Source organism: Mya arenaria, chromosome 9, assembly GCF_026914265.1.
Source record: "Mya arenaria isolate MELC-2E11 chromosome 9, ASM2691426v1".
NCBI lineage: Eukaryota > Metazoa > Mollusca > Bivalvia > Myida > Myidae > Mya > Mya arenaria.
Window position 1 is genome coordinate 18,311,690 of NC_069130.1, and position 71,173 is coordinate 18,382,862.

Below are 71,173 nucleotides of genomic sequence, written 5' to 3' on the forward strand. Positions count from 1 at the left end.
GAGTCAGATAACTTTGTTATAATATTATTAATTTATGATGGCTCTTTGCCTCAGTTATCTCAAACAATTTTTCAATATTACTTATTTTGATCGTCTTTTGTACTTAAAAGAAGGTCTATAAATAGATATTATTAACGATACGGGTTTTTACATTTAGGAATCCCACTGACATTTAAAACCCGTTGATTGATGGTTAAAGATATTGAACTTTATACAAATATTGGAATAATCGCTCACGCATATGGAATTTCAAGATCAGAAAATCACCAGATGTTATTTTCTGAAAATCTATATTAAGTTCCTAAACATGATATTTTAATTTTTCGATAGACTTGTGACTCACTTTAAAATTTGCTAACATAGGACAATTTAGTTTAAACATGGCAAACCCGGAAGAAATATATGCTCACCTACATAATTCAAATATGTCAATTTATTTTTTAAGTCAACGTTATTCAAAGTGATTTTGAGATCTTCAAAGTATATCTAGGCCATACCAAATCGTTTTTTATGTTTAATGTCAACTCTTAGTTGTAAAACCTGTCTAGTTATCCTGAAAACAACAACGAACTACTGAAAACAAAAACGAAAACTGATCGAGTGTCATACTATATATACAATATATGACAGAGTCTCCTTAGTGCATTTTGGACCATTATCAATTGTTGAATAGATTTCCACAGCAAAATGTGTTCAAATAAAATTTTACATGTTGTATTTAAGTGAATTGATCATGAGAATCACTTACTATGCATTATATTCTGATATCAAATTCCCAGATTACTAGTACAACGTATTTCAAAGCATGTTGTATACACTTGGGTTCTGTTGTTAGAAATGTAGGTAAAGGATTTTAAAATATTCGGCAAGATCGTTGATCATATAAACTGTGTTGTTGTTTTTATCAGAAACCTATCCGTCCGTGGACGCTAAACATAGGAACGATTTGATATGTCTTTATCTTAAGCCGTAGATCGTGATAGAACCGTAAGTTTGACATTTCTTATAGAATCATACAATTGAACACTTGGAAGAAGGACCTTAAGATAAAACAAGAGGGCCAAGATGGCCCTATATCGCTCACCTCAGTAAAACGTTGTGCTATAGACTTGTTGATAATTAAAGGGCAATAACAGGGATTTGGCTTCTCTGATGTATGAAAATATTGTCTCGAGAGTGTTAACAAGGTTTTTCCATATTTGGACTCTGCGACCTTGTTTTTGATGACCCATATTCGAATTTGACCTAGAAATCATCAAAACAACCTTTCTGACAAATTTCCAGGATATTTGGGCTGAAAATGTTACCTCGAGAGTATTAACAAGGTATTTCCATAGTTGGGCTCTGTGACATAGTTTTTGACTCTAGATGACCCATTATCGAACTTGAGCTAGAAATCATCTAAACAACCTTTCTGACAAATTTCCAGGATATTTGGGCTGAAAATTTTATCTCGAGAGTGTTAACAAAGTATTTCCATACATAGACTCTGTGACCTAGTTTTTGACCCCAGATGACCCATATTCGAACTTGAGCTAAAAATCATCAAAACAACCTTTCTAACATATTTCCAGGATATTTGGGCTGAAAATATTACCTCAAGAGTGTTAACAAGGTATTTCCATATTTGTGCGCTGTGACCTAGTTTTTGACCGCAGATGATACATATTCGAACTTGAGCTAGAAATCATTAAAACAACCTTCTTGACAAATTTCCAGGATATTTGGGCTTAAAATGTTACCTCTAGAGTGTTAACAATGTTTTTCCATATTTGGGCGCTGTGACCTAGTTTTTGACCCCAGATGACCCATATTCGATTTCGTCCGAGTAATTACTGGGACAAACATCCTGCCCAAGTTTCGTGACAATTGAGGGAAAAATGTGACCACTAATGACTTAACAAAATAAGTGTGGATGACGATGACGGACAATCATTGATCCTAAAAGCTCACCCTCGGCCTACGGCTAAGATGAGCTAAAAAGTAAAACTATCATCAATGTTTATATTTTATTTTCACTTCCAAAGCATTAACAACAAGTTCAAATTTTAAAAAAAATATAACACTCAATAGCCACTACCGCCTACAATAAAAACAGTATATAAACATTATTTTCAACTCATTAACAAAGAAGAACCTCATAGATTCAAAAACTAGTTTCTATGGCAATTACAATTAAATGCTTAAAAGCTTAAATTTATTTGTTTTACTTAAAAAGCAATTCAATATAAAAAAGTGACCATTTTTATCATCACTGTATAAGCCAAATAGTGTACTGCTATTGAATGTAGCCAAACAATTAAAACCTATAAAGTGAACTACTAGTGACATATGCCAATAAAGTGAACTGCTAGTAGAGTAACTCTAGCCAATTAAATGTACTGCTAGTGACATTAGCAAATAAAGTGTACTGCTAGCGACCTTTGCCAATACAGTATTTTATGTCATGCCACAATTTAGTTATAAATATGATTTTATCATGTTCATAATAATTTGTATCTCTTTGTCTAAGCAGATAAATCATACTCATGTTTTTTTGTTTGCTTTGATTCTAATTGAACGAAATTGTGATAGGCACAACAACACAAGGAATGTATGTGGAGAACAATACAAAAATGCTATGATAAACGATTCTCAAACAATTATACGGGATCATCAAGGATAAAAAACACTAGTTGTGTCACAAATCAACATTAAAATAATCACATTGATATATTTGCTTTACTTTAGCCATAATTGTGGTAAATAATCAACATACATGAAAAAACATCAAACAAACAAAAGGGCCAAGATAGTCCTATATCGCTCATCCGATTGGATAAAGAGTTCTAAGGTTATAGATCGGACAACATACTGAAAGCCGCCCAATCAAAAAGCCACCCGCCTTTAGGCCTCAGATGCCTTTAAGGCAGTTTTAAGAGTATGACCATTCGAAGTGTGAGGATAGTACTACAGTTTTTAATTATGTTCAGCATTTTATATTCATGTTCAGATGACGACTGATATTTGCAGAAAACAATGACCTCAAAATCCTTAGGACTCACCCCCAACCTAAATGTCAAGTTTTAGGACCATGAATGCAGGCATTGTCAGATATCAAGCAGACAACCTGTTCGCATTCAAGGTCACTGTGACCTTTGACCCCTAAATCAATAGTGGTCATCTGCTGGTCAGGCCCAGCCTCTTTGTAATGTTTGATGACCATAGGTCCAGGCATTGTTGAGTTATCTATTGAAGAAGCTTTGTCAACCTTTTCACATTCAAGGTCACTGTGACCTTAACCTGATGACTCCTTAAATCAATAGGGGTTATCTTCTGGCCAGGCCCGACCTCCAAGTCAAGTTTGAGGGTCATATGTCTAGGAATTGTCGAGTTTGCATTCAATGTCACTGTGACATAGACCTTTGACCCATAAAATAAACAAGGGTCATCTACTGGTTAGGCCCAATGTCCATGTCAAGTTTGAGGGCCCTGGGTGCAGGCATGGTCGAGTTATCACTCGGACAACCTTTTAGCATTCAAGGTCAATTTGACATTGACCTTTGACCCCATGATCCCCTAAATCAATAGGGATCACCTACTGGTCAGGCCCAACCTTCATGTCAAGATTGATGACAATAGGTCCAGAAATTGTCGAGTTATCACTCGGGCATGCTTTGGTGTACCGAAGGACCGACCGCCTGATATGTGCAAAGCAATATAACACCTCTTTTGAATTTGACAGAGAGTCACCTTGGGAACAATATGTTAAATTATTCTAAAATCAGGCCAATAGTTTCTTAATAGAATATTTATATAAGTTTCCCATATAGATATATTATAACGACTAGAACTCCGCGAGTGGGATGTGTCGTCTGACGAATTATTTACTGTCGACATCATAGCTGTTAGATTGGCATTTTATTCATTTATAGACAATGATGTTGCCATATAACTTTCAAGTGTAGGTGGCATTTGAACTGAAGGTAACAACGTCAAGCTAGACAAAAATAACAACGAAAATTAACAAAGGGCAATAACTCTAAAAATATGGAAGCAAGAGTTACGGTTCTTGTGCATTGCACTTGCCCTCAATGAGATCTATCTACCTATCAAGTTTCAGGTTGATACCTCTGATAGTTTACGATATATGCCCCTATCAAAATTAAGCTTGAACATAAACAAAGGGCAATAACTCTCAACATATAGATGAAAGCGTTACGGTTCTTGTGCACTGCACTTGCCCTCAATGAGAGCTATCTAGCTATGAAGATTCAAGTTAATACCTCTTATATTCTTCAAGATTTGCCTGCGCAAAAATTTCAGCATGAAAATTAACAAAGTGCAATTACTCTATTACTAACATAGCAAGAGTTACTGTTAATGTGCACTGCACTTGCCCTCCATGAGATCTATCTACATATGAAGTTTCAATTTGATAACTGCTATATTCTACAAGATATGCTCCGGACAAAACTTTAAGCATGGAAATTAACAAAGGGCAATAACTATAAAAATATGGACGTAAGAGTTACTGTAATTGTGCATTGCACTTGCCCTCAATGAGATCTATCTACATATGAAAAGTCAAGTTGATACCACTAATAGTGTACGAGATATGCCCCCTGTCACCTAAAGAACATTCCTGTGAAATTATTTAGAAATCGGGTAAGCAGTTTCTGAGAAGATTTTTAAAGTTTTTTTCTCCTTTCAGTTGCCATGGCAACCAGAGTTCAGCATGAAACCACTTTAATTGAGGAGGAGCACCTAAGAAGCATTCCTGTAAAGTTTGGTTGAAATTGTCTCATAAGCTTATGAGGAGAACTTGTTTGGAGGAAAGAGCTGACAAAAGAGGATGGACAATCACCGTATCATAAAAGCTGAAGGTGAGCATTTTGTGCTCAGGTGAGCTTAAACCCCAATCCGTTTAATGTATTAAAATCTTATAAACATAAATATAAGCTATAAGCTAAAAACCAGGTTTGAGCATAATTGTTCATGATATTGTTATCTTAATTCATCTACCTAAAAATAAAAGTCTATACAATCAACAACAAAATGGCACATGAAAAAGTAAATAAGACACAATGGCAATTGAAATTGAAACACTGAGAAAATATTTAGCTGGCACTTAGGCCGTCAACAGCAAAACATTTGGTTTGAAGGCCCAAAACATGGAATGTTTCAAAATCGAATGTTTTATTTAGTTTTAAGGTTCAACATTTAGCAAACATAATACATATATCCTTCAAAAAATTAGTGGGTGGAATAAGAAGTTGGGCAAGTTTTATGAAAGAATATTTTATCACATTTTAAATTGTGACTGTGTGGTGATTTCTGATATTTAGAAAAAAAAACAAATTTGCATTTTTGAAACCAGGACATGAACTCAATTCACTATTTTAATAAATATAGTTCATTTAGTGGAAATATATCAGTCAAGAAACCACTGCAGCATTTCGACACAAACTATATTTACATTTATATTGTAAGGCTAAAAGCCAAAAGATTTTGATAAAAAATTGTTGGCTCCTCACTATGTTGCAAATGATGAATGTTTTTCTCTTAAAAAAGGTGTTCTTCAAAAATAAACAGAACTTTTGAAGGAGGTTTAATTTTTTGGCCTTTCCCACCCACTTCAGCACTGTGGAATGCACCTTAAAACTAACACATTTCATGATCAATATCTATGCAGTTATGATATGACTACAAAATAAAATAAAACTGCTAAGAGCACTGATTAGTACATAGGCACTTGAAATAATAAATAATAACAAATTCATAAGACAGAGTGAAACATACAGTATGTTATATTAAGCTACGTTTCACAAACACAATAAAAATATCAAAGAGAAGCGCTGAAGATCGAACACCAATACTCATCTGTGATTTTTAGGTAAAAATACATTACTCAACAACTTTCAATGCCACAGTTATTGGCATAGCTGTACATGTGCCTTTATTTTCTCCGGCAACATGCATGTATACCAAGTTTATTTTTTCTCAAAAGGGTGTTTAGTAATGACCAATGGCCAAGTTTTTGCACAACGCTGCAGACCCCAACACCAAGGCAGTGGCAATATCATATTAGGAACATCAAAAACAACAATGACAACAATCACCCAATGTTTTGGTATAAAAATAAAAATAAATCAAACAAATAGTTGAAAAATATGTATGAAGTCAACAAATAGTATTGAACAATATGACAGAAACATTATATACATGAGGTTATTTGCATACCTGGTACTTTGAAATACGACAGAATCAATGATTTAGATGGTGTAATTTACATACCTGGTATTTTGCAATATGACAGAATCAATGATTTACATAGTGTCATGTACTATAGCTTAAAACAAATCATTGATAAACACATTAAAATCATTTAATATCCATTTCCCTTATACTTATACTTAATTCAACTGATTCATTTAATGAACATGCACATGCGGAAACAAGCACCTGCACTATCAGGATTTTTTTTCTCGTCAAAATAGGTTGTGGAATCAAACTTTAGTTGATCACCTCCGAGAAAGTATCTATCTTAATTTTGAGGAGGAGTTAGGTCATTTCTACCCTGTCCTTCCACCATCTGAACATCTGAATGGATGTTTGTATACCTGGCTTTAAAAACAAACTATACCTAAATCCTTTGAATACATTCATTTCATTACTGATATACCTGGCATTTAATAATGCGTCTCTATCAATGATACATTCAGTGCCATTTGTATACCTACTTATAAATATTGCACATTTAGATATTATAAAGGAAATGCTAAGCTACCATAAATAATTGAACAGCAACAAGCATAAATACATCTTACATTTCTCCAAATTATATGCGATCATAACGTCTTTTCGTTTCACAGCCGAGTGACTGCTGATGTTTGATTTGGAATTGACAGCTGGCTAAATTTTCAAAACAGTGGAAAATATCAAAATGTTTTTTCGGTGAAATGTCACTTTTTATTTCACTGATAAATCCTATGAACCACCGGAAAGCAAATTATTAAGATTTCTTTTCAGTGATCATGAGATGAAATACATTACGATCTTACACTGAAACCTACAATTCTTCAATATTACATGCCTGAATAGGCTAGCAAATAACATTTAATAGACTTTAAGTGTTTTTGCAGAAAAACACTCCAAATTGTATGCAAACAATGTCATTTCAGATAATTTATGACATGGCTGAAATTGTGTCTAAACCTTATTCGCTGACAGTTGATTTTGAGTTGATAGCTTAAATTTTCAAAGCAGTGAAGAATATCAAATTGTTAATTCAATTTTTTTTTCGAGTTAATCATATAATCTAATTTATTATATGAATTCTTATTTCACTGATTTAATCTCTATAAATGACCGGAGAGTATGTAATAAATGTAAATATTCTTGGAAGGCACATGACATACATATCACAATATGAGCATTCCTCAATCTATTTTCTGCCAAATGAAACTATAATGTCATATCAATTATTTATTAATAATATCTGTCATGTGTTCCCGTTCCTGATAGAAAAATCCGACCCGAGGGCACCTGCGTTGGCAGGTAACGAGGCTTGCCGATTTACCGGCCACGAAGCGTGACCAAGGGTTGGATTTTTCCATCAGGAACGGAAACACATGATTGATTTTTTTTCTAGCACACCTTGGCTAGAAAATTACATCAATTTCTGCTTGTTGCCACTCAAATGTATTCAAATATAACTCATATATAATATAAAGTTCTACTAAAATCTTAACAAAAAGTCAACAAAACATAGACACACACTCTACAACTGATTGACGAAACAAAAAGTATGAAAAAATAAACAATGAAAAATACAGGGACAAGCCCAGTAGTCGAATATTCAAAAATTAATCCTGTTAAACAACATCGACATTCTAATTTGCGATAAAATATGTTGTAAAAATGAAATTAATACTGAAAATACTTCAGTAAAAAATGATTTTTTTGTTTCACTCAGAAATCATACTTGTATTTTATCAAGTATTCTGGGTACACCTGACCCAGTTCGAAGATAACAAAAATCTTTGGATCTGTAACACTATCTACGCAAGAGTCGTACAAAGGACTCGACAGATCACGGGGGTCTTTCTGTGGGGGTCTAGTGTATGATTTATCTCCCTTTGTGTAATCTCCAACTAGTACCTTAGCAATGAACATCACCATGGTTCCCCTCTGTCTGTCTGTGTAGCAGTCAGAGTACTTGGCAGTGGTTGCGAAGTAGCTGCCTTTTCCATGAGCTGTACCTGCAAATGAATATGCGGGTTATTATCATATAATAATCACTAGTCTTAGTAACAAGAAGAGTGCCTCAGAGTGACAATTATAATTAAGACAATAAAGTCAAAACTTATAAAATGCAAACTGTGAGTTCAGCAAGCCACCAGTCAACTGTACTTTAGATAACATTTTTAAAGGTTTAAAGGGCTAATGATCAAAACCAGTTTCAAGAATGGCAATTCTGGCCAAATTTTAACCAATGTTTCAGCATTGAAATATTGACTGATACTTCTAGTATGACAATTTTGGTAACTACTTCTAGCATAACAGTTTCAACTTATGCTTAAGGCATTATAGTTTTAACCAATGTTTTAAAAATCAGATTTTTAACCAATCTTTCCAGCATGACAGTTTTAACAACTTTTTTCAGCAGAGCAGTTTTAACAATCTTGCAAGCAGGACAATTTAAAGCAATCTTTCAAGTATGATAATGGAACCGATCCTTCATGCATGATAAGCATGTCAAGTTTATACATAACCAATGGTTCAAGCATAACAGTTAATAATGTGAAGTGTTTACCTTCACGCATGACAATAACAACCAGAATTTCAAGCATGACAATTATGAACATTATTTTTATATCAAACTAAATATATTAGCCACTGACTCAAGCTTGATGAGTATGGTTAATAATTCAAGCATGACAATTTCCACCAAATGAATGTTTCAAGCATGGGAATTTTAAGCAATGTTTGAACCATGAAAACTTAAAACAAGTGTCTTAACCATGAGAATTTGAAGCAGTGTTTTAAGAATAACACTTTTGACAAAAGCTTCAAGAAGGGCAACTTCAACTAATGTTTCATTTTTTTTTTGACAATTTTGCACCGATCATCAATGCTTCAAAACTGACAAGATTAGCAATAAGTATTCTAAGAATGTCCATCTTTTTACCATGATGATTTCTGCCTATGTTTTCAACATGGAATTATTGTTAATGATAAAAGTATGCACATTTTTGTAAAAGCATGTCATTTTTTGTTAAAAGCATGAGAACTTTTACAATATGAATTCCTACCTGAAGCAGTTCCACTCAACCTGAAGTCAAACCCTTGTCTGTAGATGGCTTCCATAGTGTCGTTCTTGGTGCCGTGGAAGAGTTGTCTCTCCTCCACATCTACGCCCTTGTTCCGCTTCTTCAGTTTAGCTTTTTTACTGAAACAGTCAAACTTATCAAATCAAGCTTTTCGTAAAGAAGCCAAAATACAATGATATGTACATTCGGAATCAAAAGAAAAGATCTGTGATTTCCATAAATGAAATAACACATGCACACGCTGAAATGAGGACCTGCAAGATCAGTGAGTTTGTTGCTCATATTAAGTTGAGAAATCAAACTTTTTGTTGAACTCTGAGATATAATCTATCAAATTTTGGGGGAGGAGTGGGGTCATACCCCCCAACCCCTACCCTGAATATATCAACGGATGTACACGTTCGCAAATATATAAACAAAAAACAAAGCCTAAATATTTAAGCCTAGAGTTTTTTTGGAAATACGAGCATTTTTTAAGTTAAATCACTGGTAGAGGTAAATGCAGATAGTAAGGCAAGGAGACCACTGAGGTAAATGCAGATAGTGTAACATAGTATAATATGTGAATGTTTTTTATTAATCTTCAATATTATTAAGTAAGGGTTACTTTTAGAGGAATTATGATATTCCATAATTCATCATTTCACCTGATGAATAATCCTGCATGTGTTATCATTAGGGACTTTACGGTATTTAGGTGGTCATTGATAATTGTTTACTGTTAATTGTTATTTCATGATGTCGGTCACCTGACCAGTCATGTGATTAAGATAGAATTGTTGGTTCCCAAACTGGTTTTCATGTTTTTCTCATTAATATTCATTCCATTTTTAGCAACCAATGAGTATATGTTTTCTTGAGTTTTTAACCAATGAATGTCTTGTTTCAAGCTTTTGGTGAGCCTCGGCCAAATAATGTTTCTCAGGAACATTTCTGATTTTGGTTTCTGGCGTGATGGTTCTAATTAATTTAATAAAATTTCATTGGAAGGGAAAACATCAAATTAAAGGTATTTGCTTCTTTTATGTTTTTAATCTACTTGTATTGCAATTGAGATTCAAATAGTTATTTGAGATTTACTATTGCTGGAATTTAACATGGTGTTTTAACAAATAACTTAATATTTATTAACATGCATGTTTCAGCTTTACCATATAAAACATGTAAGAGGATGAGCGTGAAATCTGTCTACCTCCGTATCAGTAACTGAAGTATATACGATAATTATAGTCTACTAGAGATTATACTCTAGGTGTGTGTGTTTTATGTATATAAAGAATTGTAAATTTCTTTGTATTGTGTTCCAATTAATTAGTTATATTAACGGTTTTAATAACCTACATGAATTAATGGAACTTTGTCTTGTGTTCTATTGCTTGCATTTGTGTACATTGTTTTATTCACAATTTAATTATAGTTACGTCCTATGTTTGTTTCAGGGCTTATTAAAAATAGCTCAGTTCAGTATTTGGAAAAATATTATAAAATAAACATATTGGAGACAACTGAAAATAAAGAACTCAAAATATTAATCACGCTTTGTCTTTTTGGATCTAAATATTGGATTCAATATAAAGATACAACAATAGTAAGGCAGGGAGATCACTGAGGTAAATGTAGATAGTAAGGCAGGGAGATCACTGAGGTAAATGTAGATAGTAAGGCAAGGAGATCACTGAGGTAAATGTAGATAGTAAGGCATGGAGATCACTGAGGTAAATGTAGATAGTAAGGCAGGGAGATAACTGAGGTAAATGTAGATAGTAAGGCATGGAGATCACTGAGGTAAGGTAAATGTAGATAGTAAGGCATGGACATCACTGAGGTAAATGTAGATAGTAAGGCATGGAGATCACTGAGGTAAATGTAGATAGTAAGGCATTGAGGTCACTAAGGTAAATGTAGATAGTAAGGCAGGGAGATAACTGAGGTAAATGTAGATAGTAAGGCATGGAGATCACTGAGGTTAATGTAGATAGTAAGGCATGAAGATCACTGAGGTAAATGTAAATATTAAAGCATGGAGATCACGGAGGCAAATGTTTATAGTAAAGCATGAAGATCTCTGAGGTAAATGTAAATATTAAAGCATGGAGATCATGGAGGTAAATGTAGATAGTAAGGCATTGAGGTCACTGAGGTAAATGTAAATATTAAAGCATGGAGATCACTGAGGTAAATGTAGATAGTAAGGCATGGACATCACTGAGGTAAATGTAGATAGTAAGGCATTGAGATCACTGAGGTAAATGTAGATAGCAAGGCATGGAGATCACTGAGGTAAATGTAGATAGTAAAGCATTGAGGTCACTGAGGTAAATGTAAATATCAAAGCATGGAGATCACGGAGGTATATGTAGATAGTAAGGCATGAAGATCACTGAGGTAAATGTAGATAGCAAGGTATGGAGATAACTGAGGTAAATGTAGATAGTAAGGCATTGAGATCACTGAGGTAAATGTAGATAGCAAGGCATGAAGATCACTGAGGTAAATGTAGATAGCAAGGCATGGAAATCACTAAGGTTAGTGTAAATAGCAAGGCATGGAGATCACTGAGGTAAATATAGAAAGTAGGCATGGAGATTATCTAATACATGTAGTGCTACTAAAATAACATAATAATAAGAGTGTCATGATTGAACACACTTTACTAACTGCAGGAATGAGATATTATTTAAAATAAATAAAGCAACCTCAGCTGAATATATGACCCACCCCAATGCAATTGCAATTTTACCTTCATCTTCCTCAGATAGTTGTTAATCATTGCAAACAGGACTTTTTCGTAGAAGGATTCTGGTAACTCAAACCACTAATTTTTTTTGGCCATAGTCTTATGTTTTGCTTTCAAATAGGGCTTTGCACGCATACACAACTCACCCCAGTGATTAATACTCAAGTCATTACAGAAGTTTTGAAGGGCGGACGACCAAGCCATAACTTGTCATTACCTCAGATAGTTATGCCAAAGGTCACCATTTTCCACCCTGGAGATCGACACAATGGTCACCGTACTAGGCATGGTCGCAGAAAACATGTTTTCAATCTTATTGTACTCGGTCTTCATACTTGGTTTCCGCTCATCTAGCTGAAAAAAGAGATATTTAAATATGAGATAACGCAATAGTTTGATATGAATCAACTCACTCAGCAATAACGACACTATCCCACTTGACTTTGTAGACTACATTGCCACATACAATGAACTTCAGCACAACATCTGGTTGTCCTTAGTTCTTAAAGGGACATAACTCAACAATACTGAAGTAACTGACTTATGCATTTTTTAAATTTAAAATGAGTACTAAGTTCGTGGGTATATCTAAAATGTGTTCTGCGTGATGGCCAAAGGCTCAAGTCTATTTAAGAATGTGGACATCAGAGCTAAGTGAAATGATAACAACAAAATTTTACTTTGTTAAACACAGCAACTCAAACCCCTCCTTCTTCATACTCCTGGTACTAAGTTCGTGGGTTTATCTAAAATGTGTTCTGCGTTATGGCCAAAGGCTCAAGTCTATTTAAGAATGAGGATATCAGAGCTAAGAGAATTGATAACAACAAAATTTTACTTTGTTAAACGCAACAACTCAAACCCCTCCTTCTTCATACTCCTGGTATATATATTGAGTAAAACGCAACAGAGCAAATGCTCAAATCAGGCACATCATATTGAAGGCATTAAAAATGCAACAGGTATATTATAATATTTTATCACTTGTCTTATCAACAGTGCCTTGGAGAGAACGTCAATGCTCATCTGTTCATTTTCCAGTCTAAAAAGAGCACAAATAAACTAGAGTTATGGGCCTTGCTGTATATTAGTATACTGTCTCTGGTAAAATGTGTACAAAGTTTTCTAAAAAAATCTTGAACTGTTTTTAAGTTATGGTCAATGTTCAACAATTTGCACACCAACAACAACATGGTCAGCAATAACACCAAGGCTACAACAATGTGTAGATTTGTTTTCTTCGAAAACCTCCAAACTTACAAGAACGAGCCTACAATGGCTCAACAGTTCATCGGTTGGTCTCAGATTCCAGTGTGGCGGAGCGACAGGGACAAACTCTGATGTAGCAGCTCCTGCAGACTTCTGTATTACTTGTCTGGCATGGACAAATGATGTTGTTAACACTATAATATATCATTAATTTAAAGTGGTTGACATGGAGGTATTGTAACTATATTGTGTTATTCTGATGATTGTTTGAAAAAGAAAAACTGATCGAACATAAGCCACTATCAATTATTATTTTTTAACAATTGATTATTGGACATATATCTTAAAGAGTTGTTGTTAAATTTAAAGGGACTGTTCACAAGACTGGACAATTATTTAATAAAATGGTTTACTCTTTGATATCATAATTGTAAAAAAAATACCAAAATGTAAAAAAAAAAAACAAGTCGGAAACCAGGTTCGAACCGGGGTCGCCAAAATTATATTCCAGTATTTTATCCACTGTGCTATGGAGGCTTACTATTATCAGTTTGAAAATTTCAGCTATATAGCTAACTTGGTAATTTCACGTGATAACATCGACCAGCCAATCATGCATAAGGAATGAACTCTACTATGAAGACATACACACTGTACCTAGTAATCTATTTTAGTGGAAAAATACCAAAAAACTGCGAAAAATAAATTAGTTGTCACCTAGCTGGTACTTCAGTTAGTAAGTTTGAATGCATTGTACACATCGATACGTCAGTTTTCGACAATTTTTTTTTTTTTGCTATTTCATCATACAGAGTACAGCCCCTTTAAGGTTTAATTACTGCTTCAGGGACAGTTTCCTTCAAATTGTGATTATTGTAATTAACCAAGGCTTTTGAATGAAATTAACATTACAAGAGAGCTAGAAAATACAAACGAAATGAGAAACCTCAGTTATAATAAATTCATGATTTTGTACAGGCATTCAAATTTTAATTAATCCTTTATTGATAAGTTTTAAATCTTTGATAGAGGTGGTCCAATTACCAAAACTATTCTTATAGCTACAACAGACATGCGTTTCATGCCTTCTAACACACACAAGTATTTACCCTAACATGGGCTCATCATATATGCTCTTATAATGTACTAAAATCCTAACATAAGCACAAAAGAGATAATTTGCTGTAGACATTGGCTCAAATGGTATGACATGATATGGGCTAACTTTGAAAGTTATCAAATGTTTTAATTTAAATTACAGAATTTGTTATGTTACTCAGGTATCTCCATTAACCATAATGGTAAATTTTGATGCCAATTGATATTTATTGTCACTGTGTATATAGAATATATCGGCTAGAAAAACATAAAAATAGTTTGCTTCTGTCCCCTGTGGGAAAAAATGTTTTTTTTCTTTTTAGTAGTTTATGTTACAATGATCGATTATAATAGAAAATTGATTGGTTGGACCTGAAATCGACAACAATCAATTGTATATGATCATAATCAATCATCAAATCAACTGGTGAGTTATTTTTCTTCTTTCCTCTCTTTATTTGCATTCCTTTAGTTTCCGCCGATTTTCTCCTTGGAGTTCATTTATGAGTTTGGAAGTGATCAGTTGTTACCATTAACCCTTAAGCTGCTGATGGCGATTTTAAAGGCTTTGCAAACAGCTTGGAACCAGACCAGACACCGAGTAACTCGGCGCCTGGTCAGGTTCCAAGCTGTTTGCCACTCAGTCAATATATCCCCAAAGTTTTAAGTAAATTGAAAGAAATTTAGAATAAACCAGACGACATTTTTGAGCAGACGACAATTTACCCAGCATGCAAAGGGTTAACAATATATGAAAGCAACAACAGCACTAGATTACTTCAAACATACACATGCCATAAGCATAGTTAAAGGAACTGTGCACCCGGCTCCAATTTCTCGAAACTTCTTAAGTCCCTTATAACAGGATCAAGCTAATCTCACTATTTTTGTTGTTCTATAAAATGTGTTCTATTTACTTCTTAAAGAATTTTCAGAAATTATGTAGGAAAAATCTGTATGATTATCAGAAAAAAACATTTTTCATTTATCAAAATCCATTTTCAGTATGTATTTTGGCTAATTGAAATAAGCGACTTAAGCCTGTTAAGCTTAAGAAGTTTCGAGAAATTGGGGCCAGATGATCAATTTGCAAGAAAAAAAGAAAATTGTTGAAAACTGACATTAACTTGGTATTAATGTGTACAATGCATTGAAACTTACTAACTGAAGTACCACATAGTTTACAATTTATTTAAGTTTAGCAGTTATTTGTATTTTTTTATTAAAAAAGATTACTGGGTATATCTACCTACTAGTAGAATTAATTCCTTATGCGCGATTGGCTAGTCGATGCTATCACGTAATATTACCAAGTTAGGTTTATAGCTTAAATATACCACTTGTTTGGCTTCAGCCTTTGTAGCACAGTGGATACTACACTGGACTGCAATTTTGGCGACACGGGTTGGAACCTGGTTGCCGACACAATTTTTTTTTTTACATTTTGGTACTTTTTTTACAATTATGATATCAAAGTGTAAAACATTCTATTAAATAATTGTCCTGAGATTTGTTGCAGAAAAAAACTTTTTTTGGTGCCAATCTGGTGTACAGTCCCTTTAAGGATAACAAGTTATTGAACAAGACTACAATTAAGTCAATAAGGTATTGTCAGAAGCCGATTGTAATATCAATAATCGGTTACTTGACTGGAACCGATTATCGAAAGTCAAGCTGAAACTGATTCCCAACACTTCTTCTTAGAGAATTTAACCAAAGGGTGATAATCAATTTCAAAATTTAGCTGATTATCCCATTGAATATTGGCAAACTTTGAACATTATTTGTTTCATTTCATTTCAATATATGTCCCAAATAAAATACCAAATGTACATTTATTATATTAGCAAACTAAACAGGTCGACTTACTGTTTCTTGCGCATTTCAAACTCATGTTTTGAAATGAATTTTGGTCGTCTAGTTACTTCTCGCTCCGTTTTATAGTGAAGGTTACACTGCACCATTTTTACAAAGTCTAGTATATACTCATGGCCTTGAGTACTAAACTTAAGCTGACCATCGGGGTTTGAGATGTAAGCTTGTTCTAGGTCCTGGCTTGAGATTGTGGAATGGTATCCATCTGCATCCTAAAAAGTCAAAGAAAATTCTTTAAAGTGACACTGATGTTTAAAATAAAAAAATGCACTTGCCTGTATAACAAATATAAATTTTGAGTGATAAACCTTGAACTAATTACAAAATAACGCCTTTCTGGAAAATATTTATTACTGATAACAAGATTAAACCCCTGTATTTAATAGCTGAAATCGCACAATATTAAATGACTGGTGGGTCCTGAAAGGTTTTTAAGCGATAAACTATCATCTCATAAGGTTGAAATACAGTGTTTTCTGCACCTTTCTTTTAAATTAAACAAGGTTTTCTTCAGAAGAAGAACCATTGTTTAGGATATTAATTGATCCTTTTAAATGATGTCAAAGAAATGTTGTCCTTATGTTATGTTTTTCATGTAATTTATCAATCATGCCAATCAAATTGTTATTTTTCTTAAATTTTAACATTTAATAGAAAAATCTTAGTGTAGATTTTAAAATATACTCGCATTCACAGAAAATTCTACTTCCACTTGAAGCTTGCCATAAGAAGCTTTGAGTGAAAGAATTGCTTTCTGTGATTCACTCAGAGAATTCATCAAGTAGTTTCTGGCTTGTTTTTTATGCACCCTTACATGCAAAACTACAACCAGAATTTCTAAGTAAACAAATGCAAAACTACAACCAGAATTTCTATGTTAAAAATACAAAGGGTCATATTTGCATTATATGATATACAGAGTTATCTAACTTAAATAATAAAGTAGGTCAAGTGGTTGAGAACATACTGCAGAAGTTTCACTGCAATACATGAAGAATTTGCAGAAATGTTGACTTAAATGTTATATGCAAAACTTTTACAAGAATTTTAAGTCAAATAATAAAGGGCCATAATTTGCAGTATATGCAAAGTAGAATTATCTGCCTTGATTAATTAAGTAGGTTTGATTGTTGAGTACTGTTGTATTGAGTTTCAATGCAATACATCTACCTGGTAGTTTTTACTGAGATATTACTTTATGTGTGCTTACATTCAAAACCTTTACCAGAATTTATAAATTGAATAATAAAGGTCCAGAATTTTCTTTATAATCAAGATAGAATTATGTGACATGATCATTTAGTTTAAACTTATGTTTCTTACAAAGATTGTGAAACACGTTATTACAACATTATATTTATCATTCTTATTAGCATGATGTTACACAATAGTGTAGAATCAAGCCCTGGTTGCCTAGGTGAGAAGTGAGTGCACTAACCGGACATCCGTAGTTGATTAATTAAATAGGATGGTTAAAAACACTCGTGTTAAGTAAGTTCCAATGCATTACATATAAGTATTTGCTGAAATATCTCTTTAGATATCCTTTCTTGCAAAACTGTAACCAAGGTGCCGATGCTAGGGTGAGTAGAAAATCTCTCCTAATTCTTCGAATAGTCAAGCTTAAAATTACTCAGTCTTAAACATAGGCTACAAACATCAAGCATGAAACATAGAGCTTAAATGTACACCTACATCACCATATTTCTTCCAATCCCCCATCTGTCCCTTCCAAAACCACTCCCAACTGGTTGCTAGGGGCTGTGTATCCAAAATGGCCGATGTCTCCGTTGACAACCGAAAGAATGTCAGGTGCTTGTCTCCACCCTGTGCTTTCATGGTCTTGAACTTAAGTTGCACTGACACGCCACTGTGGTGGAAAACAATCAACATAAGATTGAGTAGTATTAAGATTAACTATATTTAACTAAAATATTTTGAATCAGATGTGTATCTCCGGAATGCACATCACAATTTTTCTAGTAATGGTCACAATGACCTTGGATCAACTGACCTAATTATCTATAGGTACTGATTATGACCAATGTGCACAATAATTATTGAAAACTGATTAATGGGCAAGTGCTATTTCAGGACATTTTGAGCCGAAATTCAGCCCCATTCCCCTCCTGAAATAGGTTGCTTTTAATGGGAAATGGCCAAGGAGTTCTGATTATTGTGTTTTCTCTTCAGTCACATGTATAGTCTGACAGTTTCATTTGAATATCATGAAAGTTTTTTGAGTTATGATAAAGGTTTAAAGGTTTTTACATAATAGTGCTGAAAACAACACTAAGGCTATAAAGAAACTTATAATTTTTTATTCTAAAGACAGGCTAGCTGATAAAATACAGCAAAAAAAAATGCTGGCTCCATATCCCAGGGATCCTAGCAGAAATACTCCAAGCCTTGCCAATATCGAGCCAAGCCGGAAGGCTTTCATAGAGATAAAATAATTAGGTCCTTTACATTCAAGTTCAAGCCAAGAAGAAATTGAGCCAAGCGATATTAAGCCAACAGGTTTCGACTAATCAGATAATTTCTTACTGTTAAAAAACTGTTTCTGTTCGATAATAACCATTTTTATTCTACAAAAATCTTCCATTTTAAATTAAAAGAAGGTGTAACATATAAATACAAGTTTGTCAAACTTAAGAGACCAACATACTCAATAAACAGAAAGTATTCATCGTTGGCTGGATCAACATATTGCAGTTCCATACAAATGTTTTCCTCGGGTTCAACTGTTTCCCAATTAGCACTGTCATCAAATCGGTAAATCCACTGGTACGGTAATTCACAGTGGTAATTGAAACATTGTGCCCCGTACGAGCATCGACTCTGCAATAAAACAAAGAAAACTCAACATTAGCATGTAAGAAACATTGGTGAAATTTGCTAGTATAGGACAGAATGTGTTAGCAGGGATGTATGCAATTTTGACATTGCACACCACAGACTGTACAAAAATAAATGGTTTGGTTAGAGTTACATCCTTTTCAAAAACAGGTAGGGTAGTTATGTTTTTTTTTGTTTTTTTTTTTACTGGGCTTTATATCAGAACGTTATTTCTATCATTGAAGAATGGTGTTAAGACTTCGTAATCTTCTGTATAAAACTTTAAAGGTTTTAAACTACATATTAAAACAAACAACAAGAGCTGTCACAGAGACAGCGCGCTCGACTATTCCGCCGCTTTTGGGTGTATGGATTGAAAAGTTTTGGCGAAACATGCATGGATCACTGTTAAATTAGATTTCAATGCAAAACATTATGTGCTGAGAAATTTACATAAATTTAATTTGAAACTAGAACTGTAAGCCAAAGGCTAACGAATACCCCCCAACCCTTCCCTGTGATATTCCAAAATGAAGGTGGACGGGTGAATTTGGCAGTCTGCCAACCCAATTTCTGTTTACCCACCCCCACCCCCCCACACATGAGTACCAAGGAAATAATACAGGTGTAAAAAATCACATATACAAAGGTTCACATAATGGTCATGGATATCCATGGATATCTGAAAGTTTGTTGTTTCTCTTATTTTCACCATAAAGGGGTCATGACTCCTGGCAGGATATTCCAAAATGAAGGTGGACGGGTGAATTTGGCAGTCTGCCAACCCAATTTCTGTTTACCCACCCCCACCCCCCCACACATGAGTACCAAGGAAATAATACAGGTGTAAAAAATCACATATACAAAGGTTCACATAATGGTCATGGATATCTGAAAGTTTGAGAAAAATATATTGAAAAATGACAAAGGAGTAGGCCACCAAAGCGAATATTACCCCACTCCCACCCACCTCAGGGGAGATAACAAACCTGTTTCTCTCATTTTCACCATAAAGGGGTCATGATGAAAAATGACAAAGGAGTAGGCCACCAAAGCGAATATTACCCCACTCCCACCCACCTCAGTGGAGATAACAAACCTGTTTCTCTCATTTTCACCATAAAGGGGTCATGACTCCTGACAGGATATTCCAAAATGAAGGTGGACGGGTGAATTTGACAGTCTGCCAACCCAATTTCTGTTTACCCACCCCCACCACCTCCCCCCCACACATGAGTACCAAGGAAATAATACAGGTGCACAAAATCACATATACAAAGGTTCACATCATGGTCATGGATAGCTGAAAGTTTGAGAAAAATATATTGAAAAATGACAAAGGAGTAGGCCACCAAAGCGAATATTGTAACAAATTTAAGGCCTGTATGCACCTAACTTCAGGACTTTTGATGGTCTTTTTAAGGACAAAATCAATTAAAGGTCTTTTTAAGGCCATGCAAACATTCTGATTAATACAGGTGCACCAAATCACATATTCAACAGTTCATATCATGGTCATTGACATCTGAAAGTTTGAAAAAGATTTATAGAAAAAATGAGAAAAAATGACCAAGGATTAGGCTAGACAAAGCTGTATAATTTTTGCCTATTTTAACTTATTCAGGGGCCATAATTGGAGACATGATCATGTGATTCCAACCACAATCACAGGGGCAAATGTTCTCACCATGGCTAAAAGTTTGAAAAAGATTCATTCAAAAATGACGAAGGAGTAGGACGAACAAAACTAATTTTACCCAATTTAACTCATTAAGGGGCCACAACTCCACTCAGGATCATGTGACTCCCACCAAATTCATGGAGGCAAAGGTTTACATCATGGCCATTAATATTTGAAAGTTTGAAAAAGATTTGCTCAATAGCTTCAAAGAAGAATCCTGGACAAAGCTAATTTTGCCCAATTTAACTCATTAAGGGGCCACAACTCCACTCAGGATCATGCGACTCTGACCAAATCCACTGAGGCACAGGTTTACATCATGGTCATTAATATTTGAAAGTTTGAAAAAGATTTGTTCAATAACGACAAAGATGAATCCCGGACAAAAAAAAAACGGACGGACAGACGGACAGACGGACAACCCGATTCCAGTATACCCCCCCCCCAAACTTTGTTTTGGGGGGTATAAATATTTGTGGTACACAAACTTTAAAGTAAATTCTAAGTCGTAAAAGGGGTATAATTTTGTCAAAATGCTTGATAGAGTTACCTCCTCCTGTGTACAGGTTGGGGGCATGATGGTAAACAAGTGTGCAGAGTTTCAAAGCCAGATGTCAATGGACTTTGGGGTGGTACGCAAACTTTAACATAAATTCTAAGTAGAAAAAGGGGCATTATTTTGTCAAAATGCTTGATAGAATTATCTCCTCCTGTGTAAAGGTCGGGGACATGATGGTGAACATGTGTGCAAAGTTTCAAAGCCATATGTCAATGGACTTTGAAAATATTTGAGGTGGTACAAAAACTCTTACAAAAACTTTAACATAAGTGGTTATGCCAACGCCGACGCTCGGGTGACTAGGATAGCTCTCCTTATTCTTCGAATAGTCGAGCTCATAAAAAAAATAATATCGATATTTTTATTTTTAACAACTAATTGTAAAAATGGTAGGGTCCGTGCCTATCGCAGGTAGGGTCAGGTTACCTGAAGCATATGTTGCTATTTTTTAGGGTCCCTCAAAGGCAGTTTTCATAGAAAATCTCAGTGCATTTGTTTTATCCAAAGGGGCACAATATAGGTTGAAGCTTTTTTATTAGTATCTTATATTTTTAGAATTATGGCCTAAGGTCACAGTTTTTGAACAACAGTAACAGAGACACCAACAATATGCCAATACTACAATAAATTATTTGAAAAGTAATGATGATTTCACGACTTATTTTCTTTCAAAAACAGATGTGCTAATAAAACACTCTTACCTTCAAGTGGTAAATACATATCTTCTTGTTAAGAATGTTGTCTGCTGCAGATTCTGACACCTTATCTGATTTCGGCTGCCTCATTCTGAAGACAAAAAACAACAATTCCATTTACATAAATAAGATCTCTGAGTCTCAAATTTTCACATGTTTGTTGTTATGACATTTTCTGAATGCAATGTTGTGTCAGCGACAAAAAAAGGAATTTATCTCTAAATATGTCCAAATATGAATTCTAAATTTGGTTAGAACAATCATATCCTTTAAAGGGGCTGTACTCTGTATGATGAAATAGCGAAAAAAAAAGAAATTGTCGAAAAATGACATAAACTTGGTATTGATGTGTACAATAAATTGAAACTTACTAACTGAAGTAATACATAGTATACAATTAATTTATTTTCGCAGTTTTTTTCGTATTCTTCCATTAAAAAAGATTACTACTAAGGTATGTCTACCTTGTAGAATTCATTCCTTATTCGTGATTGGCTGGTCGATGTTATCACGTGATATTACCAAGTTAGGTATATAGCTTAAATATTCCGACCATTTAGAGTGAGCCTCAGTAGCACAGTGGATACAACACTGGACAGCAATTTTGGCAACACCAGTTCGAACAGGGTCTCCGACTCGATTTTTTTTTACATTTTTTTTTTTACAATTATGATGTCAAAGAGTAAAACATTTAAACAAATAATTGTCCTGAGATTTGTTAGAGAAAAAAACTTTTTTGGTGCCAATCTGGTGTATAGTCCCTATTACCTGTTAAGATTATATCCCAGTCTTTGTCGTAACTGGACTGCCCGAAGCCCGGGACAAGTAAATACTGTTTCGGATAAGTCAAAATTCCCAGGTGGTTGCCCAAACGGGCAAGTGCATTTTTTCCGAAATTTAAATCCCTCAGTTTTCATAATTTCTTCAGGAACAATCCACATATCCTAAATGAACGTTCTAGATATTGGCTTTCACTTATTTAGGCATGAATTGGTGTAACAGCATTCTGTGTGCTCAGCATTTGTAGTATTCATATAAGCGTCTAAGCGTGTGCCCCACACTTGGGCGCTTATTAATTAACTACTTCTCTCGTTGGTTTTTTTTTTTATTTGTTTATTTATTTTTTTAATGATTTTGGGCAAGTAAAACTGTTTTTGGGCAAGTGGTTTTCTTCAATTACTTGCTCGAAAGGACAAGTGCTGAACAAAAATTAAGGTGTAGAATGATATCCTATGAAAACTCGTATTAGATACACAAAACTCCTTATGCATACAATGTACCTGCCAACAGGACTCGGGCTACCCCTACGGAAATTTAAAGGCATCCCTGGACTCGGAGATCGTATGGTTCTGGTTGGTGTCTTTGGAGTCGCAGACCTTGGGGTTCGTCTCCCAGGCGTGACAGCTGCGGCTAAAATATAAGAACATGGAACATACACTCCTTCTTCTGCATGGATATACTAAGTCAGAAGTTACAGAACAGGGTCTATGATCAAAAACAGTCTCAAGTCTGAATTCAGACTGAAGAGTTAAATCTGCAAATCTTCCGTTTCCTTATAACTTTCCTTCTGGTTGAGTTTCGATGATGAAATCTTCTGAATTTATTACTTTTTGAAACCGAACAATTATTTATATCATTTTTTGTAAAACAAATGGAGTAAAGATGATTCCTTGTAATTTAATATCTATATAGGTGCTTTTTTGAGTCCGAGTCTCAACTCGGACTTGAGACCACTGAGGTATAAAAACCTACCACTGCATTCAGTCTATTGGAAAATTTACATTTCAGTCGGTCCAATCAAAACACTCAGTTTCTTCTCTAAAAAAATAACTTAAAGCTGCACTCTCACAGTGTAGCTGATTTGACTTTTTAATTTTTTGTCTTGAAATGAGCCATTATTTGTGTAAATACATGTATGAGGAATCCAGTAAGATAAGACAGCTGACAACAGATCATATCTCAGTTTTGTGTATATTTACATCTGAATTTTGATGTTTATGGCTAAAAGCATTACTTTAAGGCTTTAAAGCTGCACTCTCACAGATATACCATTTTTACAACTTATTTTTTTTTTGTCTTGGAAAGAGCAAATTTTTCATATTTCCGTTCGAAAATTAATGTTTTATGCCTTAAACTGTTACTAATGGTTTAAGGAAAATGCATAAAACATCAATTTTTGAACTTAAATATTAATATTTGCAATCTATTTTTTGTCAGCAGTCTTATTTGACTAGTTTCAATTGATTTTCGCAAAAATTGGCTCTTTCCAAGACAAAAAATATAAAAAGTTGTCATAAAGTTCGATCTGTGTGAGTGCAGTTTTAAAAAGAATGGAATTTTTGGCAGTTTTCCAAACAATTGAGAGCTGCCCTTTTGTGAGTTATCTTATATTACCAAATTAAAAGCATTGATGGCAAAATAAAATGATTCTGAAACAACTTTTTAACAAATGTCAAAACTGACAATCTTTGAGAGTGCACCTTTAAATCTGAAGTTAAAGTGAATATGGCCCCATATCTATGAATAATGATCAAAGGCAGGCGGGTAGGAGCTGGGGCCGCAGGGGCCGCGCCCGCGGCCCCAATATTCTGGCTAGTAACGGCAATGGGGAATAAACAGGTCACCATGTCATGATTAAACCTGTGACCATCTAGCTAATTGGCTTGTGAATGGCGTGAAAACAGGCGGCAGATTATTAAAGACGGGTAAGTGGAAGAAGAGGCAATAAGACAGTAACTATTTGTATCGTTTTTGGATGTTTCAAAAACTGTAGTTGATTATAATAATGTGGCCCCAATGTCAATGTCCTTCCTACGCGCCTGCAAAGGTCTACTTTCACAATTCAAAAATGTTCGCAAATTCATTTTGTACACTTTCTCATTTCACCAAGATGCATACCGGTATATGATTCAGCCAGAGTAATGGGCCTTTAATACACATGTACTTGTTGGCAATGTGGACATGGTGTTCCAAGTTTTTAGTTAATATCTTAAAGCTGCACTGTAACAGATGGACCGTTTTGACAACTTTTTTTTATTTGTAAGTACAATACAATGTGCCTCAGCACCCAGTCTCTTTTCTGCAGCACCCTGTCCTTTTTAAAACCTGGCTAAAACATTATAAGAAATTTCATACCTCCGCCAATATATGCAGGAGACATTGGTGGTCTCCTAGAAGTGGCCACGCCCCCACTGTCCTGAATAGTCATGTCTGACATCGCTCGTATCAGTTTGCCTGGCGGTGGCCTGCCTCTGTTGAAAAAGAGAAATATTTTAGCAAGAAAGAGAAACATGGATGCAATTCTGTTTATTGTAAACTTAAAATATGTATATTTATAGTTTCATGTTCAAAGTATTTCATGTATGTGTAAACAATGAACTGGTCCTGGACAAGTATTATCTGTTGTTTGATAAACAAGAACTAAGAAATTTCTCAAAGAATTATGAAAAGCTTCTAAATGAGTTGTACTGATGATCCATTACATTCGCAAATCAATCTATTTTTTTTGAAACAACATTTTTTTCTATATTTACATTTCTTAGTTCAAGAAATGCAAACTTAATTTGAAGTTAATAATAATAATAAAAAAAAGAATGAAGTCAAAATGCACTTAGACTTAAGTATTTGTATAAGAATGAAAATAATTGATTTTTAATTGATCGTCAATCATTTTTCCTATCTCAGATTTTCTATCTAGTAATATGGTCCGATTCCCAACACCAACAGTGCTCCGGCCAGTATTTCAAAAGGGAAAGGTGCAAGATCAGAAAGGGCACTTTTGATGTGCATTGAATGAGCCTAAATGGGGCACTTGCAAGGGTCAATGTTCGATTCATAATGTGTCAAAACTAATAGTTTGTTATGAATACCTTAGCTGTTATCTTTACTTATAAAGCTGCACTCTCACAGATATACTGCTTTTAAAACTTTATTATTTTTTGTCTTGGAAAGAGCAAATTTTTGCGTAAATATCTGCAAACCAATGATCAAAGATTGCTGACAAAAAATCAGATCGCAGATTTTCATATTTCTGTTCAAAAATTAATGTTTTATGGCTTAAACCGTTACTAACGGTTTAAGGAAAAAGCATAAAACATCATTTCTTTTAACTTAACATAAAAAAATCTGCGGTCTAACATTTTGTCAGCAGTCTTATATAACTGGTTTACATGAAATTTCGCAAAAATTGGCTCGTTCCAAGACAAAAAATAAAAAAGTTGTCAAAACGTTCAATCTGTGAGAGTGCAGCTTTAAGTGTCAAAACTATGTATATTTATTATTTTTATCCTTATTTCTGAAGTAGACAGGGCACAGGCAGGTGTAGTAAAAAGGCAGCAAGATGCTGGAAAAGACCAGCCTGCTATTTAGCATAGCTGGAGCATTCTAGCACAACTGAGGCATTTCCGGTGAATTCAGGTGAATTCAGCCATGCTGGAAATCTCTATCTGGCACCTCCCATGCTAGATGAGTAAAGCACTATGATGCAATACCTTTTATTTCTTTTATTATATATATGCAAATAAGTAAGAATACTTATGATATTTCAAACAAGAGGGTCATGATGACCCTGGATCGCTCACCTGAGTAATTTGAGCTACATGTTTCAAATGTCAAACTTTCAAGCACCTTCATACATGTATGTAAAACTCTTTTAATTCTAAAACATGTGCAAAAGTAATAAATACTTCTTTTACTTTACATTTTAACTTTAATCAGAAAGCAAATGATATAACAACGACAAAATAAGCACAAGCAACACTGATCAGCCAGGAGGTAACATGCCCAGGTGTAAGAGGCCCTTTTATTTCACTGATGAAATAATTTAAAATCAAATCTGATCAACTAGGCATGAAAGGAATAAATATCAACTATTAATGTAAGAATGAATTTATGATTATTAAAATGAAATGTATAATAATCAAATAGGTTTTCATCAATGGCACATTTTTGATAAGGCTGGTCACTTTTCATTAAGTTAAATGGATGTTGCACTAATTAGTACGCCATTCAATATCTCTGTATGGTTCCATCAATATGCAAATATGAAAATAAAAGAGACCAAACAAAATTATTTTAATACATTTGAGAGAAGTCTATGCAAGGGTGCTTTATACCAAATTTGGTAAATATCCATCAAGAGGTTCACAAGAATAATCGTTTTTTACTCTATTTTTAGCTAAAAGGGGCCAAACAAAATTATGTGAACAAATTAAAGAGAGGTCCATGCAAGGACACTTCAAACCAAATTTGCTGAAGATCTATCAAGGGGTTCATGCGAAGAAAATGTCAAGTTTTTTTTACTAATTTTAGCTCTGGTGGCCCTTAAAAGGGGCCAAACAAAATTATTTGAAAAGACCTGACAGAGGCCCATGCTAGGATGCTTCAGACTTGAAGATCCATCAAGCAGTTAATAAGATCAAGTTGTTTAAAGGTTTTTCTATTTTTTGCTCTGGTGACCCCTAAAAGGGGCCAAACAAAACCATTTGAACAAAGTTGAGAGAGGACCATGTAAGGATGCTACATATCAAGTATGGAGTCATTCTGACCTTTACTTTCAGAGGAAAAGATATTTAAGTGACAAGACAATGTAAAAACAAATGACCCCTGAGCAAGGCCAATTTGACCCCGGGACAATAATTTGAATACATTTGGTGTAGGTCCACTAGGTAACACTATATACCAAATATGAAAGCTCTAGGTCTTATATTTTGGAGAAGAGGATTTTTAAAGTTTTATTATATAAGACTATATAAAAACAAATAACTTTCAGGGCGGGGCCAATTTTGACCCTGTGGCAATAATTTGAACAACTTTGATAGAGGTCCACAAGATGATGTTGTATACCAAATATCTAAGCTCCTGGACTTACGGTTCTGGAGAAGAATATTTTTAAAGATTTACTATATAACACTACGTAAAAACAAGGACCCCCTAGGCGGGGTCAATTTTGACCCTGTGGCAATAATTTGAACAAATCTGGTAGAGGTCCACTAGATGATGCTGTATACCAAATATCTAAGCCCTGGGCCTTACAGTTTCGGAGGAGAAGATTTTTAAAGATTTACTATATAACACTATGTAATAAAACTAGTGACCCCTGGGGCGGGCCATTTTTGACCCCAGGAGAATAATTTGAACAAATTTTGTAGAGGACCACTACATGATGACACATCCCAATTTTCAAAGTTCTAGGCCTTGTGGTTTTTGAGAAGAAGATTTTTAAAGTTTTCCCTATATAAGTCTATGTAAAACAAGTGACCCCCTGGGCGGGGCCATTTTTGACCCCAGGGGGATAGTTTTAACAATTTTCGTAGAGGACCACTAGATGATGCTATATACCAAATATTAAGGCTCTAGGCCTTGTTGTTTTGGAGAAGAAGATTTTTAAAGTTTTTCCTTTCTGTTGCCATGGCAACCAGAGTTCTGCATGGAATTCAATTCTTTGAACAATTTTCAAAAGGGACCACCCAAGGAACATTCCTGTGAAGTTTGGATGAAATTGGCTAAGCCGTTTATGAGGAGATGTCGTTTGAAGTAAAAGTTTACAGACGGACGGACGGACGACGGACAAATTGTGATCACAAAAGCTCACCTTGTCACTATGTGACAGGTGAGCTAAAAACAATTTCCATAAAAATTAACCTAACAAAAATAATGCTTCAAAACAAAACAAACTAACCCCTTAATGACGTTAAATTAAAGGAACTTCATGACATAAGTAGGGAATAAAATTACATGCGCGTCATGACATCAGTAAACATTATCGCACGCACCCTTAGTAATTATTCATTAAACGTAAATTAAGTTATGTTAGAAAAATTATCAATCATGTATGTCCGGTCCGGATAGAAAAATCTGACCCTCGGGCACGCTGTGTAGCCAGTAACTCAGCAAGCCTCATTACCTGGCAATGCAGGTGCCCTCGGGTCAGATTTTTGTATCCGGACCAGAAACACACGACAGATATTATTACTGTGGACCAATGTACAAACCTTGCAAACATCGGTTCAGGAGCAGATTCAACACTCCCCCAGTCACTCCCGTCATCTGACTGCATTATTTCTCTGAGTTCCGCTAACAACTCCTTTGGCGTTCTTTTTGTACTAATTCCATGCTTCTCCAAGATACTCCTTACTGTACCTTCAAGGATGTTATGGCTTCTCCTGCAGTGTTTTCCGAACCTACAAGTGCCTGTAAGGTAGTGTTTACATACATGCAGATGTGGGCATGGTTTTCCGGCTTCATCATTCCTACATCCTACCCCCACGTTGTAAAACTTACAGATCTTTGGAATGGTTGCAGCATTTCGGGTGTCGGAATGTTTCAGGAGATCTTTTACAAGAGACATTGGTAACTGATCCAGTAAGTGTTCTCTCAAAACTTCCATGTTGTGAGAAGTTGTTAAGTCGTGACCAAAATGACAAGAACTGAATTTGCAGTTTCCAGATAAAATAAAAAACTTACAAACATGTAAGCCTGTGCAGGATGGGATTTTTCCGGGACAAGTCTGTTTTGAACAATGCATTTCACATAACGTAACTTTGATAACAAGACGGACAAATAAAACTCCATCTTCAAACAACTCAAACTGATCGGCATAGTTTCTTAGAAGTAGTTCAAGTTGTTTTTTCTTCATGACTGATTTGAAGTAAGCATGCAAATCTGCCAATCCTATCACGTTGTTAGGTTGTGATGCCAGTAGTCCAATCACTCTGCGAACAATGTCATCCTGCACTTGGTTCATTTTCATCGCCATTTTTAAGCACTAAATATACATGTGTATGATGCAAAATTTCTGTGAGCTGAAAATAAGTAAATATTTTTTTTAAACAATTTAGCATACAAAGACCAAAATATTTGTGAATTTGGAGTAAGAAAAAAAGACTACATGATCTAACCTCATTATCTCAGTCATCGAAATTAGTCTTTTGGATAAACAAGCCCGGATTCTTATTCTAATGCTTGGCATCAAAATTTTGAACTTGCTATATAAAATCCAGAATTTGAGCAAGCCTGGAATGCATTTTACCCGTGTAGGGCACGCGGGCTTGTGCTAATTTCGACCACTGTTATCTTATTATCTAAGCTACATAAATTAAAATTGTAAATATACTTTATTGTTTAAATATACTTTATTGTTTAAGTATATATATATGAAATATATGTGTAATTGTACATATTCATTATTTTTTTGATCACAAGGAATTCAAAATGCTGATTTTTTTTCTTTCTTTTAAACAATATTATATATATAAGATTACTTCCTGTATTTAAATCAATATGGTTTTAAATTAACACAACATTGAAGAGAGAGATATCTTTAAAACCGTCTATTTGTAACAAACAACTTTTCTTCAAGAGATTTAATCTTAAAACTTTTGGTGCAGATAAAAAGCTTGATAGAGATATGAAACAGGAAGTACATTGCAAAAAATTACCGGGGTATAGAAATCTTCAAGTTTGATTACCGGTATAATACTGCATCTTTAGCTATTAAACTTATGCATATAATTTCATGATGCAAAATTATTGTGTGTTTTTTAATGATGATCCTCATAAGGCCAAGTTGTTTTTTTCCGGTTAAGGGTAACATCCTCCAAAATGAACACTATAAATAGGTATGGTGAGTATAGGACATTTTTATATTGATTTTTTAGGCAAAAATACTTCATGTCAAGATCATTTTCTTGCAAATAGATAGAGAATAATTGTTTGTTTCAGTGTACGATCATAAAACACTGTATTGTGTGGAATAAGAGAACGACATTAAATCTAGAAAAGCGATGTTAACTTTCACAAAACTTTTCACAACAATGTTGAGGATTTCACAACCTAAAGGTGCAAAGCCAAAGGTACTTTAGTGCCTTATTTTCAACTATATCAAATATCAAGTACCTTTGTTGGTGCGCGCAAAGGTACTTTGTGATTTTAGCAACAAGAACACTTCAACAAAGCTACTTTGTTGGTGCACGCACCAACAAGGGTACTTTGTACATTTAGCAATAAGAACAGTTCAAAAAAGCTACTTTGTTGCACCAAAAAAGCTACTTTACCCTTTTGAGGAACACAAACACTTCTAACAAAGCCACTTTGCAATTTTAAGCAATATGAACATGTCAACAAGGTAACTTTGTCAGAACTTGAGTATTGAGCCATTGGCACCAAGGTAAAATGTCAAAATGTTACCTATTTGACCTTTTCCACTCTCTAACTATGTTAGTAACTTGATCATTCATCATACAATATTAACCAAACATATGAGAGTTATGGCCCTATTTACCAAATTGACCTTGTTCCTTAACATAAATTATATCTATAGCTTTTCTCCATCAGATCCTTAATAAACTTACTCTGGAAACTCCTGATCAAGGTAAGGCCAGAGTTTTTTATTTTTCGTTTTACGGGAATTTTTTCAAAAATAAGCACCAGGAGGAGGGAATAAAAATAAGAAAAAGATGTCAAAATGAGCGTCGAGAAAAAAGAATAAAAATAAGATGGGTTTTCCATATTTTTTTCTTTTTTTTTGAATTTTTTTATGCAATGCATGTTTTGAAGTTGTGAACACTTGTTTTGTACTCCATACTGCCTGTTGTATAATAGTGTTGCGCCAAAGCAGTTAGAGGGCATCATTTTAAAAATAACAACTTCTTCAAATATATTTGTAGTGTCCATACTTTCAGAAAGTCCAAAAATTTTCAAGTGAAATTCTATCTAAGTTATATATTTCTTAACAAGAATGAATGCCAAAATGTTCCAAGTTCGTAGAAAATAAAATGACAGCCACAGCATAAATGTTATTCATTTTAAATCTTTGTAAAATTATCAAACATTTCGCCAAAAATCCAAAGTTATTAAAATTATTATTGAAAAATAAAAATGTGGCTTGTCTCAATGAAAACCTAAACAAGAATGCCATCTCCCAGCAATTTCCATGGATTTGTCCATAAACTGGCTGAAAATTCGCCGGGTCCTTTTCTGGCCGGTGTCTAAACAGAGCGGCCCATATTTAGCCAAGAAACGGCCAGAAAAAAGCCAACTTTCGACCTGACATTTGGCTGGTGGCCGAGAAATGACCAATCCCGCTGAAGCAGAAACAGCGGCAGCTATATTGGATATATATATAGAAAAAAAACGTTTAGTGAAAAAATCCAGACTTCCTTAAGCAGATTTAACATATAAATATTAACAATTCTCACTCAGGACCTAAATAATTGCAAATAACTGGTAATCAATTAAATGATGCAACAATAGTCTGTATTATAAAGGCAAAACAATCTGGCATTTTCACATGATGATAATTAAATCAATTCTGTATATATATATGTGCATGATTTTAATATGTGCTTCTACACTTTTGTTGTGTTTTTAATGGGTCACGGACATTACGGACCATGGACATTACGGACCAGATTTCGGGACATTACGGACCAGATTTAGGGACATTACGGACCATCTTCAGAAACTTACGGACCATGATTTATAATGTTATTAACATTATTTTTTTTAATTTATTCACTCCTTGGTCTTTAATTTGTTAATAAATACTTGAATATGAGTGAATTTCACAAAAATTTATATTGAACCATTGATCTATTCGAATTTCAAGGGATTTTTCACAGTTATATTGAAGATAATATTCATGTGTCATCATACTGAGCACTCATACAGTCAGTCTTCAAACTAAATCCACTTTAAAATTTCGTAAAAGGCAGCCATATTCCTTACAAGCGCTTAGATGATGATATTAAGCAAGTTTCAAGTTTTATTTTTCATCATGCCATATAATATGCATGTGATATCACAAAACAATGAAACATACTTCAGCTAACTTTAAAAGCAATAATCGCCGGGGTCCGCCATCTTGGAAACTGTGCGCAATAATTTTTTGTTGTTGTGAAATTAGCGTTAGGTTACACTAAATTTTATTTTCTATCGGAGATCGAAGAAACGGGCGACGGAAAAACTAAAAATAAAGTTAGGAATTTGAATCTTTTTCTTTTTTGGGTTTTGCAATATTTAGGTACGGCGCTCCCGTAAAAATAAAAATAAAAAAACTCTGGCCTAACTCCCAATTTTTGTTCAAGTAATCTTGTCCTCTCTCATAACTCCACAGGGCAATATCTCATTACCTCCTTAACATAGATCCCTAATATTTTTCATAAATTTCTTTATATTGCCTGTTATAACTTTATATGAAAATAGATATATATTGATTATGTAGTATTTAGAAGTTAAAGACAATATTACATACAAATTGGGGCATTTTTTTCTAAATAGTGCAATTGAATGACTTTTGTCTGTAATGTCCCAAAAAATGGTTTGTTTTGTCTGGTCCATAATGTCCGTACTGGGCAGTTGCCTAATTCGTTTAAAAAGCGTTTCTGCGACCGTGATCGATATAGAATGATCACAGTCTACGCAACAGACCTCCATAGCAACAAAAACAACACAAAAGTGCAGCTATTCGAGTATAACCCCAAAATAAATACCTCTAAACTTTCACTTTCCTAAATGTCAATATTAAGTCACGTGGGGGATGACTTCACACAGCGCGAGCTTTTATATTGAGGTTCGACAGGGTTATCTTTAAACACTAGACCTACTATACGATGTTTATGACTTATCGTCAATCACGAAATACAATGCCAATTACATGAAAAGTAAATAAATTGACGATGTCATTGTTTTGTGTTGTGCAGCATTTGATATGAAAATGAAGCAAAAATGAAGCAGATTCGTACTTTCAAAATTATGCAAATTCGGACAAATAAGTAGTTCGGATACGCCGAAAATACACATACAAATACTTCAGAGAAGTATAAAATTTATATACAGGTTAAACATTTAATACTTGATGTTCATTTGAGTAGCATTTAAATATTTGTATTGACTTAATAATGTTTACTTTGTTCTTTGAAAAAAATCCGAATATTTAGGCACTAAATGCAGGTTTTTGGACATCGTTTATGCCCTTATTTCGTACTGAATAATATATTATAATCAATTGTTTTTTCTTTTATTCTTTTTCCATTTTGGTTGATATAGTATCCAACATTTCTCTATTAAAATTTCATGCACTTATGTTCAGTAATTATGACAATATTTTAAGAAAACTTCAAAATTGATCCGGAATTAGGCAACTGCCCAGTAATTCCAGCTGTTTAAGGTCAATTTACTGGTTTTCGGGTTGAATATCAAGGCATTGTTTATTTGAGTGCTGGTAACAATTTTATAAAAATCATAATGTTCAAAACATCTCTTAAGTTGAATGATAAGTGTGCAAAAGTTTATCAAAATATTCCAATATTTAAGAAAATCGATGGGTAAGTAGATATTTCGGGATTATTGCGGGATAAAAATATATATATATATAGCCTTTTCTTTTACATTTCACATGCTGCCCAATACTGAAACGTTACTGAAAAAGAATTAATTGATTTCGAAAAACAACATGAAAACGAAAGTGAAAGTAGCTTATATTTTTGAAAAACAAAACAAAAACAAGCGTATACCGTATGAGCACAAGTTGACAATACACCAGCGTTCAATGCATGAGATATGATATGCCGTTATGAATGACAAAGTCAAATACACATAAACACCGTTATTTTTTAATAAATTTATTTTGTGTTTTCTTCAAAAATCTTACAATAATCTTACCTATAGGATTCGCAAACTCCAGGTTTAGTCAAAACGTCCACTATCAACAGCGGTAATTTCCCTTACCGAACCATATCAAGAGCAAGTAGTTATAAGTTGAATGTGTATTTTGATATTCATTTTTACGATTTTTAGTTCTTATGCTTTTTAATTTAGATAATTTTCTCTTAAATCTTATGCTGTTTTGGATTCCGAGTTGAGCTCATTATTTTGGAGTACACATATATGGTAAAAACAACTGATCAATGTGGTTAGTAAGTAGAGCTTAGATTATACATACGTTCCATCTACTCATACTAATAACCTAAAATATACTTGAAACAAATTTTGTGAAGAAATATTTTATGATTGCATGTATGACATGCAGTTTGTTACGTCAGAAATCTTCGAAGCATGTAATTTCTAAAAGCCAATGTCTCCAAATATTTTCTGTATCATTTGAAAGAGTGCTTGCCGGTTATAGTACGCTTACTTGACAAGATGTGGTATTGAAATACCAGAAAAGTTTCAGCTGGTATTTTGAAAAGAAATATTAATTATAACAATTAAATAACAAGGGCTATATAATGTGTATTTTTGATTGTTTAAAATTGATATTTCATTAAAATCTATCGAACACACGTACCTAACTACATGTACTTCAATTTTTTGTCAGCAAGTTTTATTTAGGTGTATCGATCTGGTCTATTAAAGTGACATTTTTATTCACAATCAAAACAAATACATGTATAAAAAAACATCGATTTTAACTAATAAACCTTTAACTACTAACTAAATAATGCATTTATAAAAACATTAATTACTGAAAAAAAGATTGTAACCGTGTATTTCATAGCGGAAAACGAAAAAATATTAAATGATTGGTGAATGCTAAAAGATTTATTGTGATCTAATTGAGTCTCATAAGATAGAAATGCCATGTTTCATGCACTTTTCTTTCAAATTATACCCGGTATCGGATGTTGTTGTTTTTAAATATTATTTAATGTGGTAAATCTTATGGCTACCAGACAAATCGGCCCCTTACCAAATCGGCCCCTAGCTCAAACGGTTACCTTTTCGGCCCCTTACCAAATCGTCCCCATCCCGTAGACGTTTCGGCCCCTGATTACCGAGACGTTTCGGCCCTCATTTTTATTTTATTCTTTTATTTGTAAATATAAGTAAAAGACATGTAATTTCATTTTTTTATTTTAATAGACAAAGCTATATACATGCATACAAAGGTATAGATAAAAATAGATTTAAAGAAAATATCTGTACACTTGAAAACATATTTTTATTTTATTTGTTTTATTTGTAAATATAAGTAAAAAACATGTAATTTCATTTTTTTTTTATTTTAATAGACAAAGCTATATACATGCATACAAAGGTATAGATAAAAATAGATTTAAAGAAAATATCTGTACACTTGAAAACATGATTAAAACTATTAATCTTATATTGAATACGTATGCAAAACCATACTGGGTTTAAAGGTGTTTTTAGACAGACGGTCTTATGGCGAATTGTCACATTCCACAGAGGTATCAGGCGTTGGAATTGTGACACTTTGTGTTTACAAGCTTATAAATACGTCTACAAGGTTTGTTCCGACTTTCCCAACTGCTAATACTCACACTTACAGAATAATACCAATTATCTCTTCGCACCTAAAACAGAATATTATTTCACTCTTTTATTACGGATATATTGTTTTACTCTTTTTAAAATGCATATTTGTTGTAGAATATCTGTAGAACTATCAAGTTGTCACTTGTTTGCAATTCATATCTAAAACAAACATTACTCAGGTATAATATGAAAAGGTAATGATTTCGGCGTTATATATAATGCAAGGTTCATGCTGCGTGGTACATACAACACACAAAAAAAGAATATGTACATCGCGCATGTCTGTAGGATCTACAGAATTATGTTTAAACACCCGTTTATGATACAATAAACATAACAAAGAAACATAGCAAAAAAATTATACTAGGGAATCACAAGTCAGACACATGTGTAATCGGGAATGATAGCAAAATAAAAACCACGAAAGCCAGTCCAGTGTCAATGACAACAGCTTTGATATACCTTTGGCAGTACGTGCATTTTAGTCTAAATAACATGAGTTATGGGAGTACTCGGCGGTAAACATAGCCATACCTGGAAAGTGTTATACATTTCTTTACGTGTTTTGTGTCTATAAAACATATTACTTGCACCTACATGTATCGCAGACTCGAGGCTGCCAACGGTCACATACACCGCATATAAACTTTCTTAGATTTTCTAACATTTTATATTAAAAATCAGGGTTAATAGTTACGTATTTAGATTTTAATTATATTTTTTATATCAGTCATATCAATGTTTGCATGCATATTTGTCTATTTGTCAATTTAAAGATGTTATTTACAAGGTTTTTACAGATCTCATTTACATTTATAAGACAAATTACAATGTTTTCCTTTAAACTCAAGACAAAAAATAAAATAAAATTACGGGGCCGAAATGTCTCTGTTGAAAATCACTGAGGGGCCGAAACGTCTCGAGTCATTTTAATTAAGGGGACGAAATGGCAGGGCCGAAACGTCTTAGGGGGCGATTTGGTAGTAGGCCGATTTGGTAAGGGGCCGATTTGTCTTGCTCCCAATCTTATTTGGGAGGAAGAGTGCACCTTTAAATATACATTCTTACGCAGTAGTAGGTGCTGCTATTGTCATGCCGGTGGCAGTTTGGCAGAGGTTTGGATTGTTAACAGTAGGAAGTGATTGACCCAATCATAAAAGCAAGGTTCCATGCATTTCTTTGTACGCTACTGTTTCTGATAATGTCTGTAAAATCTAGTAGCATTTTAATTACATGATAAATGATGAACTTCCTAGATATACTTTCCGAAGATTTTTTCTAGCATGCTAATGTAGAAATATGTATAATTTATAACGTTGTTTCACCAACTACACATTACTATATACCGTTATGCTTTTCTACTTTTCTTGTTTCACTTTTTCTTGTTTCTTTTATGCTTTCTGTCTACGGTCATTAAAGTATCTGAAACTAGTTATTTCGTACTCTTACCATTTCGTACCCTCCGATTTTTAGTAATTTCGTACCCTTTAGATAGTCATTTCGTACCCGAAAGTAGCTACCATTCCCACCCTTTCTCCTCTATGTTACTTCATTCAACCCTTCTTAACCTACTTTCGCTTCCCACTACTTCATACCATTTTACATGTACAAAAGAGCCACAATTTTAGCGGTATTCTGAATTTCAAAGACGGGGGCGACTGACAAGAATAACGCAAAACAAGGCCTGTGTTAATGTCTGTTAATACATGATAGTATCAGTATTGCATTGCCTCAAGTGGTTGATAATATTGTAAATTGTCATGACGTTTTGGCCAGCTTTCTTTCTAACATAAAATAATGAGTTGCCTCCCTTAGTTGCAAACTTGCCACGGATGGTATATTTTTAAGGTAACCACATTTGAGCGAAAAAAATCTCCTTACAATGGAATATTAGCTTTAAAGATTAATAAGCTAATTCACTCTTTAATATTGTTCTATCTAAAAATTACTAATTTGGTTCAAAACTCCTTTATCGCCTACATCAAAGACTTCTACTTTTTACTTTTTGTTTAGTTCTACATGTATTTTTTTTAATTGTACCGTTGTAGGTCGAAAACATAAGTTCTAAGATATGCTGCGAACGTTCACATACGTGTGCTGGATTTTTTTTAGCATGGAAATGTTTTTGAAATTTTTCTTGAATAACTTGAGAATCTTTGACTTGTTTTAAATAATGAATTTTCACAGGGAGAAAGTTCGAGTTCATTTAGAATAAGGTTAATGATTTACATGTATTTAAAGAACAAATATATGGGCTTAATCACAGGCATCTGGATCATTGTTTGTCACTTAAATGTTGTTTAAAACCATTTTGGGTACATACAATGAGATAAACAACACATCTGAAGATATTTAGTGTCTTTAATATATATACAAAAAAAGAAACAAGGTATGTAGCTCAAACTTACCTGATTTCACAGTAGAGTCCAGTTTTATGCAATTTTCTCAACCAACATATAAACAATCCATTTTTGAATAAGTGACATGGAAAGAAGAGTCAATTACCTTTAAAATGGTGTGCGATATGTTGGTATAACTATATTGTCTTTAGACAAGCAAGCATAATTCAATGTCCAATTCTCGTGTTTTTCTTTAGTCGGAAAGAGTACAGCAAATTCAAATCTTCAATTTTCCCCGTGTAAACAGTACTAATCACAGACCTATTGAAGTTATTTTATGCTTCAGTGTACAGATAAATTAATTCCATTCCATAATATCACGAACAGATAACATCACAATGTAAGAAACAACCGTATCAGTGTTTAAACTAAATCCTCTTTAAATTTCGTAGGCAGCCTGCCATTTTACCGACAAGCGCCCAGATGATGTCATTGACATGTACATTTAAAATCTTTGTACCGGCTTGAATGTGAGCCACACAAGCTTGGATGGATCAAATACTCTTCTTTGGAGGTTGATTAGAAACATCTGAGCGCTGTCAGGAAAATGTCCGCCTCAAACAAAATATTAAAGTGGATTTAATTTGAAGACTGATACGGTTGTTTCTTAAACTGTGGTGTTAGTCTTATTGTGATATTAAGGAATGGAATTAATTTATCTGTACTACACTGAAGCATAAAATAACTTCAATAGGACTGTGATTAGTACTGTTTACACGGGGAAAATTGAAGATTTGAATTTGCTGTACTCTTTCCGACTAAAGAAAAACACGAGAATTGGACATTGAATTATGCTTGTTTGTCTAAAGACAATATAGTTATACCAACATATCGCACACCATTTTAAAGGTAATTGACTCTTCGTTCCATGTCACTTATTTAAAAATGGATTGTTTATATGTTGGTTGAGAAATTTGCATAAAACTGGACTATACCTTGAAATCGGGTAAGTTTGAGTTACATAAGTGTTTCTTTTTTGTATATTAAAGACACTAAATATCCTCAGATGTGTTGTTTATCTCATTGTATGTACCCAAAATGGTTTTAAACAACATTTAAGTGACAAACAATGATCCAGATGCCTGTGGGCTTAAAATATACTCAGAAAAAATCACTGAAATGACCACTTACTGAACGCTTTACTTTGCCCACTTTGGAAAACTATCATTATTAGTATTTATTACAAAATAATTATTTTAAAAAATGTTTGCAACTGACAAAAATTTAAGTATTGTTGGAATTTGCTTATTTTCAGAGGAAAGTTTTTTTATTTGAACACTAGATCTATCATTAAATTTTGATACGAAAAAATATCATAAATTAAATTACTGAACACTGGATTCATAGTGGTACAGGCATAAACATGGTAAAAAAATCCCCTTTAAATATTTATTTTTTTGACAACCATTGACAACTAAACATTTGGCAAATGTAGCAATATAGTGCTATTCATGAAAGGTGATAGGATTGTTGAATAAAAGGTTTGAAAACAACTTCAACATAATATGAACCATGTTAGTATTTTTCCCTTTTTACCAAAGTGATGCTGTGCTTTCCCTATGGAAAGCCCCCTCCCCCCTTCCAAAATTTCTTTTGCTATGCTTCTTGTTTTAACAAATTTGTCAGCACTGATTCCATAGAACTGTAAGCTCAATTTCTTAAGAAAATGGCTTAAACAAGTTGACAGATATTATTATTTTCAATTTGTCACAATCTGTCATGTTGTTGTTTTTATGAATGTGTAATAGTGTGTTTTTTTCGGCCGTTTTGATGGCTGAAATTCGGCCACATTCCCCTCCTGAAAAAGTATATATACTCTTTTTCCTACCAGGGTACCTCTTTAATTTTTTTAATTTTTTGAGCATTGACCGTCTTAACATTGAGCAAATGTAGCAATAAAGTGCCGTTCATTAATATGTTGATCGATTTGATGAATAAACTTTTCGAAAATAATACTAATAAAAGAATTATGTTAGTATTTTCCTCTTTTTGCCAAAACAACGGTATTTTTTCACTATCAACTAGTGGTCTGCCACCATTTCATTAAAAGTGTGGAAAAAACACTGGTAAAATCATAATGCTTTCCAGGCCTGCTCAAACTCTGGATTTTATGTAGCAGGGCCTGTAGATAGAATTTGATAGCAAGCCTTAGTTTAACAATTCCAGCTTGTTCATCCAAAATTTTAAACTCAAGAACTGTGCATGATACAGAATAGTCCTTAATTTCTACCTGAATCCTGCTCAGCAAATAGTAATATATGATTTTGCGAGTCTTCATACCCCCCCCCCCCCCCATCTAAAAAAACAACAACAACAACAACAATTTTTCATTTCTGCATGCCTCCCTCCCGAGTCTGGAGTACTCCTGAATAGCCACATATCAAAAATTGACGAGAAGTGAGAGTAACCTCTTTTATTTGTTCTTATAAAAAAAATAATGTTTGGATTCTAGAACTATGCCCTATTGCCTTGATTTCATTTTCTTTAATGTTATTTTCAGATTCAGAAGACCAGACAGAAAAGTGATATACAGAAGAAATCCATTCTGAACTACAACTTCAAACAGTAACTGATAGTGATAAGACACTATTAGTCATTACAATGGCAGAACATGCTAAAATTGCTACGGACAGCAATTCGGGTGAAGTTTTGTGTGGTGGATGTTTTCAAAAGTTTACATGTAAACTTACATACATTGACCATCAGATATCCTGTCAGCCATCTCAACAGCAAATATTTGGACATCAAGACGCATATAGGAATACAGGAAATTACACTAACTCTTGTGGTAATACAGTGGACACAAACACAAACAACAAATTGCCACAGAGTTCCACCTGTTCAACAGAACCTAGCATTGGAACATCACATGCCAGCTCTGCGTATGTAAAAAGTGTTTGCGTCAAACAAGATGTGGATAATATTCAGGAGGAACTAATGAAAAAAGAAGTAAGCCAAGATTCTGGCAGTGCTACGAAGCGAAGAAGCATCTCTTCTGTTCATCGCCATACGTGTGATCATTGTAACAAGACTTATTCGAGAAAGGATCATTTAAGCCGCCATCGTCTTGTCCACACTGGAGTTAAAGATTTTCAGTGTACATATTGTGGTAAAGAGTTTTACAGGAAAGACAAATTGCAGCGGCACAAGAAGACCCATGAAGGGAGCTCTCTTTTTGTGTGTCAAACATGTGGAAAAAAGTTTACACGCAAAGAGAAGTTAAATCAGCATGAGAGTACACATTTGAATTCATGATCATTTTTCTATTATAAGAGTTAACATTACAGTTTGACAGTACTATATTAGTCTGTCATGTTAATACAAATTAATGTGTATAGTTAAATTGCTTTTTTTTAATGTTCACGGTATGAATGCATTTTTATAATGTATATTAACCTACAACTTTCCTATATTCTGCTTTAAGTTTAGAATTACAATATGTATGTATGAATTAATATTGCATGTACTAGTGTGTGAATATTCTCTTGCTGTTAAATATTGTAAAACTATCAAAGTGGCCGTGCTCAAATAAAAGTGTGGATGAACTGTACAACTTTATATTGTGTTTCTACTCATTATTATACATGTATCCCCGACAAATGAAGTTTGAAGGGGTATACAGGAGTCACCTTGTTGTCAAGGAAGTGCAGTGCACAAGAATCATAACTCTATTTCAGCCTATAACAGAGTTATTGCCCTTTGTTATTAGCTCACTAGAGCACGAAGTGCTCAAGGTGAGTTATTGTGATCGGTCTTTGTCCGTCGTCCGTCCGTCAGTCCATCCATCCGTCAACAATTGCTTAAAAAATCTCCTCTGAAACTACCTGGCCAAATTCAATGAAACTTCACAGGAAGCTTCCTTGGTTGACCATCTACAAACGTACAACAAGAGGTCCCAATTGATCAACAACAACAGCAACAAAATGGCCAACTTCCTGTTTTGTTTTAAAAAACATCTCCTCTGAAACTACCACTCCAAATTCAATGAAACTTTATAGGAAGCTTCTTTGGGTAACCCTCTACAAAAATACAACAAGGTGTCACGATTCATTAACAACAACAACAATCTGGCCAACTTCCTGTCTACTCTGAAACTATGAGGCCAAATTCACTGAAACTTTACAGGAAGCTTCATTGCATGACCCTCTATAAAAATACAACAAGGCATTGAGATTGATCAACCACAACAAAATGGCCGACTTACTGATTGCTTAAAAAAATCTCTGAAACTACCAGGCCAAATTCAATGAAACTTTACTGGTAGCTTCATTACATGACCCTTTACCAATATAAAACAAGGCATTGTCATCAGTAAAGATATGTTTAAATTGCAACATTTTTATTAATGCTTTATCTCAGAGTTGTGGCCGTTTGCGTTTTAGGGCCATCATGGCCCTCTCGTTTGTCTTGTCTGGGGCATAACTCGAAAACAACTGTATATAATTTAGTTAAACTTCATACAATGGTAAAAAATGAGATAAAGTGTTAAAACCACAACTCTATTCCAGCTTATTACAGAGTTAATGCCCTTTGAAACTTATCTTGTTCGAAGCATCATTTGAAAACTACTGGATGGATTTTGATTAAACTTCATACGATGGTAAATAACTGTGAGAGGAAGAGCAGGAGTCAGCAGTGTACAGGAACCATCTCTTTATTTCAGCCAATTTAGGGTTATTGCCCATGTATTGTAACTTTGTCTTGCCTGGAGCATAACTTTTAAACTTCTGGAAGGAATTCAATAGAAATTTAAAAAAATACTAGATAAGAGTATGAGGAAGAGCAGTATGCAAGAACCACAACTCTATTCTATAATATAACATAGGTGTCGTCCTTTGTTTTTTCATCTTCTCAGGAGCATAACTTGAAAACTACTGGATGGAATTTAATAAATTGTATACAATGGTAAAGCACAATGAGAGGAAGTGCAATATACAAGAACCATAACTCTATTTCAGCATATGACAAAGTTATTGCCCTTTTTCCATTCAGCAGCGTAACTCCTTAATTACTCAATATATTAACTAGATTGGTATTGTGATCTGTCAATCTTGGAAGTATCAGAACCGATTGTTATATTTTAATATTCTTTAACTGAATATTTTGTAAAAAATATTAAAGTGGCCAGTGCATACTAATTTCAAGTTTCACAAGTCTGTGTTCCTCTGTTATTCTTGTTTAAGTTACATTTCAATTTATCATTGTCTGGCCTGCGACATAAACATTTTGCGTGTAGCCTGTAGCCATTTAGGTTAACAAACATTTATTCGATTTTCATGGAACTTGGTCACGCGTTTCTGAAATCTAGGTCACGTTCAACAATTAGTCCAACTAATGGAACGTTGAACTGATTTTTATACGATTTTATACGGATAAATCGGGATTTAACGGGATAAGTAGAATCTTTAAAATAGAGCATGATTTTTTAGACTTGGTCAACAATGGGACATCATTCATTTTGGGTGGCTTTAAGCAGCTTTAACTCCATATATAGGGACAAACTTTGGTCAAACATGAACACTCTTGAGGCCTCTTTTCTACCAAGTCTTCATGAAGTTTGCCCAAAATATTTGATGTTTCATGTCATTTCAGGGTGAAAAATTAAGTCAATTGTTACCAAACAGTACTATCCAATAGAACATAATATGTCGTCCGCCGTCGTCATCATTTTCATTGTTATAGATGATTGCCTACAGAGAACAACATTCATTTAAAGCGCACAGCATATTATTAAATTTTAAGATAGTTAAAGAATATTTTAAAAAAAACAAACACTTTTCTTCTCGAATTTGAACTGTTACATTTTATTCTCGAATACTACGGCGACATTCTCCAACATGATTTAACACATACTTATGATGGTATTATTTATCATTTTGTATAAATCTACTACTATGTGCGAAATACAATTAATTTAACGTTAGTTCCATGTTGTTTTTTTAAACATGTATCCCTTGTTATATGACAATGAAAAGTGTATGCTTATAAATGAACATACCGGTATATATAACTGACCGAAATTGTCAAAATTTCATTCATTACCGATAAGATTCATAGCGAGCCAAACTTTTCCATAAAAAACCCTCTGCTAACCATCTATATGTAGGGTGTCAACATTCAAATGCCTAGCATTTCATTTCTTGTAGGTTTCTTTGTTTGCTTTCAATTGGTACATGGTAGCGATCGGTGTGTACATCTTGTCATGTACATATCAATCATTTGTAAAAGAAAACAATATTGCCTAGAAATAGAACAATAAAGGGAATCGACACATGTCATATATAGATACAGTAGCATCAACACTAAGACTTCGGACCATGGTTTCGTTTACAGGGTGAGGAATTACGTGATCTTAAGGGTTTCTCACATGGTTATTACGGGTGTCAACTGATGTAAACAAATAGATTAGTGCTTGTATTTTAAAAGAGCTATCCTTGGCCAAAATTTCAGCCTTGCATCATTCTACCAAACTTCGCCAAGTTACAAAATGGCAGAGGATTGTATCATTAAAATACAAGCAACTCTAAAATATTCCACACGTATAGAAGCAGAAAACAACATTTTATAGGTCTTAACAGTCTTTTATAGGGTACGCAATATTTCAATGTCTTTTTTGTCAAATAAGTTATTTAGAAGTTATCGTCACTAATAACTGGTTCGTTTACATCGGTTGTGACCCGTGGTGAACCATGTGAGAACCCCTTTAGGCCACGTGGTTACTCACCCTGCAAAAAAATTGTCGATAGGGTAAATTTGTGAGCAAATTTGGCACTGGCATATTTTTTGACGCGTTTTTAATAAGATTGATAAAAATGAGGGAAAAATGAATATCGTTGATAAAATGTCGATAGTTTGTATTGAAAACAAGCATAAGGCATTATAATGAAACTATTATTACTATCGCTATGATGTAATGATATCTGTATTTAATACCATTCGTATTCACTAAGCGACATTTCGTTGCAGTAGTTTCTAGAACATTCTAAAGTAATGGACAATAGTCATACTGTCAGAAAACTCTTAAACTGTATGTGTTCATGTTTGTTTTATACTTAAGCAAAAAAGGAATCAAGATTGCGTTTTAAGTTAATAGCTTCCAAAGGATGAGATGAAATAGGAGTGCGATAGCTATTGATTTAAATGTAATTGAGACTCCATATTGCCAATACCGAGTCTCAAAGAAAGACCAAATAGCCAAACTTGAAAACAAAGTATTTAGATAAGAAATACACATGGTATTGCAAACATTTCATTCCATTGTTCACGAGGTATTACATGTGTAAAAATTTCAGCCCTTTGTAAAACAAACTGTGTGCCGAAATAAACATAAGTTTAATAAAATAGATGAAAATAAATGTATGGATTTAGATTAAACTTCATACGGTATAATAAATCCTTCTTTTATTTTTTCTTATTTGTTAAATATTTACTGTAAACCCCTGTTAAAAAGAAATCTCGAAGGGCTGCGTTTAAATGGCATGAAATACTAATGGGGATAATTCACCCCATCCCCTGATTTGGGGCAAATTAAAACCCGATGATCATTTTACTCCCGTGGGTATTTGCGTTTATATGCACATATTGCCACTTAGGCTAAATCGCGTCATATATACGCGACATATATCATTGATAAACCTGGTTAAGAGGTATTTAGGTCAAACAAATACACCCACACAGTTTCAGTTTTTCCAGGTAAATCGGCAGTAGGAAATTAGCGTAATTCATCTCTATACAGTTGTGAGCATTGTCATTTGATTCTATACAGGTAAAAGTAATGTCGTACAGAATTTCACCATAACTTGAACCCAATATCTAAGTATTCTTATATTATATTGAAGGTAAAAACTGTCAGTTATGAGTGAATAAAATACAATTCAAAGAGATAAACATGAATTTGAACCCTAAACGGATATGACTCTATCCATACATTTGACTCTTTACCGTTAAGAGTTGGACACTTCACAGACGACCCGTAAGAAAGACAATGATCTATATACAGTTATAACTTGGACAGTTTACAAACGGCCCGTAGGACATGAATTTGAATCTATTCACTATGAATTGAGCCCATAGGTCTTACATTGGACTATATACAGTTATGTCTCATAGGACAAACATTGAAAGCTATTCGTTTATATAAATTGGATACTTAATCAACGCCATTAGACTCTATACAGTTATGAGCTGGATGTACATTGGACTCTATTAAGTATGAATAGGACTTGGATTCTATACAAACACGATTAGGGCATACATTTGATTCTTAACATACATTGTATGGACATACATTGGACTCTGTCCAAACACTGCATACTGTAAATACACATTAATCTTTTACACTGCTTACTTGTTTTGCACTCATGGCACATACATATATTCTAAATACATAAATAAGTGATTTAAATACACAATTAATTAAATGATGTATATCAAAACATACTATGTACGAGTATACAAAAAGCTTTCAATATTCACATTTTAAAGGCTATAAAATAAATGACTTTAATCAATAAGCTATGTTTAAGTTGTAAACCATGTTTTCACAGACAAACATTCTCAAACAATACAAAGTGCCTTTACAGTAAAAGGATTGCATGAACAAAAAGAATCCTTTGAGGTACAAAATGTCCCTTCTGGTGCTAGAATTTGAGCCTGCGTTGAGCATGTGGTAATTGGAATCATCCAAATATGAGAGGATAAAAGAATACAGCCAGGCGCAACATCTGAAAGCATTCACTTTCAGTTTAATAAATTCGCCACACCTTGGACACTAGAATATGGTACTTCGGTCCTTTGATGTAGTTTTAAAAGTACACATATGACATTGTGTCAATTTTAAAAATTTTACTTGAAAAAATAGCATTAAAATATAAAAGGCTAACATGTCCAGAAATCCCCCAAACCGTATTGCCCTGAACAACGTTAAATATTTCCTGAAATAATTGACAAATCTTATACATTTTACACCGTCAGAAAGGTGAAAGACTAAGCTACAAGAAACACACCGTTTATGATAGTTCCTTACTACAATTCTTTCATAATCAGACGATATGCGCAGACTCAACACTGACAAAAATCTTTGAATTGTATTAAAATATCATATTATTACTTTTTAAACAATATCAAAGGACTTAAGGGCCGTATTTAAGTGGCCATGCTATGTGACGGTCATCTTTGGTTACAATTAACACTTAACACACTAATGTTACACTTCCGTACTTGCAAAGCCAATGAGTGATCAGAAATATAATGGCGATGATCCCATGTATGAAGTACATTTGTAAAATAATTCAATTAAAGTTTCAAAAAGCTATTGGAATAGTCTAAACAATAGTTCCATTCCATACCCATAGGAGGCCATTAAATTGAACATCATTTTTGTGTGAAGATGCATTCAGGCATTCCATGCTACAAAACAAATACCATAACATACTAAAGGTATAAACATTTGATACATGTATGTGCATATAGATGACTGTCTTTACTTCTTCACTGATGAAAAGCATCACCCGTTTGAGATTTAGATAGATTTATTCTAACAAAATAATGAGACATCTAAAATGTTTGCTCCTGGCTGCTCCTCTAAATGAAATGCCAAATTCTCGACATGCCCCTGTATTTTGCATACTTTAATTGGCATACCACTAAGACTTAGTTAATATGAAGAGATGGCATGGTCTACTCTTTTTGACAATTTTGTTCTTGGCATTACTACAAGTGTTCTCAACATACATTTATATTGGTGCTTACCTTGCAACATGATCACCAGCCACTTCTAGTATTTTAGTCTCTCCGATTGTAAGAGGCGGTAGTATTACAGGCTCTTATAGAAGCCAATAGTCAGATCATTGAGCCCCTGCTTTTTTAAAAATTGTAGCCACAATAATGAGCTTTCAGTGATATTTTGACCTTAATTATGCTACCCTGTCTCGAAAAGGACAAACAATTGGGCGCTGGAACATGGTCGATGTTATGAAATATAATTGTTTAATAATGGATAGAAAAAGAACAAAATTACATACCGGCTCACTGTGCGCTGACATTTTAAGTGCCTAGTATCAAAATAATGTACCACGTGATAACCGCCTCTGAAATCGTCAAAACATTAGAATGACTTACATGTTTATTGTTATTTCGTGTGATGCATCGATAACCATTCACTACCGTATTAAATTTGTTCTGCTACTGAGATTAAGATTGTTGCAGTTTTCATCAGCATGATGCGGACACGGCCACTCTGTCCAGCTATTTGTAGTTCATGTCAGGATAATCAATCACTCTTGAAACTGTGCCTTAACTGTAAGTGCCTGTATACGTGATGTCTTGTGAAACCATTTGACCGATGCATTGATTAAACAATATTGTTATCATTTTTTGCATGCTTTAAGTTCCAAGTTTTATCATATTCAAGGCCCAAAATGAGCATATGAGTTAAAATAAAACAATTCAAAGTAACAAATAATTAACAAATGCCTGGCACAAAAAGATGTATATGAAACAGCAAACTGTGATATAGAATCCCCACAGTATCTTATTTTAGATGTTGCTTTATAATACTTTTATTAGTATAAAAAGTCAAACCGAAACAATTTATTTGTTCTATGTCCGTAGCGTAGCAGTCAACAGTTACATGGTTCACTTTGCGATAATTATATTTTCAGATAACTGTAAAGATCTATAGCATAGAGAGTATCGATGTTGTTTGCGTCAAGGCCGCTTAATGTAAAGAGTGGAATTTCGACGGTAGGAAATATAGAACATACTGGTAAGCCATCAGTATTGTATTTTTTCGAATTTAGAAATTTTTCGAAATTAGTAATACACTTGGCTACAGTAATGATTGTAAAGCTATCACATAAGAATGCCTTACAATCATTATAGTATCCAATAATTGTTATCAAAAGCATACAAAAGCAAAGTCATTCGAAATCACCCGAATTGCGTTGATCATTTGGTTGACCTCATTAACGTTTCTCATCCACAAATGTCAAGAAAAAGGATGCAAGTCTCAAAAGAGAGAGTAACAATTCACAGTGTGTGTAAACCACTTAATAAATCACGTCGGAATGCAATCCTTTATTTGAAGCGAAATATTGCATTTATGACGCAGTTTAATTATCACGTGGTATGCATACACTGTGTAGCCAGAGAGAGAGAGAGAGAGAGAGAGAGAGAGAGAGAGAGAGAGTAATAATTCAGCCAAGAACGTTCATTTCAAAGCTCTACGGGATTTTAGAAATGTTGGGTGAATATATTGGAATAGTTTAGTAATTCATCTTCACGCAACGTGTTGCCTTGTTGCATGGTAGTACTTGTTACCATTTTGATATGGAAAAGAGCCGCAAAAATCCCTGCCTTGGTAAAGGATTTTGTAAGCGTGTTTATCAGTTAGACGAACTATCACTCATAGGCCTCTCTCAAATCTTTCTACAAGAAAAACATTCAGTAACTCTCACCTAGCCTGTTCATTCGGGGCCAGTTGCTTCCTTTCCAGCACTCGTCATCGAGGTATGTTGTCAACCCAATTAAATGCTGTGGGAACAGAACGTTTCTACAGAGTCTTTTTTACAGGCGTCCATTTAAAACATCCACTCTTGAAATATTTGGAACAAACGACAGTGAAGTTGGTTATCTGATAATTAGAACATATACGGTAGTTTAACAATTTCCTAGAGACATCATTATTCACATATATTTATGAATGAATGAAATTCACGAAATTCACGAAATTATACTGAGTAACAGACATGTACATGAAAATGTCTTTGTATAAAATGAAGTTGATAATGAACATATATTAGACTTAATATTCAATAAAACGAATATTAATAATAACCTTAAAAAAGGACCCTCGTCTCTTCGTATCTTTACAGTTCATTGCTTTTTTAGGTTTATATCCTAAGGAAAACATGTGAAAGCTTAATTGATTATTATATCTTACATCAGGCACACGCGATGGAACGCAACAATGTCTGGCATACTTGGAAGCCATATTGCTGGCCAGTTGAATTGCGCATTAAGCCTCGTTCTGATAATGGAATTTCTGGTACGCATTCAATTTGAGAGAAGCCTATTGTACAGCTACAGGAAAGTAATAAACACTGCCACGGGTCTTGTTTATCTGCAGTTCATGACCATATATACTCCCCCCGGGATTTTTTTTAGATATTTGAGAGTTAACAGATGTTTCTCACAAAGTATAATAAAGGAAACTTGAAATGTTGCAAGAAAGCTATATTTAGAAAAAAAATACTTCTTGGTTATTTCACTATTTGAAAAGGTCTCTTAGATGTGAAGCATGTTAAAATACCATGAAAACCTGCACAAGCGCCATCTAGTGGTTTATAATTTCAGTTGGGGGTTAAAGGCATAAGTGAAAAAAATCCAGACAAACACATTCTCTCAGCGCTCCAATATTGTAACATAAATGTGCTGTGGCTAATTTTTGTCAAATGTTGCCTTGAAAAGCTACACAAAGAGCAAGCTACCTGCTGCTTTAAATGCAATTAAGTTAAAACTGACTAGAGAAAACGAAGTTATTCAACTGATGTCTTATTATAACCTTAGACACAAAGTTTAAAGTCCTGTTTTGGAGGCAACGAGGGAAACCTTTTTGAATAAACCCATATTCAGGTTAAGTTCTAACATGGGTCACCATGAGTAAACATTTGCCGCTGAGTAAATAGCAAATTTTATGCGATAAACATCGAGTAAACGAATCTATGAAAAAATATATAACAGTTATGTTCGGAAACAAATTACTTTTGTTATGTATTAACATGTGTGTCAGTTCGTGTCTTTATTACCCTTATTTTATTTCGTGTCTTTTTGCACTTATATTTACACCCATTATTCTGATTCTGCAGTGAACAAAAACTGCACAAAACATCCACGGTAAACATAAATTGTGTTTAAACATAAAAAATAGCCATTTAGTACCAACGTTAAGTGCACAAGCCGTCGTTAAGAAATTGATGCAAATACTTGATAAAAGTTAGCTAAAATATGTCAAAGCACGATATATTTTGACTAAAATTATAATATCATGCCACTCAATTTTGTATTTTCACTTTGTAAACAAACAATGGTCAATAACATTTTGTTAAAGCCTCCAGACACATATGTTTAAAAACCTAGAGGAGTATAAACTTAATGACCAGGTCAAAATATCCTTCGAACACACCATGATACTGAACCTGTCCACCATTTTGTTTCGTATTCAACATGTCTCTAACTCAAAATTTCGCAAAAATAATTTACGTTTTGACCTCCTGACAATTGCTGACCGCCATTATTTTATTTGGTTACATAACAGTTTATCATCCTAAATACAAATTATTGCCCCTAGTTGACTAAGGAACTTGGGTATAAGCTTAAGGGTGTTTTGTGTCCGGTTAAAGTTTTAGGGCAAGTTGGCATTTTAACTTGTTTCTTCTATACCCCTCATTCAATTGCCTTTAATTCTTTACACATCTGTGTATGGCCATCACACGCTTAGGTTACATATCTTCATATTATCATAAAAACAAATTATGGCCTTTAATTGAACTTTTTTACTGTTTTGTTTAAGGTTTTTTTTATTGCTTTATAGTGAAACAGCTTGGTGAATAAGAAAAGTACATCGATATTTTTCATGGAATTTCGTTTGGGACTCCTAGGTTCAAACCAAATGTCATTGTTACTTAAAATAAAAAGGATTCGTACTGAATAAATTTTTTTGGGGAAAAAATATGGAGTCTATTTATAGGATTGCGTTTGGTAACCCTAGGGTTAAGATCAAGGTCACTGTTTTAAAAGTAGAAAACATAGTTGATAATGAATAATCCTAGTTATTAATCACATATTGTGGCCAAACTTGGTACATAGGAAGAGTTTTTATAGAAATTTTATGAGATTACGTTTAGGGCCCAAATATTCAAGGCCGTTATTACAATCGATAAACGGTTTAATCTGAATTTGGTATGTAGGAAGAGGGTATGAAGGACTCCATGGGATTTCCTGTCGGGCCCCTAGCTTGGCCACGTCACTGCCTGAGTGAGTGAGGTTTTGCCCGGTGTCTTTCCGACAGAGATACTCCACTCAACGATTACTTTAATTTAAATTATTTTCAAAAATAGACGTGTATAAATGGATATAATATTATGAGGCGAAGACAAAGGAGGACTTAAGATGAAACATATTTTATAATTGTTTTATTCTTATCTTAATAAGTTAAAATGTCGTATCGTGTTCCAGTCCAAAGGCTTGCCTAGCCAGCCAAGTCAAACTAACAAACCTGTACAGTCGCCTTGCGAAGTGACCAAGCACATTGGAACGACCGAGGTAAAGCATCACAAAACAAAGATGCCCAGAAAATCAAGACGTCTTAAACCCGGCACCAGCAAGAATAAAATGGAGGAGAAAGACGCTGTCTCAGAGGTAACAAAAGCCATCAAAATACGTTTGAATAGGTTAGCCATAATCGTTGTATTTATAGAACATTGTTTATATATATGTCAAGTAAACATGTGACTTGGATAAAATACATTTAGCTTAATAATGTATTTTTAATTAATTCTGTCCCGTCTGTCTGTTTGTCGGAATGTAGCACACTCTGGTGCGGGCTTCATCTCCCATTGTTTGACTGGATTTAAATGAAACTCCACAGACATGTAAGGTTACAAGCAAAGTGGTACATGGAGAGTATATTCCACAGCATTCTTATTATATTTCAAGAAATACTTTTATTTCAATGATGTTTCAAAATACACATGGCGTCAGTGCTTCTGTAGAGCCATTTTTGGGAAACGTTTTACATGAACATACTTAAGTTCGGAAACAAATTTCCTTCTGTTATAATTATTAACATGCGTTTCAGCCCGTGTCTTAATAACACTTGACACACACTTATTCTGAATCTGCGGTGAACAAAAAGTGCATAAAATTTCCACAAGGTGTTCCAACATAAACGAATTGGCCATATTGTACCAGCGTTAAGTGCACAAGCCATCGTAAAGAAATTGTTTTGCAAACACTCGATAAAAGTTAGCTAAATAGATTCCAAGCTCGGTATATTTTGACCAAAACATTGTATTAAGTCATTCAATTCTCTATTTTTACTTTGAAAACAAGCAATCGTTCAGCTTATCCATTCAATAACATTTTTGTTAAGGCTTCTAGAAAGATATGTTTAAATACCCGAGATGATCTGTAACGTTTTGCCTCCGGGTAGGCGTATTTATTTTGCGATAAAAGTGAATTAACTAAATAATTAGTGAATTAGCCATTATACTATAGGGTTACATATCACCATATAATCCTAAAGACAAATCCGGTAAGAGTTCTAGGGCAAGTTGGCATTTTAACTAAATACTTCTATACCTTTCATGCAATTGCCTTAATGCTTCACACAGTTGTTTAATCGACTTTTTTACTGTTTTATTTTAGTTTTTTGGACTGCTTTTATAGTGGCCAAGCTTAGTGAATAGGAAGAGTTTATAAATATCTTTCATGGGATTGCGCTGTAGGTAAATAAGATATAAACAACAGCTGGAAGTGAATCGCAAAATGAAGGCTGAAGTTCTTCTATCTTTAAATATCTCGATTTATCGCATTGCGTCGTCTTATGTTATGAGCTGTAAGTTATTGTTTATTTTGAGATCTTAATGGAAATCAAATGTTCAAGTTCAGTGCAGCTCAGACTAAGGCAAACGTTTAATCTTGATAAAGACCTCCAAATAAAATATTTCACACAAAATGATTTAAATCATTGTTATCGATTTGCCTGTTTTATATTTGATTTCGTCTTGTCTGTCTGTTTGTCCGTCTATCTATTTGTAGACAAAATCTTGTGCACACTATTAAATCCAATTCCCTGTCTAGATTTGAATGAAATTTTAACAGGAATATTAGATGCCAAGCGGTACATGGGTGAGTGAGATTTTGCTTAGGGTATTTTAGACAGAGTTACTCATATTCATTCCACTTAGGTTTTCTTGTATTTTGTTTAAATAGTCGTGTATAAATGTATATAATATACTAAGACCAAATCAACGGAGGGGTTTAAGAGGAAACATATATGATTATTGTATTGACATATCTATATATCACTTGCAGTAGTATTGTTTTCCAGTCCCAAGGCTTGCCCAGCATGGCGAGTCAAACCAACAAGCCTGGAACATCGCCTTCCGAAATGAACAAGCCCATTAAAACGGCAAAGGTGGAGCTACACAAAGCGGAGAAGCCCTGGAAACCAAGTTGTTTAAAATCCAGCACAACTATCGAAGTAAGTTTTGGTAGGTTAACCATAATCCTTGCATTTACAATCCATTGTCTATATCTGTCAAGTTAATATAAGTGTTGGATAAAATACATATAGATGTATTTAATCATAGATTCCGTCAATTGCCAACTCCCAATTCCCTGGCCGGATCTGAATGAAATTTCACAGAAATGTAAGGTACAAAGCAAACAGGTACATGGTGAGTGAGGTTTTGCTTAGTGTATTTCCAACAGCCTAACTCTCATTTAGTAGTTTAAAGTGATCCCTGTATTTAAAATCAATGCAAACATACATTTAACATATAACAATCATTTAATTTGAGTAAAAAAAAATTCTAGTACTTACTTAATAATGCATTTATGGAAATATATTAATTACTGCTAAAAAGGCCATGTATTTAATAGCTCAAAATGCGAAGATATGAACTGACTGGTAAGTCCTTTAAGATTTACAGTGTTCAACTATCATCACATTAGAAAGAAATACCATGGTTTTCACCGTTCTTTCAAGTTGAACACGATACTCTTTATAAGAACCCTTGGTTTCGGTATGTATTCGTGCTAAATGGAGTTGTTTAACAGAGCAACGATATCATTCTTCTAATTCCTGATCAAGTTAACTCTGATGGACATGAGTGTTGTATTGTTTTCAAGACACAAGATATGTCAATTAAAACGACTGAGGTGGGGCTACACAAAGCGAAGAATCCCTGGAAACCAAGACGTCAAAAATCCAGCGATAAGGAATTAAAGGTAAACGCCGATGCCATAGATGTAAGTAAGCCATTATATTTGCAATTGCAGTCCATCGATTATATCTTTAGTAAAAAAGCTAATTGTAGCCTTTTATTTATCATACCATTGCAAAACAAAATTCTAAGGGGGTATATTGGTTTCCGTCCTATCCTATCTGCCTGTCCGTCTGGTCTTTTTTATAGACACAATCGCGTATGCGCATCATATCATTACACCCTGGCTAGATCTAGATGACATATAACAGGAGTGATTGGTATCAAAACCTGTCGAGCCATCGGCAGGGATCAATCAGACTACTTTTTGTTAGCGGTATAGACCTTTGTTTTTATACAATACAGATGAACTGATATTCGTGTGCACGCTACAGCGCTCAAAGCTGTGGTCGGAACAGTATGAAACTTGATGATACTTGATAATATCAGTACTGGTAAATGCGTGTATTGTTGGATCGTTTATGACCTAGTTATGACCGTATTTTCAAAGCACAAAACCTTTTTAATGTATACTGACCATGCTGACTTAAATTCAAGGATGCCAAGTTATTGCAAACCTTTAGATCATCATTTACATGGTTAAATGTTTGAGGTTGCACATCATTCTTAATAACCACAAATGCCTCGCTGAATTAGGACCTATACAAGAAGACACTAAGCATCCTGAACAAGCTGACACTGCACAAGTTCCAGGTTCTCGTGTCACGGATGGAGACTCTTAAGATTGACACGAAAGATAAACTGAAGGGTGTCGTTGATCTTGTCTTTGAGAAGGTACGTTTGTTTCGCAATTTTCGAAGGACTTCTCAAATAGAACTACCCATGCTGTATGTGCTAGTGCAAATGTGGGCAGTTTATAAGTTGATCTCAATTATGTTAATGTTTCACGAGCATTTGTTGAATCTATGCCTTGTTTGATTATTGAAAGAAGAACAATAATCGTAATGTAAAACGGCATTTCAGCTTTTGTTGTAAACAGATATATTGAGGATTTATCCGAGATCCCATTTCTGAGTCAGATTTTGAGACTCGAAACGTTGGCCCCATGATAAGGAACAATCTCACTTCAGAGTCTAGACTAAGACCAAGAAACTCATTATTTTGGAATGACAAAATCATTTTATTCATTTCAATTACAAAATAAAGGTATACAATGGTACAATATTGAAATACAGTGAAACTGCGTTCCCTCGAACAAGCGGTCGCTAGAGAACCGGCGTTCCCTCGAGGTCGGAGCTTGGTCCCGAACTTTTTTCCTTCTATTTTCATATAAAATATACCCACGCTGCCTCGAAACCTAATTATGTCGAGCAGTCGAGCAATATCCTCGGTCCCAAGTACACAAATCGTGCACAAAACCGTATGGCTCCCTCGAGGTCATAATTTCACACTTTTTCCCGAACGCGTGTTCCAAAATAAACAAACAATTGCCAGGTGTTAAAATTTTCGCAAGTTGTAAAAATTGCAATGACAGTTAAAAGGCAATTTGATAAGGTGTGAACAACCGTTTATCACTGTTAACGCAAGACCGATATTAGTTGATTTTGGGCATTTGAGATGATAATTATGACAAGTTAATGACGAGAAGTTATTTGTGAGAAATTTAAATGAGTAATAAAAATATGATTAAAGCACTACCATATCGATCCAACATCGGAATCTCTGAAAATAATTCCTTCTTGTCACTTTGCTTTGCAATATGGCAAATGAGAAAGAACTTACAAATTGTCGAACACCTGGGCAATTTAGTGAAGGACCCATGACTGGGGGGATAGCTAGATTGGGTTCCTTACTTTCAAAATGTCACACCCAAATGAAAGAAAATAATTGTCAAACACCTGAGAAATCTAATGAAGGACCCATTACTTATACCAAGACACCAACACGCCCACTCACGTCCTTTACAGGAAAGAATCGGTGTCTTAGTAAACAGTCTGTTTGACGACTTCAAACTTAAAATACACTGAAAGATATTTCATATCAAACTGGAAAATTGAAAATCGGGTCGCTCGAAACATCGGTTCCCTCGAGGTTTTGTCTCGGTCCCTGACGACCTCGAGCGATCGCAGTTTTACTGTAGTAATGCCTTTCAGAACAATTGTCAATCAAAATTTACCATCAAAGCTTTAGCAGAAAATGTTCATGTCTGAAACTGTTCGTGAACATATATATTAGATTATAGATGCTTTTCCTGAACAGCGTAATTGCCTATAGCATAAACAAGACAATTTAAATTTTGTAATAAATGTCTCTTATAAAATAGTTAGCATGTTAGGTAGTTAAGACAATGATTTCAATCCTAGTTCAATCAAATTGTATTGTTCTCTTTCCAGGCCATCTGTGAACCGTACTTTAGTGAAGTATATGCCAACATGTGTAAATGTCTTTCGAAGGTAAGGTTGATTTCTTCCATGCCATCCAAAGTTCGTAAAGAATATTTGGAAAACATTATCAGTAATTATTATCCCTTATTGGATTCAATAAAATTGTGGCCAAATTATTTTACAGTATAACGATATTTCTTTTTAATAAGTCTGTATAAACTGGAAAGGATAAACGCATATTTTTATCTTACGTGGTCTACAATAATTAGGCACCATTGCCCATGCAGAATGAACCTCTGTCTAACTCACTATTGAGTCTGTTTCCTGGGCAGAAACCAGTACTGTGTCCTTTTTGATAAGCAAATAAAATGTTGTTCTTGCGGGGATCAGACCCACCGTGAAAGGCGTAGACCACTTGTCCACTTTCACCATCTATAAACGATTCATTAAAAGAGAAAAATAAATATAAACAAGTAAGAGTTCAAGTGAATATCCATTTGCAGCTAAGAGTCAAGTCCGACTGGAAGACGGTTACATTTCGAGACTTGTTGTCGGAGCGTTGTCGCATTGAATTCAAAACAAAATACCATCAAATTCCGGTTTTGTCATCAAACGCGAGGAAATCGCCTAAATGTAAAGATGTAAGTAAAGTTGGATAACCGTGAACGTTTTCACAAAAAAACAAACGTATGGACGTATTATTTCATTTTCTTTACAAGCACAAAAGTCTGTAAGGCGATAATTCTTTGCTCGACTATTTGAATAATAAAGAAAGCTATACAACTCACCCTTTCGTCGGCGTTTGCGTCTGCGTCTCACCTAGGTTTAATAATTCAAATTATTATTAAACCCTTATGGTTCGACTTAGAAATTCTGGTTAAGGTTTGCATGTTTCACACATATGTTAATATATCAGTAACTATTTGAGATATTGTATTGAGTCTTTATACAATGGTACGCCTACTCATCCAGCCTACTTAAAAAAGCTAAGGTAGCTTACGCTGTTATGGGTATAATGTACATTATGGCCATTTATTGTTCGACTTAGAAATAATGGTTAAGGTATTCCCTGCAGACACTCATAGGTCAATATCACAGTAAATATTTGATGTATTGCATTGAGACTTCATACAACGGTACTCAACCATCCAAACTACTTGTATCACCAAGTCCAATAACGCTATTTTACTAAAATACAAATAATGGCTGTTATCATTAGACTTCGAAATTTTGGTTATGATATTGCATGTCACCACATTTAGGTCAATAGTTCAGCAAATACATCATGTATTGCATTAAACCTTTAGGCTTGTGTACCAAACCATCTAACCTACTTAAGTTATCAATGTAGATAACTCTATATTTGATATAATGCAATTTTTGTTATTCTACTTATGAATTCTTGTTAATGTTTAGCATGTAGTAATCAAGTTACATAACTCTATTTTGCATGTAGTGCACATTTTGGCCCTTTATTTATTTATTAGATTTAGAAATTGTGGTTAACTTTAACCTTATTAAAGTTAATATATTAACTACTTTTACACTTTATTTAAGAATAACTATCAATCACATTTTATTAAGTTATATAACTGTTTTGTATATCATGGAATGTATTATTCAGCTAAACATTCTCGTTAAGTTTTTGCCTGAATTCTAATTTTACAGTGATCTATGCAGGTTTAACTAAAACTTTGCTATCCATAAACTTTAACGGAGGAATGGTCGAGCGCGCTGTCTCTGTGACAGCTCTTGTTATTTATTTCATTTTCTATACAAGCACAAAATAAATATGTCTGTTGATCTCACTGGATGTAATGAGAGTCTGCTGTTTATTTTTAGCTTGTCAACTTTTTGAAGAAAATGTTGTAGGGTATTGTCAAAGCCTTGCCATCGATGTCGTCGTCGACGTTCAAAATTTAACATTGACCATAGCTCAAACACCATTCCAAAACACCATTCCATGTATTCAAACAAATCTTGGTAAACTTGTTGCAAGAGACAAACATTAATACAGGCCTTTAACTCTGGCTTTTATAACTGTAAGCGTCGTTATTTGCTCCACACCCCTCTTGTTCGCCAAGTTAAATGTAAACAGGCAATTGTGCTTTTTAATGTTTCGCTCCATCACAGGATAGTAGAACAGAAAAAGCCAATGAAGAAGTCAAGGCAAAGCACAGATCTCTAGGAAACGTGAGGTAAAATTAGATATGTTCGTGTAAAAATATATGTATTTTAAGATATTTTTACTCCACTAGCAGACAATTTAATTTATCATGTTATATCCTATGTATTACTTAGTTTTGATGTGAGGCATGTAAAATGTTGAAATAAAAAAAAAGTTTCATTTACTCAAAGTAACAGGAAAAAAACAAAAAAGGGAGATCCGTGAAAACCGGTAATATATGTATTAAAAGAAGCTGATTTTCCAAGCGTATTCACGCCCCTTAAAACCGGTTTCACTGTAGATAATGTATAAAAGTAAGACTTCATGCTTTGAACAGCTTCAGTTTTTATTTCAGGTTTATGGGGGAATTATTCAAGTTAAAGATTATTTCTCAAAATATTATGCATGATTGCGTGTTCAAATTACTACGGGCTAAGGACCCTGAGAGTTTAGCGAGTGTGTGTAGGCTACTAACAACTATAGGAAAAGAACTTGATACAGTCAAGAACAAGGTAGGTTACAGTTTACTATATAACTGTATTTTCGGAGGCTTTGTTAGTAATTTACATGTTTACCAAAAAAAGATGTTGATGCAGTTATATGGACAAAACAGTGAACCAGATATAAGTGTTTTCCGGTACCCTTTGTAAGGAAACGTCGATTAAAGAGTTCATGTTAATATGGAGTTAAAATATGCGCTGTTAATAGATCTATTATCATTTACTCATTCATGCTCTTTAAACATTCTTTTTATCACACAGAATATTAGTGATTATTTTTATTGACTGCGTTTCTGTTTATTTGGTATTTACAAAATTAAAGTCATTAATTACCCCTTATCTAAAGTCTTAGGAAGATGCCCGCAATTTTCTTTTTGAATGTTGCATGTAACAAAGATTAACAAACATTTTCATTTACAGCCTCGTATGGATCAGCATTTCCAACAGATGGCCAAACTAGCTAACGATAAAAAGAACACTGCAAGAGTTAGATTTATGATTGAAGATGTGATATCTGTAAGATTAGTAAGTATGGCATCACATGATATGTAGTGTGTATATAGTGAATACTAAGTTAGATCCTTGGAAGAATTTGGAAGACAACGAGGATGGGCGTAGATGATCTTATTTCTTTTTAGGTCATTTGCTCAAAGATCAAGGTCACAATGAACTTCAACGCGAAAAACATGTCCATGTGATAAGACGACAATGGCTGCCCCTATGGTCATCCAACCTAAAATTGAGGCTGACTTATAAATGACCTCTTTTGTGATGAGGTTATTTATTCAAAGGTCAAAACACATTGACCTTAAACGCGAAAAGCTTGTCCGAGTGAAAACTTGCCAATGCCTGCACATATGGTCTTCACACTGGACATGCTAGTTGTGGGTTTGACCAATAAATGGCCCTATCATGTCAAAGGTCAAGGTCACTGTGACCTTGAACGCGAAAAGCCTTTCCAAGTGATAAGTGGACAATGCATAGACGTTTGGTTCTCAAACTCGACATAAAGGTTGGGTCTGACCAGTAGAGTCATCAGGTCATATCAGCTAGCATTTTGGTCCATGCATATTTTTCCAATATTTCAGACAACATGGCGCTCAGGGATGCATTATATTTGACAATCATCTCTTGTTTCGTGAAGGTTAATTTTACAAGTTTATTTCAAAGAACCCAGTTCATAATATCATGACAGCACGAGTATATGAGACAAAGAAATACAAAATAAGATACGTGGCTAATTTTAAAGAAAAGAAAATGCAACATACACATATACAAAGCAAAACATGTGTGATAAGAATAACATTAAAGTAACTCTTATTTCTGTTCGCATGTATGTATATATGTATTGATAGCCTTTAAACGTATTTAATATTTATTTTACCAACTGACATATTTTTTTGGTGACCTTAACACATTACATATTTAAATTTGATTATATTTTGATTTACATAGTATTTCATGTCGATAAATCATGTCTTGCTATAGTTAAGAGCACTTCTTTAAAAATACATAAAGTCAAGTCTAGCTACCGTTCTCGATTTGAAGACGATGATTTCTAGTTCGAAACTTAACCAAAGCCAATGTGTTGGGAGTAGCTTTTAAATAACGCTTATGTCCAAAATTGTTTTTAAACACTCTATGGTTTGCTAGAAGTATCAATAGTACTATACATACCATTTATTCAAAAATTAGTCAGGGAGTTTCTGGTTAACATTACAGGTCAGCCATTTGTGATTGGGAAACATAATGTGAAATCAAAGATATGACGAATATTCAGACGTGAAAGAGAAATTAAAGTATTTTTTGGTCAATTCGTCCATGCAATTTTATCCCTGTTTGTTGAACAGCGTTCCTTTAATTTTACCGATAACCGATGGCTAAAACCATTGTTAATAAATATATTTAATAAGAAATATGTGTTTCCGTTGTTCTTTAGGTGTTGTATTTTCTTTGAAATTCAATTAGAGTCTCTTTTATATCATGTTACAACTCGAAGACCGTAGGTGACATTTTGTAACACGTCCTTGTTCACATTGATAAATATGTTTGTTTCCAAGCTCATTCCGGTCCTTACTTGCAGTTATAGAACATAAGATTAAAGGAAACCTCTTGAATATCCTTGCTCATATTTGAAACTACAGAACAAGTGGATACCTCAATGTTCAAACAAAACCCCGCAAACCATCGACCAGATCCACTTAGAAGTCGCACGAGAAAGGCATGTGGAGAAACTACAGAAGTCACAGAAGGGAGGTAAGTCTTTTATCTGAGGGCATTTAACAGTTAAGGTATATAAGGAGAAACACACTTACTTATTCAATTGATGTTTTGATGCTACTGATTATACCCATGTTTTACGTCTGTGATGAGATGCTGAGATTGATCAGCATTGTAAAGTCCTTATGTCTGTTATTTCTAAAAAAACTGAAGCATATATGATAATTATACTGGACACACAGACATTGAATAAAAATATGGCATGGTTATCGAAAACAACATCGGCAAACCTTTTACAACATTACTAAATACTCAATACTTATGAGATAAATTTTAAGCAAAATTATATTGAAATACTTTATAATCAACCCTTAAATTGAAAATTCTAGTTTAGTATCGATTTGGGCTTTAATTTTACGCGGTTCGTACTTTGTTATTTTGGAAGGTGTTTTATTACATTTTGCATGAAAAATAAATATGATAAATATGACTTACAATACTACTTGTATGCTGATATACTTTTATGATCAAATGCTATTGTTATCAGCATTAGGTAATTCCGAGGAAGACTTTTGTTTGCGAAATCCGGGCACGAGACACGCATTGGGAAATCGGCGTGGCAGGGGCGGGTTTGAGAGCCCTCGGAATTTCAGCGCCAGACGATTACAGAAACAGGAAAGCGAGAAGGCTGCCGCAAAGTAAGTGCATAGTGTAAGGATAAATAATTATAGCTCCACCACTATGGCGCGGTGCTATATTTGGACCAAAAATCACTAAGTGTAGGGGGATATAGGAATCACTTTGTCCCATCCGTCCATCTGCCAGTCTGTAAGTCGATGAAAAAATGTTAACAGTTGAAGTAGAGTATAATATAACGTTCAAAATATTAAAGATTCATTCATAAAATTTGGTATGTGGGAAGAGGGCTATCCGAAAGTTATTGAATTATTTCCATCGTTAAGTGTACTCTTGCAACCAAAATAAAGTACATTTCTTTCCGTCTATACGTATAAGCTAAATTAGCTTATATCTCAAAAAGTATGCAAGCTAATTTTATGAAACTTAGTATGCAGTTAAACGGTAAAACAGCCAATATGAACTCGAAACCACTGTCTGTCGTGTGACAAACATGGCTCTAAGCTGAATTAATGAAACTTTTTATGTGGATAGAAGGTCAGTCCAACATATTAAATAGTAAACATTTTTTTTAACTAAATTAACGAATAAAGTTTCAAAAATACGTTTGTGATACTTCGTATGTGGATGATGCAAGTCCTGAAATTATTTCGTCGTTGCCGCCTGAAACAAACCTTGATGTGTGTCAAGGCAGTGGGTAGTCTATTCATCACGTCTTTGAAAGCTTTAGTATTTGTGAAACAGTTAAAACAGTTATTGTGTATAAGATATCGGTACAGTGCTGTTACTATGTTTGCCAATCTCAGTCCTTTGCAAAACCTTGATATATTAACCTGTAAAAGTAAATATTGACAAGCTTTTCCACTGTATTCACAGTTTATCAGCATTGGGTAGGTCCGAGGAAGAATGTGGTCAGCGAATCCCGGTCACACACCTCACACGTGGTAAAGGGCGTGATGGAGGAGGGTTTGCGAGAACAAAAATAATACAGGTTATTACATCTGAGGTCATTCAATACAAAATACGTCTAAATTTGCTTATAAAACGAACCTTGGTGAGTTTTTATCAAATTTGGTAAACAAACTTAACAAATTCCGTCTTAATTGTCGACGAATTTGACATTCCACTAATAATAAATGGTAATTTGATGACATAAAGTGCGAAATACCTGAAACATCCATATATAATGCAAAATTTACAACACATTTATTTTGACGTCATGTCAAACAAATTACATATCAAACATTCATATAATGACGTTTTGTTATGATCGCGACGTCATTTAGGATAATCCAATTTTTTCGAGACGCGTGTTTCTGTGTGATAGGACAAAAGATACAGAAGTATATACATTTTATGTTTTATTTGTGTTATATCAGTACATATCTTACATATAAAACATGTTTGGTGGAAATACTGTCGAACGCAATATTATTTTTAGACATGCATTGTGTAACCTCCATGACATGTTTTCTGTTTTACGTCCGCATACCATTATTTATATGAAAAACTACAGAAACAAGCACAGTAGCCAAAAGTTTAAACATAAACCCCGTTTATAGGCACAGAAGAAACGCCAAAGACATATCTATTTGCTGTTAGTTCGACATTTTCTGGATAGATTCTTTGAAATAATAAATATTTATATTTATTTAATGAAATGATACAAAATTAAATTAAAATTGGTTAAAGAACATTCTGTCTGATGACCTGAAATACCGTATCGTGACCAATATAACCTTATCATAGAAGAAATTTAGAGAAATTTGAGCCTTTTTTACGTAATGCTTACAAAGTTGTTAAAGGAATGAATTGCGGGGTTGATGTCATTATCGGGTCATGAACGTAATTGGGCTGGTCCGAAGGACTCCACGCGTACTTTGACCAGCCCAATTGCGTTCAAATCCCCGATAATGACATCAACCCTGAAATGCATTACTTATATTTACATCAATAGTTCCATATTTCATTCAAGAATTGTTAAAAGATACTTCATTTCATTTAAGAAAACCATTCATTAATCCTTTTTTACCCATTCTGTTAATAGAACGACCCAACAGTAACGGAAACACTTTTTTCAAATGACGTCACAATAACGCGGGAAAAGATCAACCACTTGAAATCACTTTTAAACGTAAAATTTAAACACTTATGGCAACAATACATTTAAAATATAATAAATTAACACTTTCTGAATGTTGATTTATATTTTACGGGACCGGCTAACACAATACAAACAATAACAAGATCAATAGTTTCCATGTATATTGTTATGCGATGAATTGCGATCCGAACATATCCGAAGATGTTGCGTTCATCGATTCAAAGTTTATCATGTTTCAATTGACACAAATATAATAATACATACTATATATAAATATGGGTAGCTGAAATGACATATAATCGTATGAAAACACTTGACAAATGCAAATAAGCTTGGAATTAATATATTCTCTTGTTAAACAAACTAAGGTTGGGCAATCGAGGGCGATCGTTATCTCATTTAAAGGTCATATCATTTAACGGTGTTTTAAAGGAATTCAATAGTCAGGAGAACCTTAACTTCTCCACACAGCGCATACTAGTGGGTTATCTAACCAATTTCGGTCCATTCCAAGGATCAAAATGTCACTTGCATGTCGGGATTTTCTGGACGCTAGTCTGACTGTTGCAACGAATTAAGTATTTCTACAATATTGCTTATTATTTTTACCATACCATCAATTAAACCTTCTGTTTCCTGCATGTTTTAGAGTCACGAAAGGTCACAGGTATATTCACTGCTTGCATACTAAATATTCTGTAATACAAGTCACCTTTTATTTTGCCAAAACCCCCCATCTTAACTCCTATTTGATAATATTGGTGCAATCTCACCCTTATTTCCTCGCTATATTTCAGGGTCACACGGAGGCTGCTCAATGTTTTGTTGAAAAGGTAAGAAGTACGGCGATCAAATGCTACATATGCCGAAAACAATTATACTTGACACGAAGACATGTAAATTTTTATGATTAAAAATAACGTGAGATTATGTTGTGAACCTGAAAATGTAAAGATGTAAGATTTTCCACCGCATCGTGATGAAAGTATATATTGAAATCCCAATACCATAAAATATTTACTAACAATGATAAAGGCAGTCACCCTACCTGTTTGTGGTTTCATTTGAGTAATCAATATCATTGGCAGTTGCTCTCATCTGTAGGGTCCGGATAACACAAAAGACGTTAACAGCACCCCCGCTACACGAACGAATTGCCTTACACTGACAGAAATTGCGGACCGCCTCCACGATATTATCGTTGTGCGACAGGAGGATAACGAGACGGTATTCAATTGGATCGAGTCTAATGTTGAACATGCAACCACTGCGAAGTCTCAGTTTATAAGGGAGCTTATGATTGCAGTGTGTCAAAGTGCTATTACAGGTGAGCAGGAAACAGTATTACGCTATGAATAATAGAATGTGCGTGGCACCTACCAACATGAAAATATAGGCTAAAGTACATTCTGGCAAAAAACCAAAAATATTCTTTATGCAATTCAAAATTTGAAAAATGTTAAAAGCTCATAATTTCCCTTTTTTGAACTCATCTTTTTAAAATATAACAAACATGCTTACCTAATAAATTGCTACAGCCTCAGTGTCGTTTTGCAAAACTAAACTTGGCAATAACTTTAAAACCATTCAAGATACTCAAACAAAAGCTTCTTATACCTGTTGTTATGATCGCAACCCCCTTTATATACAACTAGCCTATTTTGTATTCAATTTATGTAATTGTACAACCATTTTTATGCTTATATCTTAGAAACTTACCGATAAATATTTATGTTAAACAGTCTTTGTGCCCAGCTCAATATCAAATTTTGATATCTCCACTGCCGGCTGATATGATCTCCAACAGAGATAATGGGATAAACTTATATGATTGGAAGCTGGAGGCTTGCCTACATCTTTTTACCAACTAACGTACACTATCTGCCTAACAAAAAATATTTCAGTCAACGAATATATCTATATATCTATCTATATATATATATATATATATATATATATATGAACAAACTTGTAATTCAGCCTAAAACACTACTACTGAAGGACGATATGCCCCGAATTTACGGCAATTTCAATTATTAACATGAATGTGTTTTTCTAGGTGAAAAGGGCAATGAGAAACTAGTACCAAAGAATATCAGCAGACGTAGCAACCTGCTACAGAAGTACCTCAACCACAAGGCTTTGTTCGAACTCCAAGCATTGTTTGCCCAGCAGATGCTTGTTTCCGGGCTTGAACGACAACATGGCATGTATATGGTTCACTAAACACGTATATTCTTTAAACATCATTAAAATTGGCTATCATTTAGCGTCGTTCCCCATGAACCCATAGAGTGTTCCACATACTTCATCTTAAATTGCCATTCCACTTACACTTACAATTTCCAAGACTATGTTTACTGCCACACCACAAGGGATGCTCTTGAGCAATGAGCGATGAGTATTCAAGAATATTTTTTCGTATTATGTTCAGGTCTTCTCCGGGGTTACTTCGACATCTTTTACGACGAGGATATAATCACGGAGGACGTGTTCAGTGAGTCGGAGGAGGGCGAGAACGAGCCGGAGGGGAAGACTACGGCCCTTGAACAAGTTGTTCAATTCTTGGAATGGCTGAAAGAGGCCAGGGCAGACAGTTGAGAAATCCCATGTATTTCAGAATCAACACTTAAGATAAATGCATGTATGAATAGCTGTGCCAACTTATCAAATAACTTATAGTACGTCCGAGGTTTGGAATTCTTTGCTCTTAGTCGTAATGCGATCATTTGAAACAATGAATATATATAGTAAGACTGGAAATGTGTATCGACAATTACAAGGTTAAATCTCAATATGATTTCTGATACATGCTTAGTTTTCAATTGTATTTGTTATTGTATGCTCATTGAAAGGATGGTTCATTCAATCAAGTTCACCTATGTCGTTAAAACATGGACATTTTGATATCAATATATTTGTTCTCATATATCATATGGTCAGTGCTTTTAAAAGGAAGTTTCTCAACTTGTCTTTTATGCTTTTTTAATTTTTTGAACATTTATTGTTGGGATTGTTTCTGAACGTTGTCAGAATATTTTTGTTGCTTCTGTATCGGTCAGTTATTAGAAGGTTACTATTGTAGTGGTATTTCACCTGATAATTGGTTTTTATTGTTATAGTCCTTCCTATGGATGAAAATATCTAAATTGAAAGGCCAAATGCCAAATTGTTTCGACTAACTACATGCACGTATAAACCTTAAGGCATTTAGTCAGATATTATTTTCGACGAGCAATCTTTCACTGTTCTGGGCCCAGAAGTAGAAGAAGAGAAAGAAACAAATGCTCAGCACATAGGTAGGAAAATGCCTTGTCACCAAACCAGTACAAAGAAAAGGCGCCAGTTTTGCATAATATCTGGGCACATGCATACCACAAACTATCCAGGCGCCAAACTATGAAATAAGGCATTTAATTAGTAAATGGTCTGACTCCTAGAAATAACTCATCTATAAAAGAGTTGGCCTTACCACAAGCATTTTTTTCATTTTTGACGAAGTTGAAAGGGGAAACAAGATGGTTTTGCAGGTCACAGGTGATTGCTATAAGATGTGAGCAAAGAAGGTTTTAAACTAATGGTACAATGTTCTTGTTTTGTAAGTGTTTAAATTTAAGTTGTGATATTGTTGTAAGTTTTTTTATGTGCATATTTTATTGATTGACATAAATTGAAATAGAACGGAATAATTGCAATGTTGTAAAAACCTATATATTTGTTACTTTACGGCAAATTTTGCCATTAACCTAATCATTTAACATTTTCATATTACCAGGCGGAATCAATAGAATGCCACTATTTAAATTACATTTCAATTTTATCTATTCAATTTAAGCAAAACTTTATTTGTCTGCCAAATTTGGTATATTACCAGATTATGTTATTATGATGTTTTTTTCGCATTTGTTTCCAAATAAAAAGGTCTAAGAATGGAATTAATTCCAACACCAAAACAATGGTCAACAATGCTAAAGAAATAATGTGTTAATCTTAATTCAAAGTGAAATCAAGTTATAATGTCTACTCAAAGTTATAAATGTAAAGTATTCAAACGTATTGTTAAAAATAGTTTTGTATTTCTGTTTTGTAAATGGTTTTGAAATTCGGCCTTTAAACTGATGGATCAATTAACATAAAGAACATGTCAGTTATTTCGATGAATACTGTTGCATACTCGGTTTTCTATACTTTATGCAGTTGTAACCTTATTTTTGGTTTCGAATATATCATTGTTGAATGTTATTAGATTTTCTTTTTAGACCTTAATTTTAGATGTATCATATTCGCATCGAAAGATACTTTTTTATATTTACACTTGTGCAAACTTGTACGTGTCAGTATATTTTCATTATAATAATGAGAAAATGCATTTTTAATATATATGAGTTTACATTTAGTATTCCCATTTGAATATTACGATATTCATTGTTGTTGAAGCAATACAATTATTAATTTGTTTCGATGATAACTGTTGCCTGTCATAACACTCCGAATATTAATATTCTATGGATTCAATACCTGAATTACGGAGTCCAAATATTAAACTAAAATCGATAAATTTGATTTAAAATTTATGTTTTAGTTGAAATTTTTCGCAAAAGAAACTCAACAATAAAACTACGCAAGATAGAGTCAATTGTTGATATGTATATAAAACCTTAAATGTTTTCTCATTTTATTTATTGTGTTTTTCATTTGCGCTTGCTAAAGCTTCGGTTAATTTAAATTCTGAAGCCATTTTATGAAGTGCGCAACGAACGCGTCTTTGAACTCAGTGCGTCTTTCAGGCTTAAATAATTTGAATACATTTTCTTGTTATTCTGATTCATTATGCGGACTGACTGATGGAAATAAACTTATTATCTATATATGTGTTTTCTTTATTTATAATCAGTTGGTTTTGCTAGTGATATATTTCTGGCAGTTGCATTGCTGTTACTTTTCCTTCCTGAGTTTTTTCAATTTATTCATTGATTGTCTAAATGGCTCATGATCCATCATTTTCGTATATAAATATGCCGTTTTAGCAATCTATGGACTGAATACTAGTAGAAACCCCCAGATAAGGCCAAATGTAAGTTCTTTGTTTCCATCTTAAACATCTAAAATGATAGGTTAGGTCGGAAAGCATACCTTTTTTTTCTTTTTTTTTATAACCAGGTTTTTTACTTAGCCGACCTATATCAGGGTCTTTTACTATCATAGTAACAAATAGATATACAAATGGTCAATTTGAACTTTTTCACTCCTATAATTCATTTGTTTAGGAAATTTTGAAAAGAAAATCCGCACTACGAAAAAAATGTGTAGGGTTGCAATGAAAAAATAGGTCGTGTTAGTTGAAACAAACACATTTTTACACCTTATTATAAAATTCGAGAGCTCAGCGCAAGACGGTCGTAACCAGAATTTAATTTAATTGAAATGAATCTTTTGAACTAAAATTTACCATGTGTTTAGGCAGTCGTAGGGTACTCATCACTCCTAGAATACCTATGGTTGTGTTCACTTGTTGTAGAAAACAATAACAC

The 71,173-nt window shown here is 34.0% G+C and overlaps 2 protein-coding genes across 9 annotated transcripts; one reads left to right on the forward strand and one right to left on the reverse strand.

Moving 5' to 3' along the window:
* Positions 1–1,995: 1,995 nt before the first annotated feature.
* LOC128202690 (protein mono-ADP-ribosyltransferase PARP12-like) lies at positions 1,996–34,688 on the reverse strand. 5 transcript variants are annotated; one of them, XM_052903747.1, is made up of 13 exons: positions 30,268–31,222; positions 29,471–29,808; positions 28,999–29,197; positions 25,142–25,257; positions 23,287–23,416; positions 22,013–22,097; positions 18,902–19,074; positions 17,929–18,103; positions 16,228–16,445; positions 13,312–13,426; positions 12,269–12,405; positions 9,297–9,433; positions 1,996–8,243 (listed from the first exon to the last, which is right to left on the reverse strand). In XM_052903747.1, the coding sequence occupies exons 2-13, from the start codon at positions 29,760–29,762 to the stop codon at positions 7,954–7,956; spliced, it is 2,067 nt and encodes a 688-aa protein (XP_052759707.1). In that variant the 5' UTR covers positions 29,763–29,808; positions 30,268–31,222; the 3' UTR covers positions 1,996–7,953. The 5 variants fall into 5 exon arrangements, with proteins under 5 accessions (XP_052759707.1, XP_052759706.1, XP_052759705.1 ...); XM_052903746.1 differs by lacking the exon at positions 30,268–31,222 and adding an exon at positions 34,667–34,688 and having other exon boundaries at positions 28,999–29,808; XM_052903745.1 differs by lacking the exon at positions 30,268–31,222 and adding an exon at positions 34,519–34,655 and having other exon boundaries at positions 28,999–29,808.
* Positions 34,689–49,374: 14,686 nt separating this feature from the next.
* LOC128203363 (eukaryotic translation initiation factor 4 gamma 1-like) lies at positions 49,375–70,510 on the forward strand. 4 transcript variants are annotated; one of them, XM_052904759.1, is made up of 17 exons: positions 49,375–49,447; positions 52,918–53,100; positions 54,794–54,946; positions 55,597–55,695; positions 56,328–56,465; positions 58,025–58,084; positions 58,519–58,656; positions 60,149–60,213; positions 60,538–60,694; positions 61,103–61,207; positions 62,827–62,938; positions 63,450–63,600; positions 64,415–64,529; positions 66,440–66,475; positions 66,747–66,969; positions 67,702–67,848; positions 68,077–70,510. In XM_052904759.1, the coding sequence occupies exons 2-17, from the start codon at positions 53,026–53,028 to the stop codon at positions 68,241–68,243; spliced, it is 1,941 nt and encodes a 646-aa protein (XP_052760719.1). In that variant the 5' UTR covers positions 49,375–49,447; positions 52,918–53,025; the 3' UTR covers positions 68,244–70,510. The 4 variants fall into 4 exon arrangements, with proteins under 4 accessions (XP_052760719.1, XP_052760720.1, XP_052760718.1 ...); XM_052904760.1 differs by lacking the exon at positions 49,375–49,447 and adding an exon at positions 49,878–50,190; XM_052904758.1 differs by lacking the exon at positions 49,375–49,447 and adding an exon at positions 50,636–50,728 and having other exon boundaries at positions 67,702–67,852.
* The last annotated feature ends 663 nt before the right edge of the window (positions 70,511–71,173 follow it).

What these genes read in the sequence shown, in the direction of transcription:
- LOC128202690 (XM_052903746.1), bottom strand. Translation starts at nt 29,762, where the DNA reads ATGGCGATGAAAATGAACCAAGTGCAGGATGACATTGTTCGCAGAGTG. An exon ending in TCCTGCATATATTGGCGGAG is followed by an intron (nt 23,417 to 25,141) that starts GTATGAAATTTC and finishes CTTATATTTTAG; the next exon opens with CCGCAGCTGTCACGCCTGGG. An exon ending in AGCCCGAGTCCTGTTGGCAG is followed by an intron (nt 22,098 to 23,286) that starts GTACATTGTATG and finishes TTTTGTCTTCAG; the next exon opens with AATGAGGCAGCCGAAATCAG.
- LOC128203363 (XM_052904757.1), top strand. Translation starts at nt 50,651, where the DNA reads ATGTCTGGCATACTTGGAAGCCATATTGCTGGCCAGTTGAATTGCGCA. An exon ending in AATCCAGCACAACTATCGAA is followed by an intron (nt 54,947 to 55,596) that starts GTAAGTTTTGGT and finishes ATTGTTTTCAAG; the next exon opens with ACACAAGATATGTCAATTAA. An exon ending in AGCGAGAAGGCTGCCGCAAA is followed by an intron (nt 63,601 to 64,414) that starts GTAAGTGCATAG and finishes CTGTATTCACAG; the next exon opens with TTTATCAGCATTGGGTAGGT.